The following is a 60948-nucleotide window of genomic DNA, read 5'->3' as shown; positions in this document are numbered from 1 at the left end:
GCGCGCCCGTGCGCGTCGGCGCGCGCCCGTGCGCGGTGCTTGGCGCCAAACGGCCTATTTAGGTCTGCCACTGACATCTCCCAGGTGCTGCCTGATCAACAGCTTCTCGGTTCCTGTCCCGTTGTTCGTATCCTGTGTTCCTGTTTGCTTACCTCCTGACGACCCGGCTTTCCCTTGACACCGCTGACCTCTGCCTGCATCTGACCTTCGCCTGTTGACCTCTCTTTTGCCTGCTCCTTCTGTGCCTCTGCTGCCCGCCTGTTGCCGTACCCTGCCTGCACCCGGACTTGCCTGCTCTGCTCCTGTTCTGTACCCAGTTGCCTGTGTCCTATCTACACACCTGCTGCCAGAAGCTTCCTGCAAGTTCCTGCTCCTGGAGCCATATCACATGCTCTCTTACCACTCCGCACTCTCAGCCACCTGTCTGCTCTATCAGGGGTTGTAAGTCGGACACGTACGGGAGACCACCCTCTGCCCAAGCGGACTCATCAGTTCGGTAAGTGCCAGCCTGACAGTATCAGGCAGCCATGACTGAGTCCGGGCAGGGGGCCTCCCCTATGGATGAGTTATGCAGACATTTGGCCGGTCTGACCCAAGCCGTGAAGAGTCTCCAGGATGGCTACTCAAGGTTGGAGGAGCAAGTCCAAGCCTTGTCCTCCTCATCTAACCCTCAAGGAACCTCCCCCACCGGTCTTTCATCTGCACCCTCCGTAGTGATGCTTCCTCCAGAGCCAAGGGTACCTACACCCGAGAGGTTTTCTGGCGATCGCACCAAGTATCGTGCGTTTCGCAACTCCTGCGAATTGTACTTCGCACTGCAGCCCCGGACATTCTCTCTAGAGGCAACCAAGGTGGGCTTTGTGATATCCCTGTTGTCCGGCGAGCCTCAAACCTGGGCCCATCGTTTATTGGAGCAGAAATCTGGAACCCTGGATAGCCTTGACAACTTCTTCTTGGCCATGTCTCAGCTCTATGAGGACCCTCAGTTGACTGCGACTGCAGAAGCCGCACTACACTCTCTCCAACAAGGTCGCAGAGCGGCCGAGGACTATGCAGTGGAGTTTCGCCGTTGGAGCTCCGACACGGATTGGAATGACGCCGCCTTGCGTCACCAATTCCGGATGGGACTTTCTGACCCCCTTAAGGATGAGTTGGCACGGGTAGGAATACCACAAACCCTGGACGAGTTAGTCAACCTCTCCATTCAGATTGACCGCCGGTTAAGGGAACGCCGGTCGGAGAGGTCCTCCAGCCACTTCCGTCCCACCTGGGTGCTCCCCAAGGTTCCCAGTTCTGCTGGTCAGTTCTCTTCTACCTCTTCTGCCCCCGCTCAGGAAGCTCCGGAACCAATGCAGCTCGGGTTACTCCGGCCCTCGTTGACCCCTGAAGAAAAGCAGCGCAGACGTACCCTTAACTTATGTCTCTACTGTGGTGAACCTGGGCACTATGTCAGGGCTTGCCCCAACAAGACACGTAAGTGTGTTTCCTCTTCCTTCACGTGTGCCTCTGTTCTACGAAAACCCAGTTCTCACCTTGCCCTTCTCCTCACTTTGCAGCTTCCAGGAGGGAGTTTTCCAGTGTCAGCCATCATTGACTCCGGAGCATGCAGCTGCTTTATCGATCTGACTTTCGCTGCCAACCATCACATCTCGCTCATACCCAAGGCCCAGGGGCTTGCTGTACATCTAGCCGATGGCTCCGCCCTTAGTTCCGGTCCTGTCACTCAAGAGACTGTTCCTCTGCTGGCTACTATGGGCACCTGTCACTAGTGATGGCCGAACGGTTCGCCCGGCGGTCGTTTCGCGGCGAATTTCCGACTTTCGCCGTCCGCGGGTTCGAACGCCTTTTTCCGTCGTTCGCCCCGGCGGACTTACGTGTTTAATGTATACAAGAACTTTAACCTTTCGTGACACGTTTATCATGTGTTACAGGACAACCAATTGAGACATGACAGCTCATGGACACTTGGACATTCCCCCTAACCTATAAATACACCCGATCCGGTGGCCATTTTACATTCTTTCTTCTGTCACTGTAGGGAAAGGATCCTGTGTGGAGTAGGGACAGAGAAAACGCTAGCTATTTGGTACACAAAAGTTCTTTTCAGGACTGGTATAGGTGTTAGGTCAGCAGCCTGAGTTTCTTTTGTCAGTTTAGATAAAGGGACAGAGCGCTGTATGCTGCTATTTTAGGGACAGCTCAGCCAGATTAGTCTTTCTTCATCATCATCATCATCATCATCATTAGCTGTTACTATCAGGTCCACAAAAGAGCTGTTCCAGCTAATCGTTCCAGCCTACTCTTTTTTGCCAATTTGTATAGGGACAGGCAGGAAGCAGTGTGTCAGGCAGTGAGGATAATTTTAAAGACTTGCTGTTACTATTAGTTCCACAAAGGTTCTTTTCAGGACTGGTATCAGTGGTACGGTAATAGGCTTGTACACGTATAATATTCTTTCTTCCAAATATAGAAAGAATATTATACTTGACTGCTGCCCTTCTGCTGCAGTCTGCTAATCATTCACAACTCACTTGTTCCACAAAAGTTCTTATAAGGACTGGTAACTTGGTCTGTCTAGGGTGCTACGGTACATAGGCTTGGGTGCGGTACAGTCTGCTGTTCTGTAAGGACCGCTATCGGTCCACAATAGATAGGGTTGCCGTGCACTACTGCTGACCGCTGCCCTATACTGCAGCAGTCCTTCAGCGGTATAGGGACTGACGCACAGTCTGCTAAACACTAATACACAACCTGCTTGGTCCACAAAAGTTCTTATAAGGACTGGTAACTTGGTATAGGGTGCTACGGTACATAGGCCTGAGTGCGTTACAGTCTGCTGTTCTGTAAGGACCGCTATCGGTCCACAATACATAGGGTTGACGTGCACTACTGCTGACCGCTGCCCTATACTGCAGCAGTCCTTCAGCGGTATAGGGACTGACGCACAGTCTGCTAAACACTAACACACAACCTGCTTGGTCCACAAAAGTTCTTATAAGGACTGGTAACTTGGTATAGGGTGCTACGGTACATAGGCCTGAGTGCGTTACAGTCTGCTGTTCTGTAAGGACCGCTATCGGTCCACAATACATAGGGTTGCCGTGCACTACTGCTGACCGCTGCCCTATACTGCAGCAGTCCTTCATTGGTATAGGGACTGACGTACAGTCTGCTAATCACTAACACACAACCTGCTTGGTCCACAAAAGTTCTTATAAGGACTGGTAACTTGGTATAGGGTGCTACGGTACATAGGCCTGAGTGCGTTACAGTCTGCTGTTCTGTAAGGACCGCTATCGGTCCACAATACATAGGGTTGCCGTGCACTACTGCTGACCGCTGCCCTATACTGCAGCAGTCCTTCAGCGGTATAGGGACTGACGCACAGTCTGCTAAACACTAACACACAACCTGCTTGGTCCACAAAAGTTCTTATAAGGACTGGTAACTTGGTATAGGGTGCTACGGTACATAGGCCTGAGTGCAGTACAGTCTGCTGTTCTGTAAGGACCGCTATCGGTCCACAATACATAGGGTTGCCGTGCACTACTGCTGACCGCTGCCCTATACTGCAGCAGTCCTTCATTGGTATAGGGACTGACGTACAGTCTGCTAATCACTAACACACAACCTGCTTGGTCCACAAAAGTTCTTATAAGGACTGGTAACTTGGTATAGGGTGCTACGGTACATAGGCCTGAGTGCGTTACAGTCTGCTGTTCTGTAAGGACCGCTATCGGTCCACAATACATAGGGTTGCCGTGCACTACTGCTGACCGCTGCCCTATACTGCAGCAGTCCTTCATTGGTATAGGGACTGACGTACAGTCTGCTAATCACTAACACACAACCTGCTTGGTCCACAAAAGTTCTTATAAGGACTGGTAACTTGGTATAGGGTGCTACGGTACATAGGCCTGAGTGCAGTACAGTCTGCTGTTCTGTAAGGACCGCTATCGGTCCACAATACATAGGGTTGCCGTGCACTACTGCTGACCGCTGCCCTATACTGCAGCAGTCCTTCAGCGGTATAGGGACTGACGCACAGTCTGCTAAACACTAACACACAACCTGCTTGGTCCACAAAAGTTCTTATAAGGACTGGTAACTTGGTATAGGGTGCTACGGTACATAGGCCTGAGTGCGTTACAGTCTGCTGTTCTGTAAGGACCGCTATCGGTCCACAATACATAGGGTTGCCGTGCACTACTGCTGACCGCTGCCCTATACTGCAGCAGTCCTTCATTGGTATAGGGACTGACGTACAGTCTGCTAATCACTAACACACAACCTGCTTGGTCCACAAAAGTTCTTATAAGGACTGGTAACTTGGTATAGGGTGCTACGGTACATAGGCCTGAGTGCGTTACAGTCTGCTGTTCTGTAAGGACCGCTATCGGTCCACAATACATAGGGTTGCCGTGCACTACTGCTGACCGCTGCCCTATACTGCAGCAGTCCTTCATTGGTATAGGGACTGACGTACAGTCTGCTAATCACTAACACACAACCTGCTTGGTCCACAAAAGTTCTTATAAGGACTGGTAACTTGGTATAGGGTGCTACGGTACATAGGCCTGAGTGCGTTACAGTCTGCTGTTCTGTAAGGACCGCTATCGGTCCACAATACATAGGGTTGCCGTGCACTACTGCTGACCGCTGCCCTATACTGCAGCAGTCCTTCATTGGTATAGGGACTGACGTACAGTCTGCTAATCACTAACACACAACCTGCTTGGTCCACAAAAGTTCTTATAAGGACTGGTAACTTGGTATAGGGTGCTACGGTACATAGGCCTGAGTGCGTTACAGTCTGCTGTTCTGTAAGGACCGCTATCGGTCCACAATACATAGGGTTGCCGTGCACTACTGCTGACCGCTGCCCTATACTGCAGCAGTCCTTCAGCGGTATAGGGACTGACGCACAGTCTGCTAAACACTAACACACAACCTGCTTGGTCCACAAAAGTTCTTATAAGGACTGGTAACTTGGTATAGGGTGCTACGGTACATAGGCCTGAGTGCAGTACAGTCTGCTGTTCTGTAAGGACCGCTATCGGTCCACAATACATAGGGTTGCCGTGCACTACTGCTGACCGCTGCCCTATACTGCAGCAGTCCTTCATTGGTATAGGGACTGACGTACAGTCTGCTAATCACTAACACACAACCTGCTTGGTCCACAAAAGTTCTTATAAGGACTGGTAACTTGGTATAGGGTGCTACGGTACATAGGCCTGAGTGCGTTACAGTCTGCTGTTCTGTAAGGACCGCTATCGGTCCACAATACATAGGGTTGCCGTGCACTACTGCTGACCGCTGCCCTATACTGCAGCAGTCCTTCATTGGTATAGGGACTGACGTACAGTCTGCTAATCACTAACACACAACCTGCTTGGTCCACAAAAGTTTTTATAAGGACTGGTAACTTGGTATAGGGTGCTACGGTACATAGGCCTGAGTGCAGTACAGTCTGCTGTTCTGTAAGGACCGCTATCGGTCCACAATACATAGGGTTGACGTGCACTACTGCTGACCGCTGCCCTATACTGCAGCAGTCCTTCATTGGTATAGGGACTGACGTACAGTCTGCTAATCACTAACACACAACCTGCTTGGTCCACAAAAGTTCTTATAAGGACTGGTAACTTGGTATAGGGTGCTACGGTACATAGGCCTGAGTGCAGTACAGTCTGCTGTTCTGTAAGGACCGCTATCGGTCCACAATACATAGGGTTGCCGTGCACTACTGCTGACCGCTGCCCTATACTGCAGCAGTCCTTCATTGGTATAGGGACTGACGTACAGTCTGCTAATCACTAACACACAACCTGCTTGGTCCACAAAAGTTTTTATAAGGACTGGTAACTTGGTATAGGGTGCTACGGTACATAGGCCTGAGTGCAGTACAGTCTGCTGTTCTGTAAGGACCGCTATCGGTCCACAATACATAGGGTTGACGTGCACTACTGCTGACCGCTGCCCTATACTGCAGCAGTCCTTCAGCGGTATAGGGACTAAGAGTTTTGTCACAGGGTGATTTAAAAAATGACAGGCAGAGGAAGAGGCAGGCCCTTCCGCAGGGGTGGTAGGGGTAGGGCAGGAGCAACAGCCTTGAGCCAAAGTGGGAAGTTGCAGAAGGTGCGTTCAATTACTTTAAAGGACGCACCAGACTTGGTTGAGTGGCTCACTCAGCCTTATTCTTCTGCACCCTCCTCATCCTCTCGATCTGCACCCTCTTCTTCACTCTCTGCTATGTGCACCCCCAAAGACACTACCACCAACAACACCACCACCACCACATACCTTCCGCTTGAGTGCAAATGGGGGCCTTCATGCTCCAGTGTTTTAATAGGGACCCCCGTATAAAAAGCATGAGGGTCAAGGACCAGTACTGGGTGGCAACGTACTTAGATCCCCGGTACAAACACAAAATGGCGGAAATGTTACCGCCGTCGCAGAGGGCTGTCAGAATGCAGCACTTCCAGGCCTTGCTTCGAGAAATGCTGCATTCTGCTTTTGCGTGCGCTGGCAGAGGAGCAATTCCCACTCCCAGAGAAGGATTTGCGGGTACCAATCCAACAGCGCCTGCAAGAAGAGGCCGGTTTGAAGATGTGTTGGTGACTTCGGATATGAGGTCATTCTTTCAGCCGACCCATCGACAGGTGTCATCCGGATCCAGCATCAGGGAACGCCTAGACCGTCAGGTGTCCGACTACATTGGGTTAACGGCCGATGTGGACGCTCTGAGGAGTGATGAACCCCTAGACTACTGGGTGGGCAGGCTTGACCTCTGGCCAGAGCTTGCCCAATTTGCAATCGAACTGTTGGCTTGCCCCTCATCCAGTGTCCTGTCCGAAAGGACGTTCAGCGCAGCAGGGGGGATTGTGACCGATAAGCGTACTCGCCTAGCTCACGACAGTGTTAACTACCTCACATTTCTAAAAATGAATGAGGCATGGATCTCGGAGGAATTCAACACATGTGATCAGTAGACCATGTATATGTCTATAAACAATTTTTGGAATCAAGCACACAGACCTTCTTAATTCATTTGGCTCACTTCCCTGACCCAAAAAAGCACACCGTACTATATGCCCCTACCCTCCTCTTTGAAGAGGTTGAGCGGTGTCATATTTCTACTGGGGCTGCTTATTATGAGGGGTTCCCACCATCCCTGTGCTGTGCTGACTTCCTCCTGGGTGTTCTTATTATGAGGGGCTCCCACCATCCCTGTGCTGTGCTGACTTCCTCCTGGGGGTTCTTATTATGAGGGGCTCCCACCATCCCTGTGCTGTGCTGACTTCCTCCTGGGGGTTCTTATTATGAGGGGATCACACCATCCCTGTGCTGTGCTGACTTCCTCCTGGGGCTGCTTACGGTGCTGCTGTCAGCGCTGTATGTCACGGAGCTGCTGTCAGCGCTGTATGTCACGGAGCTGCTGTCAGCGCTGTATGTCACGGAGCTGCTGTCAGCGCTGTATGTCACGGAGCTGCTGTCAGCGCTGTATGTCACGGAGCTGCTGTCAGCGCTGTATGTCACGGAGCTGCTGTCAGCGCTGTATGTCACGGAGCTGCTGTCAGCGCTGTATGTCACGGAGCTGCTGTCAGCGCTGTATGTCACGGTGCTGCTGTCAGCGCTGTATGTCACGGAGCTGCTGTCAGCGCTGTATGTCACGGAGCTGCTGTCAGTGCTGTATGTCACGGAGCTGCTGTCAGCGCTGTATGTCACGGAGCTGCTGTCAGCGCTGTATGTCACGGAGCTGCTGTCAGCGCTGTATGTCACGGTGCTGCTGTCAGCGCTGTATGTCACGGAGCTGCTGTCAGCGCTGTATGTCACGGAGCTGCTGTCAGTGCTGTATGTCACGGAGCTGCTGTCAGCGCTGTATGTCACGGAGCTGCTGTCAGCGCTGTATGTCACGGAGCTGCTGTCAGCGCTGTATGTCACGGTGCTGCTGTCAGCGCTGTATGTCACGGAGCTGCTGTCAGCGCTGTATGTCACGGAGCTGCTGTCAGCGCTGTATGTCACGGAGCTGCTGTCAGCGCTGTATGTCACGGAGCTGCTGTCAGCGCTGTATGTCACGGAGCTGCTGTCAGCGCTGTATGTCACGGTGCTGATGTCAGTGCTCTGTATTACGGTGCTGCTGTCAGTGCTCTGTATCTCCTGCACCCTCTTGTTTGCCTACCCTGGTCCCTGACCTTCCCTCTCCTCCATTGCCTTCATTAGCTCCATAGTCCTGAATTGTCAGAACAATTTCCCAAATAAAAAAAAAATGCTTGTAGTTATCGATCCCAAATTCACCTCATACATGTATTATGCTATTGTCCAGGTGGTGGGACTACGTGCTACCCCCTAATAATTACCCCGTGGCCGCAAATTCGACCTAAAGGTTTGCGAAATTCGCCTCCCATTGAAGTCAATGGAGCCCGCGGCGAACGGTCGTTTTCGCGAACGTTTGTGCCCGTTCGCGTTTCGCGTTCGCGAAACGTCCCGTCGGAAGTTCGTCCATCACTACCTGTCACCAGGAGCACCTGCGTCTGGATGCCATCTCCTCCCCCTTGTTTCCAATTATCCTGGGGATACCCTGGTTGCAGGCCCACAATCCAAGCATTAACTGGGCCACAGGAGAAATCAAGTTTCTCTCCGATTACTGTCAACAACACTGCTTGGCCCGACCGACATGCAACTCCTCTTCACTTCTCTGTTTGGATGTCGATCCAAAATTGCTTCAGACCGTTCCGGAACCCTACAAGGACTTTGTGGATGTTTTCAGCAAGAAAGGCGCAGATATTCTTCCCCCCCACAGGCCTTATGACTGCCCTATTGAACTGTTACCAGGTACCGAAGTCCCCTTTGGGAGAATTTTTCCATTAACGGAACAGGAGTTAGGCACGTTGAAGGAGTATATTGACGAAAACCTAAAGAAAGGGTTTATTCGTCCTTCTACTTCCCCTGCCGGTGCTGGCATTTTTTTCGTCGAAAAAAAGGACCATTCCTTACGTCCCTGCATTGACTATCGGGAATTGAATAAGATAACTGTCAAAAATCGGTAGCCTTTACCCCTAGTACCCGAGTTGTTCCAGAGGCTGGGGTCTGCAGTCATCTTTTCGAAATTGGATCTTCGCGGAGCTTACAATTTAATCCGTATCCGAGAGGGAGACGAGTGGAAGACAGCGTTTCGTACTCGTTTAGGGCACTACGAGTACCTTGTCATGCCCTTCGGGCTGTGTAATGCACCCGCAACCTTTCAACATTTTGTCAACGATATCTTCCGCGACTACCTGGACCTATACGTAATTGCATACCTGGACGATATCCTAATCTTTTCCTCATCCTTGGAAGACCATCGTAGACATGTCCGTAGTGTGCTAGCTCGTCTCAGGGTACACGGGCTCTACGCGAAACTCGAAAAATGCGAGTTTGAACGCCAGTCCATCCAATTCCTGGGCCTGGTTATATCTGTGGAGGGCATCAAGATGGACCCCCAAAAAGTATCTGCCATCCTGGACTGGCCTGCACCTGTGGACAGGAAGGGCGTACAACGTTTTGTCGGTTTTTCCAACTTTTACCGGAAATTTATCAGGGGCTTCTCTGCGATTATTGCTCCCATCACCGAACTGACCAGGCAGGGTACCCGATTCTCTTGGACCCCTGAGGCACAGCTGGCCTTCGAAAAACTTAAGATGCTGTTCACCTCTGCATCTATTCTAAAACATCCGGACCCAGCCTTACCCTTCGTTCTTGAAGTGGATGCTTCGGAAATCGCTGTGGGGGCGGTGTTATCTCAACGGCAGGGTGCCAAGGCCCTTCTTTTCCCGGTGGCGTTCTTTTCTCGCAAGCTGTCATCATCCGAAAGGAACTATGATGTTGGGGACCGAGAACTTCTGGCCATTAAGGCGGCTCTGGAGGAGTGGCGTTACCTATTGGAAGGTGCTGCACATCCCATCCTGGTTTACACCGACCACAAAAACCTGGAATATTTGAGAACTGCCAAAAGACTTAGACCAGGGCAAGCCAGATGGGCTCTTTTTTTTTCCCGGTTTCAATTTCATATCACCTATAGACCTGGTTCTAAGAATGTCAAGCCGGACGCCCTGTCACGTATGTTTTCTATCCCTGAAGAGACTCGGCCTCCTGATACTATTCTCCCTTCTGGGAACTTCTTGCTCCTCCAAGGGGACCTTATCTCCCGGATCAGACAGGCTTCTGTTGGAATGCCCCCGAGCCCCGAGGTCAGCTGTAGTGAGGGGTTGTTCTGGCATAAAGGCAAGATTGTAGTCCCTGAAGCCTTGAAGTTAAACGTGTTGGAACTCTGCCACGATCATAAGATGGCCGGACACTTTGGTACCCGGAAGACCGCCGAACTGATTCAGCGCACCTTTTGGTGGCCTCAACTTCTTAAGGACTGCAAGGACTATGTGGACTCGTGCAGCACTTGCTCCCGAAATAAAAACAGCCGGACGCGGGCTTGGGGCCTACTGAAACCTTTACCTGTCCCTGAGAGACCGTGGAAAATGATTTCGATGGACTTTATCGTGGAACTCCCCCTTTCCGAGGGGTTCTCTACTATCTTTGTTGTCGTAGATAGGCTGTCCAAGATGGCCCACTTCCTCCCGATGAGGGGCACTCCCTCGGCTATGGAGACGGCCAAGATCTTTGTCAAAGAAGTTGTAAGGCTGCATGGGATCCCGGCAAGTATTGTTTCTGACCGAGGCGCCCAATTCACCTCGAGGTTTTGGAAAGCGCTCTGCGGGTCTCTTGAAATTGAACTGGCCTTTTCCTCCGCTTATCACCCCCAGACAAACGGACAAACGGAGAGAACCAATCAGTCCCTGGAGCAGTACATCCGCTGTTTTTCTTCCTTCTCGCAGGATGACTGGGTCTCGCTACTACCCATGGCGGAGTTTGCTTATAACAACTCCTTGCACTCCGCCATCAACCAGACACCGTTCTTTGCCAATTACGGTTTCCACCCAGCCTTCTTGCCCAGCTCAGTCCCAGAATGCCTTGTTCCAGCAGTTTCCGAGACATTGGACTTCTTTTCTAAAAACAACCAACTCCTAAAGGAAACCATGGCCCGGTCCCAGGAATGCTACAAACGGGCGTTTGACAAAAGGAGACGGGGAGAACTCGTTCTGGCTCCCGGCAGCCAAGTATGGTTATCTACAGTCAACCTTAAGATGGCCTGTCCTTCCAGGAAGTTAGGTCCTAAATTCATGGGCCCCTTTTCTGTAAAAAGGAAGATAAACGAAGTGGCATATGAACTTAACCTGCCTGACTCTTTTAGAGTGCACCCGGTCTTTCACGTGTCCCTACTGAAGCCCGTTACCCCAAATCCCTTTGCTGACCGCACCACCGACCCACCCGAACCTGTTATAGTGAACAATGAAGAGGAGTTTGAGGTTGAAGCAATCCTTGATTGCAGGAAGAGGGGTAATGTAACCCAGTACCTCATCAAGTGGAAGGGTTATGGACCTGAGGACAACTCCTGGGAACCCGAGGACAATCTACATGCTCAGGAACTTTTGCGGGCCTTCAAGAACCGTCAGGTTTCCAGATCGGCTCACCTGGAGTCTGCCCTTAGGGAGGGGGCACTGTCAGGGTCGTTACCTGGATGGTCGCGGTGCTGCCCGTGTTGGTGCGCGCCGATGTCCTGCGGTGCGTGCTGGGGTGCGTGTTCCTGTGCGTGCGGTGTTGCGCGCTCCTGTGGGCGCTGGTGCGCGTCAGTGTGTGCCCTCGCGTGCCCCTGCTGGCGCTGGTGCGCGTCAGCGCGCTGTGGCGGGCACTTCGGGTACCGCTGGTGTGTCTGCCGGCGTTCGGGGGCGCGCGCGCGCGCGCGCCTATGCGCACGCCCGTGCGCGTCGGCGCGCGCCCGTGCGCGGTGCTTGTCGCCAAACGGCCTATTTAGGTCTGCCACTGACATCTCCCAGGTGCTGCCTGATCAACAGCTTCTCGGTTCCTGTCCCGTTGTTCGTATCCTGTGTTCCTGTTTGCTTACCTCCTGACGACCCGGCTTTCCCTTGACACCGCTGACCTCTGCCTGCATCTGACCTTCGCCTGTTGACCTCTCTTTTGCCTGCTCCTTCTGTGCCTCTGCTGCCCGCCTGTTGCCGTACCCTGCCTGCACCCGGACGTGCCTGCTCTGCTCCTGTTCTGTACCCAGTTGCCTGTGTCCTATCTACACACCTGCTGCCAGAAGCTTCCTGCAAGTTCCTGCTCCTGGAGCCATATCACAGGCTCTCTTACCACTCCGCACTCTCAGCCACCTGTCTGCTCTATCAGGGGTTGTAAGTCGGACACGTACGGGAGACCACCCTCTGCCCAAGCGGACTCATCGGTTTGGTAAGTGCCAGCCTGACAGCCACAAGCATTGGTGAAGGTCAATGGGATAAACTCTGAAAATTTTTCAATATCCAATGGGACCCGTCAGGGATGTCCCCTGTCGCCTCTTCTATTTGCATTGTCATTAGAACCTTTGTTAAATAGAATTAGACAGAATCCTGATATTAAAGGTATTCCTTTAGGGGACCAGGAATATAAACTCTCAGCATATGCTGATGATTTATTATTTTCACTCTCTAATCCACAAATATCACTACCTAATCTACTGGAGGAAATAGAGCGTTACGGAGCTCTGTCTAGTTTTAAAATAAACTATAGCAAGTCAGAGGCGATGGGGATATCACTGGAGGGTTCCATTCAAAAAAATCTAGAGGACAACTTTAAGTTTAAATGGACAGCTACAGCGCTGAACTATTTAGGAATACAGATTCCACCTAATTTAATAGATGCATATGCATTGAACTTCCCACCCTTACTAAGGGAAATTAGTACAACGTTGACTGAATGGAGCAAATCCTCACATTCCTGGTTCGGGAGAAGTAATATTTTGAAAATGAATATAGTCCCCAAGTTTCTTTATCTGTTTCAGGCGCTACCAATCCGGATTCCACAAGCCTTCTTTAGTAAAACCCGAACAATTTTTACAAAGTTCATATGGGCAAGCAAGCGCCCTAGGATTAATAGGAAGTTACTAACAATCCCTAAAGAGGCAGGTGGAATCGCAGCACCAGATTTATACAAATACTACCAGGCTACTCAGCTTGGTAGAATTTTGGACTGGTGCCGACATAGAGACAGTAAAAGGTGGGTTGTCATGGAACAACAAGTAAGCCCCATTCCCTTAGATAGAGCCATGTGGTGTGGTACAGCTATACCTCCGTTATTAAGAGCCCATCCTTTAATAGGACCTACGCTCCAGATGGGAGCTAAAGCCATATGCATCCCCAGAATTTCAACAGCAAAATCTCCCTTATTTCCCATTCTTGGGCACCCACATTTTTTACCCGGTCTGAAATCAGGAATATTTGGGAAATTAAGAGAGAGGGGATGCTTTCAGGCATTACATTTCCTGAAGTCTAAAAAATGGCTAACAATTGAAATGTTAATGGAAGTAGGAGGACAATATGAACTACCCCTATGGCATGAGTTACAGGTTAAGCATTTTTTGGATACTCTGGGCTCATCTGAGGATTTCGATCGACCCCTTACTAGGTTTGAGGAGTATTGCGAGAGGAAGGAGCCCCTCTCTCATATTATTTCTAAAATATATGTTTTACTAGTCTCTCCTTTGGAGGATATTGATATAAGGATATAAGTTTGGATAAATGGGAAAGAGATCTTGGACAAACCTTTACCCCGGCCCAACGTAAAAAAATAATACATTTGACTTCATCCAGATGTGTTAAGATACAGGAATTAAACTATAAAGTATTAATGCGTTGGTATTATACTCCATCACGAACGCATACGTTTTTTTCAGAGTTATCGGATAGGTGCTGGAGGTGTGGTAAGGAGAGAGGCACTATTGTCCATATTTTTTGGCAATGCCCAGTGATTAGACAATTTTGGGAAGCGGTTCGGAAAATTTCTCAATTGTTTACTGAATATCATCTTGAGGAAGATCCGGCCTTTTTTCTATTACAAAGTATACACATCCCATTAGAGAGATACAAGAACTCAATGCTATGTCACTTGGTGAATGCAGCTAAAAGCTGCATCACCACATGTTGGAAAGAAACGGGCTCTCCACGAATCTCGCAATGGTTAAATAAAGTTAGGAAAATTGGGATCTTGGAGAGTCTGATCCCGATGCCTCCCGAGGAAAGGGAGGCTATAGCGCAAGTTTGGGCTCCATGGGAAATATTTTTACAGTCAGAGGAAGGGAAGAGGTTGATTGGAGAGGAAACTGAGGACTAAATCAAATGGCTGAGTGATGTAAACCCTACCTATTGGAAGGGTGATGTTGGACTCCTCCTTTTTTATCCCTCCTCCCAATCCTCTTTCTGCTCTATTTCTTCTCCTTCCCCCCCTTTTTTTTTTTTTCTCCTAAGGAGAAGGTTGGGAATCGTTGAGGGGAATTGATGCGGTATTGAGATCGTACAGATACTGTTTTGTTTTGTTTATAAAAATGGCAAGATACGATTATGAGAAAGTGTTTCTTATGTATAATGGTTGTTAATAACCTACATATTGTTTTGTTCTTGCAAAGAAATAAAGAATAAAAAAAAAAAAAAAAGAAGTTCCTTCACGGGAAGTGTCTGTTCTTAGACTACAGACAGAGGTCATGCATTAAACTGTGCAGTGTCAAGCAGCATGCCTGTTCTTTGAACACAAACTTCTGACCCCGAAATGTGGAGGTTTACTCTACTATAGCCTGTTCATACACGGCAACAAATGACACAGTGAAACTACATTATACATGCGTATCCTATGCAGGTAGGATACACAAGGAGTAGGTAGGAAATAAAGCTGCACTGAAATTTCGGCCACCGAAACATATTGGCCGAAAACTGTGTTTTCGGCATTCGGTCGAAAGAAGAAAATGTGCCAATAATGGCACCGAAAAGGTGATGGGGTGCGCCCCGGGTCCTGCACATTGTGGGGCTGTCATCTGTCCTCCTCTCCTCCTCATGCAGAGTGGCAATCTCCCAGTGTTGCGAAGCTGAATTGTCTGGGCGGCCTTCTGTGATAGACGGCACACTAATCCAATGCTGGGAGATAGAATCAGTGTGACATATCACAGGAGGCGGGACATTGTTACTGCGGACGCCTGTATGATGTCTGCTAGAGGTGCACCGAATGAAAATTTTGCTAATACTATTAGCAGTGTGTTTAAGTTTAAGTAAGAGATTGCAGACATGATACAAGAGATGATTAGAGACTGAGGACATGATACAAGAGATGGTCAGAGACTGCAGACTGTGTTTTTCTTGAGCTTTTTTTCTTGCACTAAAGGTGCCAATAATGACCAACAATAAATTATTAACAATGAGTATAATCCGTGTAGTGATGGCGGTGTAGTGTGAGACTCATGTGGAGCACTGAGTTTCCCCTCCAGTGTTCTGCTTAACTACTCATAGCAGTAAGGCAGCTAATAGCTAATTTATCCAGTAGCCTGCTGCTCGAAAGCGCTGTACTCCCGCTGCATTACCGCTGTAAGAGAGACCAACACAAAACAGCATTGTGGGCGGTGAAGGAGAGGTGGAGGAGCGGTTACGTGAAAGAGGAGGTGGAGAAGTGATGTGGAACGGCAGTGTGTGAAGCCGGGACGGGGATTTTCTGGTCAGCTGGGATGGTGTTTTTTCACCCCCATCTCGTCCTGTCCCATCCCATCCCATCTCACCCTCCTATAGATCTTAACCGGATCAACTGTAGAATGCAGCTTGAGAACATTGTAATCCCACTGGACTCCCGCTGTAGTAGAAACTGACACAAACGAGTTCTGCAGGCAGGGAAGCGGAGGAGTGGAGAAGTGAGTGGAGAGGTGAGCCTGTTGTTCGAGAGCACTGTACTTCAGCTGCATTACTGTTATAACAGAGACTGACATAAACGGGCATCGCACACAGTGAAGGGGAAGTGGAGGCAGAGGCAGAGAAGCGGCGCTGTGGTGACTCACTGATCAGCTGGGATGGTGTCTTTTCCATCCTGTCCCATCCCATCCTCCTTTTGATCTCATCCGGATCCTGGCCCCTTGCTGGGGGATGCACAGTACAAGGAGAAGAAGGGAGGAAAAACCTACACAAAAGGATTTTGTCCAACAGGAGATTAAAGGCTTCTTTCCGCATACAAGAACGGCCACAGCTCGGGCATCTATGTTAGAAACCAGGGAGATGGCTGGCATTGAGATCCCGAAGGTGTAGCCCCGGATGAGCCTCCCGTTAACCCCGGATGCAATACAGGTACAGGAGGGTTTGGAAACAGAGCTGGAGGCAGGAGGTCGGGGTGCAATGGATGCGTATATAGGGGACATGGACTTGAGGTCGGTAATGCAAGCTCTCCCAACCCGTCAAGAGATAGAGGCCCTAAGCACAATTATGCAGGCATTCCCAACTAGCCAAGAGATGGAGGCCCTGGTGTCCCGCTTGGAAGAGGGGCATAGAAGGGAAATGCAGTCAGTACGGTCCGAAGTACAAGCACTGACAGACAGGGTAAATGTGGATGCATTCATTGTTAATAGCCTGGAGGAAAGGGTGTCTAAATTAGAAAGGGAGCAGATAGCCCAGGCCTCCTTCATACAATTAAAATTGGACCGGAGTAGGAGGAACAACCTCAGATTCAGAGGCATCACCGAAAATATTGAGGCGGATCAACTGCATAGGACTGTAGTCACTATATGCCAAAATCTAGGGGTTAGCACTGCTCCAAGAGAAATTGAATTTGACAGGCTTCACAGAGCTCCAGGCCCGCGCTCCACAGACCTGTCCTGACAGGGCTGGCTGCTCAGCTGTCGGCTAATTGCCAGCTCTCTTCTCTCTCCACAGTTACCAGCTGTTCCTGATAATGCTCGTCTGACTTGCCTACTTAAAGCCTTCCAGCTCACTTCACCTCTGCCTTGGTCACATCACTAGAAACCATCTCCTGCAGTTTGTTTAAAGACTGGCCTGCTGACATCCCTTCTGGCTCCTTATTCTGCTTGCTGTTGCTCTACTTGGATCCCTGACTTCTGGCCTGGCTGACTACCCGATCTGGTTACTGGACACTGGCTATGCTTGACTACTCTTTTTCTATTTACCATTTTATTTTTATTAATAAACAAGTGTGATTTAATTGTACTTCTGTCTCAGTCTGATTCATGGTTTCTGTCATGTCCAGACCTAGGGATGTAATCGTTTAATCTGATTTGAATTGTTATACCTGGTCTTGCCATGGTTTGGGAGGCAGAGAACTCGCAGTGTCCCCTGGAAGCTGGTTGCCTCCGGGTGCTCTTAGTATTACTTGGCCCTAGGAAATCAACTGTGAGAATGAGCATTTTTTTTTTAAACTCAAATCAGGAGGCACTAGGCCCTTCAAGTTCATCACAGTTGAATTACTCCTGTGACCCACCTTACCTAGTGAGCGCCCCTGTTTCTTTTCCTACAGGACAATCCTTCAGAGCCCTCATCATTCCAGCAGCGATACTATACAGTCAGATATTCCAACCAAAAGGCGATAATGATGGCGAAGCACCCTTGCTGGACATTTAAGAATAGATACTACACTTGATCCTAGCTAAAAGGCCAAAAAGTTTTCTGTAGTCCAAATCACAAGAGAATCCTAGGGTGACCCTGTGCTATAGATGCAGTACGGGGGAATGAGCATTGTCACTCCAGGACAGAAAGTTTTCATGTTACTGGCAGGTTCACCATTTTAAAATAAATAAAATAAGAATACAAATGCAGTCACCAAATCTAATGACTGGTAAGCTGAAATCTCCCTTTCACTCCCTCTCTGCTCCCCACAATCTAGCAATCTATGGCCAGCTTTAGGTCTTGTTCAGACTTGGGGTTGGAGGGGGCATCAAAAATGCATGGTTGAGCCATGTTTTTAGCACCTTCCAACTGCACACTCTTATGACCCATACACGCGTTCGGACATTCCAACTACAAAATCCGTCTGATTTTTTCCAATGGATTTTGGCCCAAACTTGTCTTGCATACACACGGTCACACAAAGTTGTTGGAAAATCCGATCGTTCGGAACGCAGTGACATAGAACATGTACGACTGGACTATAAAGAGGGCAGTAGCCAATAGCTTTCGTCTCGTAATTTATTCTGAGCATGAGTTTCCATCGGAATTGTCTACACACGATCGGAATTTAAATTTGTTGTCGGAAAATTTTAGATCCTGCTCTTGAACTTTGTGTGTTGGAAATTCCGATGGAAAAAGTCTGATGAAGCCCACACACGATCCGATTTTCCGACAACAAGATCCGATCGCACATTTTATGTCAGAAAGTCCGACCGTGTGTACAGGGCATTAAACTAAACGTCACAGCGAGACCATTCACAAAGCACTGTCCGGCTCAGGTATGTGCAGTGGGATGCCGGCTCTGAAGCCGCAAGGAGTCACAGCTGGCCCCCCTCTAGTAAATATGCCAGTCAGAGATCCGAAGACCGGTGAAAAACCAGCCTGGGTGAGAACAGCACTGGATCCCTGGACAGGAAATTGTCCTTTTATTTTATTTATTATTAAAGATCCTCTTTCCTGTTACAAAGCATAAATTGTCTTTTGAAACCTTGTGATGTAGAAGAACCAGCACCACTAAATGTGAAAATGTGAAGACCTGTTAAACTGGGAAAGGATTTCATGTATATGAGTCTTATAAGTAAGATTTATGGCCCATAAAGTTACAGCTAACTATATATAGGATAAGAACATGCTCCATTGTGGCTTTGGGCTCATTTGTGGGGCAACCAAAGCAGTTATACTAGAGGAGAACATATGTCCCACAGCAGGGCTCGACAAAACCCGGGCGCCAGGTCGCATTTGCGACTAGAATTAGCGAACTGGCGCCTGGGGCAGCACAGCTGGGGGTATGCTGTCTCCGCGGACCCCCCCGGCGGCCGGTAATTTAGCCCCCGGCTTTGAGGCCCTCTACGATCCTATGGTTCCTTCTGGAATCTGGCGCCCTCTTGTGGTGGCCGTTGGAATTACAACCAGCAATGCTAATGGATTCAATGCTAATTTTCCCTGCCTGCCAGCCTATCTTCCTTCCCTTTACTCAGAACCCCTAAAAATTATATATATATTTTATTCTAACACCCTAAAGAATAAAATGGTGGTCGTTGCAATACTGTCTGTCACACCGTATTTGCACAGCGGACTTACAAGCACACTTTTTTGGGGAAAATGTATTTAATAAAAAAAAAAAAATAAGACAACAGTAAAGTTAGCCCAATTTTTTTTAATATTGTGAAAGATAATGTTGCGTCGAGTAAATCGATACCAAACATGTCATGCTTCAAAATTGCGCCCGCTCATGGAATGGCGACAAACTTTTACCCTTTAATATCTCCATAGGCGACATTTAAAAAATTCTACAGGTTGCACTTTTTAAGTTACAGAGGAGGTCTGGGGCTAGAATTATTGCTCTCACTCTACCGATCGCAGCGATACCTCACATGTGTGATTTGAACACCGCTTTCATATATGCGTTCGCTTCTGCACGCAAGCTTGGCGGGACAGGGCGCGTTTAAAATATTTTTTTTTTTATTTTAACTTTTATTTTTATTTTTTCACTGTTCTTTAAAAAAAAAAAAAAAAAATGTGTGTCACTTTTATTCCTATTACAAGGAATGTAAAAATCCCTTGTAATAGAAAAAAGCATGACAGGTCCTCTTGTATATGAGATCTGGGGTCAGAGAGACCTCACATCTCATATTTACACTAAAATGCAATTTAAAAAAAATTTGTCATTTGAAAAAAATAAATAAAATGTCCCTCTAAGAGCTATGGGCAATGACTTGGAGACAGGTGAGGGGCTGGGGGCTATCTTCCCCTCACTTGTCTCCATGTCAGGCCAGGGACAGGTCCAGATCGCCGTCACGGACCCGGCTCCTAACTTTTTTAGCTGGCTCCTAGATTCCAAGCAAATTTGTCAACCCCTGTCCCACAGTGTTCAAATGATCCATATCTACTGTATGGTGACCACGTGATGCTTTATAGTTCTAAATGTTGGCAGCAACACAAACAGTCTGGTTATCAAACAGAAATCCTAAAATAGCTTTTCTGTAGATCATCTCTGTATGGGCAATTTAATGTATATGCTCCTAATGAGAACCGGTCACAAATTAAAAAAATAAATAAAAGCTTATCAACTAAACCTTTTTTTTCTTTTATTCTTTCCCTGCCAGGAAATAAATACTCTCAGGATGTAAGGCCATCCTGTCTTCTACCTGATTTTAGTGCTGCTGCCTCTTGTCTCTGTTATACAATAATGAAAAGGCTTTTAGGATTACACAGAAAAAAATGAAAAGCTGTAGTAAACTGCAGCTTTATTCTACCAGGCCAAGCAAAGTGGCCTGATGAAAACAGAGAGTTAATATTGCTATCAACCCAAATGCTAGGAAGCAAACACTGTAGTCAGAAATGTGGGCCGCAATGGTGAGCCTGTTTTTTTCCAAGTGTATGCAACTTTTTTCTGTTTAGGGCAGCAGAGAGCTTAGCGATTAGCCACCTCAATACCGGGCACTTTCACCCCCTTCCTGCCCAGGCCAATTTTTAGCTTTCAGTGCTCTCACACTTTGAACGATAATTACTTTTTTTTACTTTTATTTGTATCTTTTTTCACACAAATAGATCTTTCTTTTGGTGGTATTTAATTACCACCGTTTTTGTTTGTGCTACAAATAAAAAAAGACCAAAAATGTTTTTAAAAAAAAAATGTTTTTCTTAGTTTCTGTTATAAAATTTTGCAAATAAGTAATTTTTGTTCATAAATTTTGACCAAAACTTATACTGCTAAATATCTTTGGTAAAAATAACCCAAATCAGTGTATATTATTTGGTCTGTGTGAAAGTTGTAGTCTACAAGCTTTGGTGCCAATCGTTGAATCGCCAACTGATGGCCTAATTTCTTGAGGCCCTAACTTGCCAGGACAGATACTCCCCCGAATGATCCCTTTTTGGAAAGTAGCCTATCCAAGGTATTTAGTATGAGGCATGATGAGTTTTTTTGAAGTTATTTTCCCCACAATTCTTTGGAAAATGTCATATTAACAAGTTATTTCTCACACACAGCATATGCATACTTACAACTACACCCCAAAACATATTCTGCTACTCCGCCTGAGTATGCTGCATAGAGAGGCACAGCATCCAAGGAGTATCTTCAGGCATTATCCACTTTAAACCTTACAACCAACTTTGACCTAAAGGTAAGCCTAGATTAAGGCTTCCCTGTAGGTCCAAGAAATATCTCCTAAACCTATACGGTTTACGAGATATTTACCCAAAGACAGCCACCGCTGTCTACGGCGCATGCGCCATAGACAGCAGCGCGCAGGCCGCAGATCGCGGCAATATGCCGCGAGTGTCGGCTCCCGTGCGCATGCACGGGAGTGACGTCATCACGGCTCTGGCGAATCACAGCGCTGGAGCCGCGAGACCCGGAAGTCGCTCCGGGATACATGGCAGCGGCGAAGAGGAAGACAGAGGACCGCTTCAGGGGCGTCGGTTCTCAGGTAAGTTATTCATAATGAGCTAGTATGCTATCCTTTGCCTTACAGGGTGTGCTTTTAAAAAAAAAAAAAAAACATTTTTGCCTTTACTTCCTCTTTAAGACCAGGCCTTAAAAATTAAAAATTCGTATTTTTGCTAGAAATTACTTAGAGACCCCAAACATTAGATATTTGTATAGCAGAGGCCCTAGAGCAGTGATGGCGAACCTTGGCACTCCAGATGTTTTGGAACTACATTTACCATGATGCTCAACTACACTGCAGAGTGCATGAGCATCATGGGAAATGTAGTTCCAAAACATCTGGGGTGCCAAGGATCGCCATCACTGCCCTAGAGAATAAAATGGTAGGTTTTGAAAAATTTTGTTGCACCGTGACATTTGAGAAGCAGTTTTTCTAACGCAATTTTACACACTAACGCATAAATGAATTTGAATGTACACAAAGACAGTATCCAAATTGTTGTTAAAATATAAAATAGGTGACACTTTTTAAGCCTTTATTGGTTACCAGTTTAGAGATACACAGGAGGTTTGGTGCTAGAATTAGCAAGCACAGGGGGGCAGGGGCACTTTAACCACTTCCCGCCGGGTAGGGCATACATGGACTTCCTCCTGTTTCAGTGGTTATACTGAGTTGATGCCTGCACCCACAGGCATCAACCTAGTATCCTTCTTTTCAGCTGGCGATTCCCTGCACTATAAGACTGGCTGGATCACCAGATGAAAATAGGAGAAAGAAAGCTTAAAAAAAAAGAAAAAGAAAATGAATGCAGCCATCACATCTAAGCTGCTATATAATAAAACATTTGCTTTTGGGTTTAATACCACATTAAGAACAGATACTGATTCTTTTGCTTTTTTTTTTTTTTTTTTTTTTAGAATTATACTTACCTGTAGGCACCTGGCGGATCCAGACTTGGTGACAAGAAATGTAAAATGGATTGCACTCCTGTGACCCATAGGAGAAGCCCAGACAAACAAGCTCAGGCTGGACTTCTTCTTTAAGTGCCCTAAACATAACCTATACAAATCTCATCATTAGCATCAAACTTTCCCACCGTTCTTCACATCTAGAACATCACTTTTAGTAAATCAAGCTCACATGGAGCAATAGAGGAGTTAAGGCGTCATCTGTTCCCCTGGGACACGCTGCAATCCAAAAGGTGTGCCAATGCCTAAAAGGAAACCTGTCACGATAGAAATGTGGAGGGTACCACTACTACTTACAGGAAATGCTAGTTGCCTGGCTGTTATGCTGACCCAAAAAACACAGAGTCGTAGGTGAACTGAATTGAAATAACTAGGAACTTCTAACTTTGGATCATCCGATTTGCTCAATGACTCAAAGCAATAAAGTCAGAGGGTCAGGATGACAGCCAGGCAACTAACATTTTTTAGAACAAGGTCAGCAGAGACAGCCCTCATAATTCTTCTAAATAAAAGCATAATCTATAGTGGAAATTTACTCTCCCAATCAATATTGATTATTTTTTTAATCCTCATGCTGCTAGCATGGAATTTATGTCATACGTCCCAGGAGTCTTCAGGAGAGGAGGAGGGGTTTTCTCAGCTAAGCACACCATCCTGCATGCATGCTTGAGCTAAGAGCAGATGGATTCCAGGAAGTAAATACTACAGGCGTTTTTCAAAGTGATTTCTCAACAAAATAAAGCATAGAGACATGGATGAGTGGGCGAGTTTACTTTGAATACTAAAAATAAATTAAAAATAGTGTTTTGGTTTGTGGTGCTCAGATGCAGTGAAAATCCACTTTCAGGCTGGGTTCACACTAGTTCAAATTGGATGCGTATTTCCGCATCCAATTCACAATAGCAGGAGATTGTGACCGGCTCTCTATGGAGCTGGTTCACACATCTCCGCTCTCCAGTGCGAATTTGTACAGGAGTCCTTTGCGTCTTTTGGTCCGTTTCAGGTCCGAATTCAGCCAAAAATGTGGTCTGAAATTCCGACCTGAAATGGTAAACGGGGACGCACGGGACCCCTGCTGTGAGCCGGATTGGCATTAGATGTAAGATTGCTTTTCTTAGAATGCAGAGAACAATGCCAACATATCAAAATCAATAAACACACTGCTAATGACACTTTAATATAAAATTATTATTTGAAGGAAACAACACTGGTTGTAAGTGCATGCTGCACAGTAACATTATTATTCTCAATGTGTTCAGTTGAAATAACACATTTTACAATGGCAGGAAACATATACATAAGGCAAACAAGTATAAAAAGATTCTGTGGTTAGAATATTGCTAGAAGAGTGGAGCCATCTGTCGCGGGTCATCAGGCAGAACACTGATGGAGTCCTCTGCTCTCCCACACAGCATACACAGCATGGTGTACTCCTGAAATCACAGACACAAGAAACACACATCATTGGTGAGAGCAAAGATACCAACAATCAAAGGACACTTTCATGGAGCTTCAGTGTTTGTGTTGGGAAAATGCAAAGCAAAGTGATGTCTGATTAACAAGCACACTGTCCCTTCATATGTACTACTGTGTATTTGAAAAGAAATGTGAAACAGTAAAAAAAAAAAAAAAAAAAAAAAAAAAAAAAAAAGCCAAATTTACCTTCAAAACAGATTTTTTCTAACACTAAAACTCCAATCCCTCTTCTTTAACGGAAAGGAAGCCAGTCCTATGATGTAGATGTAACTGTGTTACAATGTTCCCTGGGCATGATTGGGTGGGGGAGCAAGTCAGCCAGGCAAACGATGGACTGTGACCCACAACAAAAATTACAGGTGCCGCTCAAGACTCAAGACAGTGCACATTCCTGGTCAAAACATCCAGTAGGGAAAAGAAGTTCTAAAAGTCACAGCAAAGCCCAGTAAAATGGTGTATGACAGCCTCAGCCTCGGCTCCAACCAGGCTGTGTCCCCCACCCAACTTATTTCACTCTGCCCCCAGAGCTTAATTATGGGGAACATGATTAAGCTTGGTGAAACGCATTGGAGGGTGTGGCCTGGTTGGAGCCCGGGCTGAGGCTGTCATACCCCTCCTCACACAATTTTTCTGTGATGTGCGACTTTTAGGACTTCCTTTCCCTACAAACTAACTATGGAACTACAGGCACACTCCCTGCAATTCATAAAGACTGATGCACGCAGATTTTGCAAAAGTGTCTCTCATGCATTCTAAAAGAGGTGAAAAACGCACCAAATTCATATAGCTGTCTAGAACGTGTACTTAAAATTTGGCTCATGCTGTGCCACTTTTAGAGACACTTTTGCAAAATCTGTCTGAGACAGTCTATAGATGATGACCCCAGATGATGACCTGTAGGTCGAAACGCGTCGGGAGGACTCCCCTACTGCCTATTTTTCCTCTGATATGCTTTATTGATCATTCTGGAAATGTGAGTTTGAACCATTTTTTTATTAAAAGGCTTTTTTAAAACGTTATTATGCCATGTTGGCTTTGTTTCTTCATCTTCCATGCCTGAGTTGTTGTCGGAGTTGTTCATGTATATGAAAAACAGTGATCACACCTAGTCGTCTGTGTGAACCGTATGTGGCACGATTGGAACATCCAATTTTGGGACTACTTTGGCCGAGATTACAAGCTCTGGTTGACCCCTGAGGCGTACGTCTGCTAGGGTCATATTGATTCGGTAAGCCTGCACCCTATAAGGTGGTGGGATCGTCACAGGGTGAAATACCTTTCTTGGTCACAACACTACAGGATCTCGGTTGATATCGTAACACGTTGAGACTGACATTCTGCACGTCTTTATATGGACTTTATATTTTGCATGTCTTATTATGGACTTTACCACTGTTATTAATCATATTTTTATGTGTTTATATTGATTGGTTTTTGCTTTGTTTTCCTCTTCACTGGGATAAGTATTCATACAGTCCCCAATTGATTTCATGCACATATTTACAGGTCATCACTTTTTTTCTTATTAATTGTTTCAATACATATATCAGTATTGCCCCCATCTCTTTTGGGGTCACTTCACACATATTTTTTCACACAGGTGTACACACACGTTTGTATTACTTTAAGAGTCACATATATACAAGTTGGGCGCTTACACTTTATTTTTGACATTGAGACAGTCTATAGGCCAAAAGAGTTGGTTTTTAATTAGCTCCACTTTTACACAATGCAACACAATGGGGTTGATTTACTAAAGACAAATATACTGTGCACTGCAAGTGCAGTTACTCCAGAGCTTAAAACATGCAAAAACATAATTTTAACTTGCACATGACTGGATGATAGAAATCAGCAGAGCTTCCCCTCTACTAAGATCTGGAGCAACTGCACTTGCAGGGCACATTACATTTGCCTTCAGTAGATCAACCCCACTGTAAAAAAGTGGTGCATTTGAGGTGCACGAGTCGCTGTCACAACCACAAGTGTTTCATGAAGCATCTGCATTTGCTGCTTTACATTAACAAGAGGACCGGAAAAGTTCCCCCTACCATGTGAGTGTACGGTGTCCTGTAATTGTGATTAGAAAATAAAGCAACGCAAACTGACCATGCTGGCACAGATCTGCTTCCGAACCAATTTGGTTGGAAACTTGCAGCAGAGAAAAGGGGACTGGTAGGAACATCAGGCCTTAAAGAGGGATTCCACCAAAAAAAAAAAAAATATTAAAAGCCAGCAGCTATAAATACTACAGCTGCTGACTTTTAATAAATGGACACTCACCTGTCCCGGGTTCCAGTGATGCCGGCAGTCGAGGCCGATCGATCGCTCGGCTCTTGGCTGCTGCCGCCACCATTCTAGGTGAGGGAATCAGGAAGTGAAGCGAATCGGCTTCACTTCCCGGTTCCCTACTGCGCATGCGCGAGTTGCGCCGCGCAATAGGAAATCTCCGCGCTGTCACTGGGACCCGTGTGTGTCCCAGCAGACAGCGCGGCAGGGCAGGAAATGGCGTAGACTCCCACGGGAGTCTATGCCCGGAAGTGGGTGAAAATACCTGTCTTTGACAGGTATCTCCACCCCCCTCCCCCCTAAGAAGGTGTCAATTGTGACACCGGAGGGGGGGAGGGATCCGATCAGCGGAGGTTCCACTTTAGGGTGGAATCCCGCTTTAAGTGTACATTTTATCATATATGGAACTAGTCTGTGGATTGTACATTTTATTAGATAGATAGAACTAGTTTGTGCATTATGAGGGAGAGAGAAATGTGGTCTCAATTTTTTTTTTATTGTTAAGGGCTACTTACACTTTAAAGGTTCTGTGACTTGCTTTTTTAATTTAGCATACGTCAAACACAAGTAAACAACTGTGTTCCATAACATGTAATAAAGCAAGCCCATTGGGAAAAATTGAAAGTGTTACTATGAATAGCAGGCACTTACATGTACCTGCATGTGGGATTCGATCTCTGCATAGTGCCATCCTTGACATTAAAAAAAAAAAAAAAAAAAAAAAAAAAAAAGAAGAACTACCAACTGCCTACATCCAACCAGTGCACTGCACTACTCGTCCATCCCTTTGGTATTCAGCCTGCAGTAACCAACAATAATGTGTAAGGGATGGGAGCTCTAGGGGTAGGGCTAGGGAGAGATCAGGAACAGGATGGTACTTGTACCCCAAGTTTCAAGGGTACAGTAGTAAATTAGATGTGGTGTGCTGTAATAAGAAGGTGCCCACTATGCATATTAATAAAAACTTCTATTACATACAATACAATTACTCCACACAGGTACACATTAAAGGGAATTGCCACTAAGGACACCTCATCTGTTGAAGACCCTTTTGTGTGGTAAAACAAGATTGAGGTCATGGAAGCAACGTACATAAAAGCCGGGTAATACTTTACTGGGATCACGGGCAAGATTCACCATTGTACCCAATGTTTGGTTGTGTACAAAGAAGCATCTGGTACATTATTTAGTCTCGTTTCAAAAAGTCCTTTAATGGTTAAGATCAGAAAATACAACCAATACCTTTTGTAAAAGAAAAATCTTCAGGACTGAAGCAGTCTATATTAATAGAATAACAACAACAGAATGTAACAAGGGACCTGTATTAAGGCTTCATGAAGACTAGTGTCACCTGACAGTGTTTTCAACAAGTGTGAAAATTCTAAATATCATTTAAACTCTGGAAGTAAACAGGTAAAGTTGTGCTCATAAGTTTACATCCCCTGGCAGAATTTATGATTTCTTGGCCATTTTTCAGAAAATATGAATGATAACACAAAAACTTTTCTTTCACTCATGGTTAATGTTTGGCTGAAGCTATTTATTATCAATCAAGTGTGTTTACTCTTTTTAAATCATAATTACAACAGAAACCACCCAAATGACCCTGATCAAAAGTTTACATACCCCAGTTCTTAATAACCTGTATTGTCCCCTTTAACATCAATGACAGCTTGAAGTCTTTTGTGGTATTTGTGGATGAGGCTCTTTATCTTCTCAGATGGTAAAGCTGCTCATTCCTCTTGGCAAAAAGCCTCCATATATATATATATATATATATACACACACACACACACACACACACACTTTGCAGCTATAACAGCTTCAACTCTTCTGGGAAGGCTGTCCACAAGGTTTAGGAGTGTGTCTATGGGAATGTTTGATCATTCTTCCAGAAGCACATTTGTGAGGTCAGGCACCAATGTTGGACGAGAAGGCCTGGCTCGCAGTTTCCCCTCCAATTCATCCCAAAGTTGTTCTATCGGGTTGAGGTCAGGACTCTGTGCAGGCCAGTCAAGTACCTCCATCCCAAACTCGTTCACCCATGTCCTTATGGATGGCTCCAGATGACATCGCTCTGACGAAACGCGTAGGGCGTGGCCAAAGACGTGCACCTTTACACTGTCAGCAGCAGCAGCGGCTGGCGGAGCTGTTGTAAATGCGATTGAATTTTATCTGCATTGTGAGTAATTTTCTATTATACGTAATAAAAAGGTTACAAAACGGTTTTGCACTATGGATATACTTTTTTCTCCTCCTTCATGCATCTAACTATGGAACACATTTGGAAGTGAAGGGCGAATATTCCCCCAGTACATCAGTAGCAGAGTCCAAAAAGCAGCACAGTGGCTTATACTGTGAAGGCTCGGCTAACCCTTCTGAGGGTGTTTTATCTGGTGAGCGCAAATACATCTTTACAACACTGAGTGGCGCACCGGGGAGGAATGTCCTTAGTCTTCCTGCACTAGTCACCTTACTCCACTATCAGCTCTAAAGATATAGCAGCATGCGATTTTCTAGCAACTTAAGGATGCGATTTTGAAAATTTCTTTGCGTATTAAAGGACTTTTTTCTTGTTTTTTGCACGATTATTTTGCACTACCATTTTTTTGCACTAGTAGTTGCATGACACTTGTTTAAGATTATTAATCAGTACTTTTTTGCACAATTGTAAAATAATCTTTTGTTGTTTATCTTTGTTTATCTGGTACCTGTGTGTAACTATAGACAGCATCACACAGTTATATACATGGTAAACCAGCACCCACACTGATACATAGTATGTAATAAGAAAACCAGTATCTACATTGGATTTATAAGTAATAAAATTTTCTGTTAAACAGGCACACAAGTAATAAGCAATTAGCAAACCAACACCGACATTGGATATATAATTGCTAAACACGTTTAGTTTTTCTAATAACCTTAAGACACTCATTTGTATGCACTTAGATGCACAAACATAGGGTTCTACCACCAAAGCTTAATTTTAATTTTCTCCTTATGGACCTTGCTTTGTGCACTGGTCCAAATCATTTGGTGGAGGGAGGATTATGGTATGGGGTTGGGCTTGGCCTCTTAGTTCCAGTGACGGCAACTCTTAAGGCATCAGCATACCAAGACATTTTAGACAATTTCATGCTCCCAACTTTGTGGGAACAGTTTGGGGGTGGCCCCTTCCTGTTCCAACATGACTGCGCACCAGTGCACAAAGCAAGGTCCATAAAGACAAGGATGAGCGAGTTTGAGGTGGAAGAACTTAACTGGCCTGCACAGAGTCCTGGCCTCAACCCGACAGAACACATTTGGGATGAATTTGAACGGAGACTGCAAGTCAGGCCTTCTCATCCACATCAGTGCTTGACCTCACATATGCGCTTCTGGAAGAATGGTCAAACATTCCCATAGATACACTCCTAATCCTTGTGGACATCCTTCCTAGAAGAGTTGAAGCTGTTACAGCTGCAAAGGGTGGGCCAACTCAATATTTAGCCCTACGGACTAAGACTGGGATGCCATTAAAATTCATGTAAAGGCAGGTGTCCCAATACTTTTGGTAATACAGTGTATATTTTTAGCCTGTAGCATCTAACGCTGCCACTTTACTCTGTACTATGTGCCTTTATGTCCCTCTGGGTCCCATCTTAGCCATGGCAACTAACCTGCAGAGCCCAGAGGTTATCATTACCCTGCCCCCTCCTCCACAAGTGACAGCTGCCCACAACACAACAACAATAGAGAAATATGTGCCTTTGGTTGCCTCAATGTTTATCTTTCTTTGGTGCCAGGCCTCACCATATAAAAGCTAGAATAAGGGCTTTTGGGAAACACCTAAAGTCCTTGGCATTCAGAGATGGATATTTGGATGAAAGAAAACGATCAGACCCCCAGAATAACCTCACAGGTGTAGCTCATATCCCAAAAGAAGACATCACCCTGGTCCCTGCAATCTCAGGGGAAAACCATCTTCCTCAGCCCCTGCTGCACCATATGGACATCCACTGACACCACGATTTCCTAATCTTCCTAAATTAGGCTCGATTTGTTTTTACCATGGCTGAATGGTTAGCGCCTTGCTTTGCAGCTTCAGATCCACGCTCCAAATTCTAATAGAGACAGTATCTGAATGAAGCTTGTATGGTAAGAGCGTGGCAGGTACCAGATTGTAATCACTTTCAGGGAAAAGAGAATAACATACAGTGCTTTGAAAAAAGTATTCATACCCCTTGACATTTTCCACGTTTTGTCATATACAACCAAAAACGTAAATTTATTTTATTGGGATTTTATGTGATAACACAAAGCGGCAGTGGAAGGAACATTTTTACAATAAATATCTAATAAAGTGTGGCGTGCATTTGTATTCAGCCCCAGTACTTTGTAGAACCATCTTTCCCTGCAATTACAGCTGCAAATATTTGTGTGTATGTTTCCATCTACCAGCTTTGCACATCTAGAGAGTGACAGTTTTGCCCATTCTTCTTTGCTAAATATCTCAAGCTCTGTCAGATTGGATGGAGAGCGTCTGTGAACAGCAATTTTCAAGTCTTGCCACAGATTCTCAATTGGATTTAGGTCTGGACTTTGGCTGGGCCATTCTAACACATGAATATGCTTTGATCTAAACCATTTGATTGTAGCTCTGGCTGTATGTTTATGGTCGTTGTCCTGCTGGAAGGTGAACCTCTGCCCCATTCTCAAGTCTTTTACAGACTAACAGGTTTTCTTCTAAGATTGTCCTGCATTTGGCTCCATCCATCTTTTCATTAACTCCGACCAGCTTCCCTGTCCCTCCTGAAGAAAAGCATTCCACGACATGATGCTGCCACCACGTTTCACGGTGGGGATGGTGTGCAGTGTTCGTTTTCCACCACACATAGCGTTTTGCTTTAATGGCAAAAATTTTAATCTCATCTGACCAGAACACCTTCTTCTTGTTTGCTGTGTCCCCCAAATGGCTTCTTGTAAATGGGACATCTTATGGCTTTCTTCTTGCCACTCTTTCATAAAGGCCAGATTTGTGGAGTGCACAACTAGTAGTTGTCCTGTGGACAGATTCTCCCATCTGAGCTGTGGATCTCTGCAGCTCCACCAGAGTTACCATGGGCCTCTTGGCTGCTTCTCTAACTTTCTCCTTGCCGGGCCTGTCAGTTTAGGTGGGCAGCCATTTCTTGGTAGGTTTGCAGTTGTGCCATACTCTCCATTTTCAGATGATGGATTGAACAGTGCTCCATGAGAGGTTCAAAGCTTGGGATATTCTTTTTATAACCTAAATCTGCTTTAAACTTCTCCACAACATTTTGCCTGACCTGTCTGGTGTGTTCCTTGGCCTCCATGATGCTGTTTTTTCACTAAGGTTCTCTAACATACATCTGAGGGCTTCACAGAACAGCTGTATTTATACTGAGATTAAATTACACACAGGCGGACACATGCAGCCATGATGCTTTACTAATCAGGTGACTTCTGAAGGCAATTGGTTCCACTAGATTTTAGTTAGGGGTATCAGAGTAAAGGGGGCCGAATACAAATGCACGCCACACTTTTCAGATATTTATTTGTAAAAAAAATTGAAAACCATTTATCATTTTCCTTCCACTTCACAATTATGTGCCACTTTGTGTTGGTCCATCACATAAAATCCCAATAAAATACATTTACATTTTTGGTTGTAATATGACAAAATGTGGAAAATTTCAAGGGGTATGAATACATTTTCAAGGCATTGTAGCTGGCTCAACGTACCATGTAACCTCTGCACCAGGAAATACATAATAGGCGACAATCAACTGAAAAAATACACTGTACCTGGTATTCATCCACCACACTGAAGGTGTACTCGTGTTTTGCAATCACATGGTGACAGTTTTTACACACATCTGAAAAACAAACACATTTTCATATGGACAGTCAACATAAATACATATCACACCTGTATTTTTTGGAGAGTAACATGTTCCAGCAAAGCACCCCCGACTGCTGCAATGCAATATGGTTCTCATTTAGTGAAGGATCCTGTTGTTTACCCTCCCCCTCCTATTCAATTACATTCTGTTCAAAGAATGCAAGAGGAGTGTGGGGGAGGCTGGATTTACTAAGACTGGAGCAGCTGTGCAAATCACCCAATCAGCCTCTAGCTTTCATTTACAAAGCTTAACCGAACAAGCTGAAGATAGAAGCCGATTGGTACATATGCACAGCTGCTCTAGATTCTGTCTGATCCAGTTTTAGTAAATCCCCCCAGGTGCTCTGTGAACGGACAGCTGACTTCCTTTATGAGGGTGGCTACACAGGCTCTACATGATCCCACTGTAAGTGGAAGGTAGCCACCCCTCTCTGTGTGTTCCTGCTACAGACTACATACCGGTGTCTTGTCAAATAGCGTCCTCCATCAGATAGTGTCCCCTGCGTACTGCGCATGAGCAGTACACAGGAACACAGATTCCAAAAATTGCCGAGGATGAACGGCGCCTGCGCCGTGAGTCCAGGTTCTATCCCCACTATCCAAGTGGACATAGAGTTAGAATAAGAAAGAGCCGAGCGCAGCGAGGCCAAGCCTGAAGCGTGGCGAGCGAGGGGCCCTCTAAAATTCACAACCCTATGTCCGCTTGGATGGTGGGGCTACCACCTCCACTCACGGCGCAGGCGCCGTTCAGCTTCGGAGATTTTCCGAAGCTTCGTCTGCTCCGTACTGCGCATGTGCAGTATGGAGTGGACACTATGTGATGCCCGGACTCTATACGCCAGAACACCGGCTCATCACTGGTCCACCCACAAATATATGTACTATTATGAATGAGAACTGACAGGCACAAATGTGCATTGGAGTATGCATGCACCTCGAGGGAATTTACTAAGACTGGAGCAGACAGAATCTTGAGCAGCTGTGCATGGCGCCCAATCAAATTCCACCTCAATTTTCAAAGCTTAATGGAACAAGCTGAATATAGGAACTAATTGGTTACTATGCACACTGCTCCACATACGGCCTGCTCCCGTTTTTGTAAATTCCCCCACTGCAAGGTGTTCTGCGAATGGACTGGGGTAGAGCAGCGGTGGGCAGGGCTGCTGTTAGAAATCATGGGGCCCCATACAGCCTACCTGACCTGCTCTCCATCCTGAAGGAATACCCTATACCTTGTAGCAGCCAGTAGGAGGGAGAGAGAAGAAGCTGTCAGTGCTGCTGACACAAGGTCAGCAAGGGGGGGTCAAGGTCACACAAGGGGGACCCGGCCGCAGGAGGAAGGAGAACATCTATGGGAGGGGTCACTGATGCAGTGGGTGGAATTTTCTAGAACAGATCCCCTGTAGTTCCCCCCTGCAGCATCTGAAAGATGAAGCTGGCTTTTAGCTGCTGCAGGGATTGCCATACAGGGGATCAGATCTTGTAGTTTCCCCTCCCCCTTCAGCTGCACAGGTCACCCCCCCCCCCCCCCCCCCCCCCATGATCAAATTCCTCCTGCTGCCCGGGCCTCCCTGCTGAACTGATGCATTGTGGAGTCTATTTAGGAAGAAAAGGAACTCACGATCAAACGTAATAATCTCTTCTCCATCCTCTTCATCGTTTGTTTTATTGGCGATGAGTACAAAGTCTCTCGTATTGCACTTCACGCAGCTCACGTAGTTCACCAAAAACGATCCCGTCTCCAAGCAGGTGTTACCCTAACAATACAAACAGATCATATCCTATATGTTGTACCATTACATCTCACCAAAACAGATGACTGCACATGCAATTCGCCATTATCCTTAAAGCTACATTCCAGCCTTATCTTTAGTTACAGTCGTGCAGGCTCCTCTGCTGTATGGAAATTCCTTACTTCAATCTCACTGCACACTATGAGTGTCTCACAGTGTGCATTAAAAATAGGGATAGACCGATATCGTTTTTCAGGGCCGATACAATGCCGTTTTTTCAGATGCCTTTCAGGCCGATAGTCGAAATCAGGTGCCGATATTCTGTACGTTTAAAACTTTTATTTTTACACTGTCCTATAAAAAAAAGTTATCACTTTTATTGCGGTCACAAGGAATGTAAACATCCCTTGTGTCAGTAATAAGCAGTGACAGGTCCTCTTTATGGCGGGATCGGGGGTCTGTAAGATCTCAAGCCCCTCCTCTGCACTTGAAAGTATTCAAAACGTTGAGATCTGCTTTTCTGAATACTTTCTATTTTTTTTAAACTGGTGCTTTTAAGATGCCAGTAATCCGGAAGTGATGTCATGACATTGTGCCAATGGTGCTAAAGGTATATGTGCAAAGTAGGTAAATAACAATCACATAGATAAATACTGACACATAAGGGGATAGAAATACCCTTCCAATAAGTGTACTAGTATAGTGACTTATTTCAAAGTGCAAAGTGACAATGAGTAAAAAAAAAAAAAAAAAAAAAAATATTATATATATATATATATATATATATATATATATATATATATATATATATATATATATATATATATATATATATATATATATATATATAATATTTTTTTTTTTTTTTTTTTTTCTCATTTGGGATTGCACAGTGCTTTTCAACACTTTATGAGGTTTGAGTTATTTTAATCTTTGTCTAAACAACGCAGCACCAGCCATCTCTTAATATTTTGGTGTATGGGTATGGACTGACCCACATTCAGTTATAGTATTTGTAGTCACATAATAGCGCATGAATATATTTACATTCGAAGTCATGACATTGCTTCTGGGTTACTAGATCAGAGACAAAGCATCGGCTTTGTTCGGGTCTCTGGCCAGCTGGTGGCTCGGGTCTCCTGGTGGGACGGGAGAGCCTGGGTGAGTGGTGGAAGGTGGCAGGAGTACCCTCCTGCTGCTTGTACTAGCAGCTGGGTGGCTGCTGAGCCACATCGGTTGCTATTACAATAAAGCCGACCGTCCGCTCTAAAAAGAGCGTTACATGGTGGTGCCCGCAGCTGTGTGCATCACAACAGTACAACCCCCTGAAGCAATAATCGGTAAGTTTTGTGACTGAGACTTAAAAAAAAGCGAATAATGGCTGCATAAATAATCGATCAGCCCCTAATTAAAAACTACAACCAGTCAGATAGAGCCTGCCTCGTTTCCTGGCTGGAGGATGTCCAGCTTCATCTAGCTCTTTATTCCTCAGCCTTACTGTTCCTCCCCCTTTTAAATTATTGGGTCTCAGTTCTTACAATTAAAAAGGCTCAGCATTACATGTGGGCATTAAAGTGGAGTTCCACCCCTCAAAAAAAAAAAAAATAATAATAAAAATAAAAAAGTATTAACGTGCTTAAAAAAATAAAGATAAAACATATTTTTTTTACTCACCTCTAAATGCCTGTTGCTAGGGGGTCCCTTGTAGTCTGCCTCCTTCGGCTCCTGACATCACTTCCCTCGGCGCAGGAAAGGAGATTGCCTCTCCCCCCCTCCCTTCCTGCACCGAGATGTCAATCATCTGGGACACGTGACAGGTCCCAGATGATTGCGTGGCCAGTGACGGCTCGCGCATGCGTAATGGGTGCCAGGCTGTGAAGCCACAGCCGGGCGCACACAGTGAAAATGACGGCGCACCGCCGAGCAGAGAGACGAGCGGGAATTCAATTCCCCTCATCGCTGGATCCTGGGACAGGTAAGTGTCCGATCATTAAAAGTCAGCAGCTGCAGTATTTGTAGCTGCTGACTTTTAATTAAATTAATTTTTTTTAAGTGGGAACTCCGCTTTAACTAGCATGTTCAGCCTGCCTAGGACCGCCCACTCCTCCAGACGAACACACACCAAGACCTTTTGTTATTTGCATATCTCCTCCCAAGAGCCAGCCCACTGCTTCCATCAGGCCCGAGGGCTCCAGAGAGGAGTACTAAGGTAGGGGGCTGTGATGTTTGCAGGAGAACTATGTGCAGCACCCTGCTGGACCCTCACATCACCCATGATCTACATGCATTACATAGAGAAGCACAGAGACCTAGTGATGACATCACTGGGTCTAAAATACACTATGTAATGAAAGGAGAGGTTTACTTATGTTGATGAAAGAGTTAAAGGGGGGGAACAATGGAAAAGCAAAATATAAGCCGATTAAAATTCAGTTCTAGGCTAGGTTTACGATTTGTATTCCCCCCAAACCCCACCCCTTAACCACTTAAGCCCCGGACCATTTGGCTGGCCAAAGACCAGTCCACTTTTTGCGATTTGGCACTGCGTCAATTTAACTGACAATTGTGCGGTCGTGCGACATGGCTCCCAAACAAAATCGATGTCTTTTTTTACCACAAATTTCTTTTGGTGGTATTTGATCACCTCTGCGGTTTTTATTTTTTGCACTATAAACAAAAAAATACATGTTTTTTAACTTTTTGCTATAATAAATATCCCCAAAAATATATAAAAAAACATTTTTTCTTCAGCTTAGGCCAATACATATTCTTACACATATTTTTGGGGGAAGAAAAAAAAAGTATCGCAATATGCGTTTATTGATTGGTTTGCGAAAAAGTTATAGCGTCAACAAAATAGGTCATAGATTTATGGTATTTTTATTAAGATTTTTTTTTTTTACTAGTAATAGCGGCGATCAGCATTTTTATCGTGACCGCGACATTATGGCGGGCACGTCAGACAATTTTTACACATTTTTGGGACAAATGGCATTAATACAGCGATCAGTGCGATTAAAATTGCATTGATTACTGTAAAAATGTCACTGGCAGTGAAGGGGTTAATATGTATCCTATTTTGTGTTCTAACTGAAGGGGGGATGGGACTGTGCAGGGAAACTAACAGATCACTGTCCATACTCTGTATGGTCAGACGATCTGTCAGTTCTCCCATCAGAGAACCGGCAACTGTGTGTGTTTACACACACAGCTCCCGGTTCTCCGTGTGACCCGAGCAATCGCGGGAGCCCGGCGGCGATCGAGACAGCTGGGCACTCGCATCGGCTCAGCGGCCATTTATGTTACCGACATAACATAATGGCGATTCGCGCAGCCGAGCCAACTGCGGTAGCTGGTTGGCATGCGGTTAAAGCAGAGCTTCACCCAAAAGGTTTTGACAGGTACCCGCTCCCACTTCTGGCTGAGTTCACCACAGCAAAGTTAGCCGGAAGTTTGTCACCCCCCTTTCCCCCGCAGCTGACCCATTCACAGCGTACAGCGTGAACCAGCTGGGCTTTCCCTTAGCCGAGATGGCAGTGCCAATACCGAGAGCAAATTTAAGAATGGGCTTATGTGAGAACACCGCTGAATGCCTGGACAGGTAAGTGCCCTAAGAGTAAGTCAGCAGTATTTGTAACAGCTGACTCTTACATTTTTTAGGGGTGGGGGGCAGAACTTCGCTTTAAGTCACTAAGGCAGCACAGACAGGAGGTACACATGCAGCCATGATGCTTTTGAAAATATCCCCCCCCCCCCAGGCATTAGCTGGGCAGTACTGCCAGCAGAATGCGACCCATTGAACAATGCAATGCAAGTATTTAGTGCAAGCTTTTAAGGGTTAAATCAGGCCGTGGGCAGGTGACATAATGCCTCTACACTGCCTGTCAATCCCCCTATGAAAAGCAATTCACTGCTGGTCACTCTTCAAAGAGAGAGGCATGTATAAACAAGTCCTAAAAGGGACTGTCACTATCCTAAAAAAAAAAAAAAAACGCAGCCTGAATAAAAATGTCTGAATACATACCTGTCCAGTGGGTGACAAGGGAAATGCTATGGAACATGTCTGGGTGTCATATAGTGCCCCCCTGCTGTGTGCAGTGGTTCCTCCCACTGACCTCCATGCTCACTACTGTGTTCTGTAGAAGAAACCACAGCACACAGTGGGAATGGGGGGGGTGCGATATCTGACACCCCCGGAATATCAGATGGCACATCACCTCCATGTGCCAGACTGAGGAGTAGTCAGTCTAATCCTCCACAGAGGGTGACTTCAGAGGTGACTGGGGCACTTTAAAATCAAATTCCACCCAATCCTCTTGTGTGTGAGAAGTTGTGAAGCGCTGAGAAGGTCCCTCAGTTTGTATTGCTGGAGGGATCTTCCCTGACTTCCTGTCCTGGGGAGAGGAGCCACCTGGGACAGGAAGTGAGAGAACTCTCCTCAGCAGGGACACCAGTCATAGACTCATTTCCTCCCCACCTATAAACATTTCTACTATAGGAGATGCCAATTCCCTCCACCCCATCACACTCACCCGGTCCGGGTACTCCTCCCGCACACACCCCCCACACATCGCTGCCGCCTGTAATAATAATAAATAGGACGATCCTATCCCCGGGGAGAGGCCGGAAGTCCCAACCAGCTGGGCTCAAGGACCTCTACTGACGTCATTGTCATGTGACCGGTGTCTTGTCAAATAGGGTCCTCCATCAGATGCTGTCCTCTGCGTACTGCGCATGCGCAGTACACAGGAGCACAGATTCCGAAAATTGCCGAGGACGAACGGCGCCTGCGCCGTGAGTCCAGGTTCTATCCCCACTATCCAAGTGGACATAGAGTTAGAATAAAAAAGAGCCGAGCGCAGCGAGGCCGAGCCCGAAGCGTGGCGAGCGAAGCTTGCCCGCGAGGGGCCCTCTAAAATTCTAAACCCTATGTCCGCTTGGATAGTGGGGCTACCGCCTCCACTCACGGCGCAGGCGCCGTTCAGCTTCGGAGATTTTCCGAAGCTTCATCTGCTCCGTACTGCACATGCGCAGTACGGAACGGACACATATCGATGGCTGGACTCTATTAGGCAGAACACCGGCCTTCCTGAGGGGGGAGGAGTCAGCTGACATGTAGGGGTCCTGTACTGATCTGTGATCACAGCACTGCTCTTCTGTAACACGTGACTGACGTGGAACTATAAGTCCCAGCACGCCTTGATGGTGAATCCAATCCTGTGCGTTTTCAGCAACGCATTGAAATCGGACTTCGTTCATGCCACTTGCTGCAGGTGTAAAATTAACAACTTCCAAAGTAAAACGCAGTGCGATTGTCAGAGTCGGATCGTATGGGTGTGAAGAGGCGGGGTCCAGCACCATATTGATATGCGTGTGGTGCGATTTGAGCCGTAGAAAATGGAAAACTTTCCAATCACGTGACAGCCAATCATGGCGGTCTGTCTTTCTAAATTTGCACATCCCCATCCCATCCATGGTCTCAGTCTGTCGCAGTCTACAGATTTCCTTCCTCGTGGGATCTTGATGACGTCATTGCCCCTCCCCCTCAGTGATGATGAACTCTCCCCCAGCTCATGGATGACGTCAGATCTGTGTGTGACTATAATGGCCATACATTATACAATTTGCTTGTTCAATTTCCTTTAGGTTTACCTTCAACTATGTAGTATGAGGCCCGATTGCATACAGATTGAAGGTGTTTAGGCTTTACCTCTTATATGGTTTTAGTAAATCTAAAGATAAACTATGCAACAAAAAATTGTACAATGTGTGACCAGCCAATGGGACACACAGGAATGGACTCTGTGTCAGAAGCTAGGCAGCAGGCAGTGACAAGCACAGTCACTGAGACCCCTTTCACACCAGGGCGTTTTGCAGGCGTTATAGCGTTAGAAATAGCGCCTGCAATCCGCTCAAAAAAAGCTGCACCGTTGTTTGTAGTGTGAAAGCCTGGCAGGGCATCAGGGAAAAGTCCTGCCAGCAGCTTCTTTGGAGCGGTGTGTTTACCGCTCCTCCACCTCTGCTCCCCATTGAAATCATTGGGGCAGCACTGTAATACCACCAGCAAAACGCCGCTATTGCAGCGTATTACTGGCGGTTTTAACTCTTTCTCGACCACTAGCGGGGGTAAAAGCGCCCCGCTAGCGGCCGAAATGCGCCGCAAATCCGGCGGTAAAATGCCGCTAAAAATAGTGGCATTTTACCGCCCACGCTATGGGCGGTGTGGTGTGAAAAGGGTCTAAGACAAACAGCTGTCATTGGAAATACAATATTCCTCCATAAGGGCAATGTGTCAAGAGTACAGTGGAGCTCGTGTGTACCACACATATTATACCGTACACATCGTACCTTAGTACCGTACACATTGCACCGCACACATTGTACCGTAGTACTGTACACATTGTACCACACACATTGTACCGTACACATCGTACCTTAGTACTGTACACATTGCACTGCACACATTGTACCTTAGTGCCGTACACATTGCACTGCACACATTGTACCTTAGTACCGTACACATTGTACCGTACACGTTGCACCACACACATTGTACCGTACACATCGTACCTTAGTACTGTACACATTGCACTGCACACATTGTACCTTAGTGCCGTACACATTGCACTGCACACATTGTACCTTAGTACCGTACACATTGTACCGTACACGTTGCACCACACACATTGTACCGTACACATCGTACCTTAGTACTGTACACATTCCACTGCACACATTGTACCGTAGTACCATACTCATTATACCGCACACATTGTACCGTAGTACTGTACACATTGTACCGCACACATTGTACCGTAGTACTGTATACATTACACCGCACACATTGTACCGTAGTACTGTACACATTGTACCGCACACATTGTACCGTAGTACTGTATACATTACACCGCACACATTGTACCGTAGTACTGTACACATTGTACCGCACACATTGTACCGTAGTACTGTACACATTACACCGCACACATTGTACCGTAGTACTGTACACATTGCACTGCACACATTGTACCTTAGTACCGTACACATTGCACTGCACACATTGTACCGTAGTACCATACTCATTATACCGCACACATTGAACCGTAGTACCATACTCATTATACCGCACACATTGCACCACACTCATTGCACCGCACACATTGTACCGTAGTACTGTACACATTGTACCGCACACATTGTACCGTAGTACTGTACACATTACACCGCACACATTGTACCGTAGTACTGTACACATTGTACCGCACACATTGTACCGTAGTACTGTACACATTACACTGCACACATTGTACCACACACATTGTACCACACACATTGTACCGTAGTACTGTACACATTGCACTGCACACATTGTACCGTAGTACTGCGCACATTGCACTGCACACATTGTACCGTAGTACTGCATACATTGCACTGCACACATTGTACCATAGTACTGCACACATTGCACTGCACACATTGTACCGTACGCATTGTACTGCACTCATTGCACCGCACACATTGTACCACACACATTGTACCGTAGTACCGCACACATTTTTCCCTTACACATTGTACCGCACATATTGTACCATACACATCGCACCGTATACATTGTACCACACACATTGTACTGTACATATTGTACCGCACACATTGTTCTGTACATATTGTACCGCACACATTGTACTGTACATATTGTACCACACACATTGTACTGTACATATTGTACCGCACACATTGTTCTGTACATATTGTACCGCACACATTGTACTGTACATATTGTACCGCACACATTGTACTGTACATATTGTACCGCACACATTGTTCTGTACATATTGTACCGCACACATTGTACTGTACATATTGTACCGCACACATTGTACTGTACATATTGTACCGCACACATTGTTCTGTACATATTGTACCGCACACATTGTACTGTACATATTGTACCACACACATTGCATACCTCCCAAATTTTTTAAATAGGAATGAATGACACCTATCAGCAAAAGTATGCAGGCATAGGACACGCCCCCTTAAAGGAGAATTGTACAAAAAAAAACAAGATTGGTTAAACCCACAAGTGTTTTTTTGTACCACTACTATTCCTTTATATTGGCTTTTGGAATTTACAAATGCAGCAATTTAGAAATTGGATGAAAGGTTTAGCACTGGGAAACACTTTTTGATAGATAAAAAGTGCATTTTATATAGAACTATATAGATCAGACCAAAATGAGGGACAAATGAGGAGTATTGAGGGACAGATGTCTTCAAAGTTGCCGCTGAAGTCGCACTGACATGCAGCTTTGAAGTTGTGCGATTTCAGGTGAAGTCACAGGATTTCAGAGCCGCATTCAATGTGAACGAAGGGTCACTGTCGCAACATTTTACTAAGGCTCCGTTCACACCTATGCAGATGCAACATTGCACTTGCCTTTTTGTGCATTTCTGCACACCAAGTTTAGAGCAGCCCATTTATTTGGATTGCTCTACATGTGAAAATGTCACAAATGAGGTGCATGACCCTTTGCTTTAAAGCAACGTTTCACCCAAAAATGGAACTTCCGCTTATCTGTCTCCTCCTCCCCCTCCGGTGTTACATTTGGCACCTTTCGGGGGGGTGGGTACCTGTTTTTGACAGGTACGCTGTCCCCACTTCCGTTGGACCTCGCCGCTGCAAGGTACGTCAAGAGTTCGCCCCCCTTCTCCTTCCCCTGCTGCCAGGCCAGTAAGAGAGTGCAGTGTGCTTTGCGCATGCACAGTAGGGACCCGGCTGTGAAGCTGCAAGGCATCACTGCTGGCTTCCCTTACCGGCAATGGCACCGGGAGCACCCGACAGCCGATGCAAACATCGAGTGCGGTGCCGCCATCGCTGAATTCCAGGACAGGTAAGTGTCCTAATATTAAAAGTCAGTAGCAATTTTTATAAGGGGGAGGGGGGAGAAACACCGCTTTAAAAACACATCGCACCAACATGTATGGTACATTGGTGTGATGTCATGCTCATGTTAGCAAGGCGTGTTGAAGTGCCATTAAGAATTAATGGCACCGCCGCACACCTGTAAAAGGGACGCTTGTTTTTAATCGCATTCCTGCAGTGCACAAATGGGGAACCTAGCCTAAAGGATTATTTATAAAAACATCAGAGAACTTTAACAAAACATGATGAAGCATTTCAACATAGTTAATACTTGTCAGATTAACCTCATTGAACCCTACTGGTTACGGCATGCATAAAATAAGTCTTGTGCAGTATTATTATTATGGGTGTAGTTTTTAATTGAGACCCATTCCATGAAATTATTGTTATGTAACATGCAAATGAAGTAGGGTTGCCACCTGTCCGGGATTCACCCGGGCAGTCTGGGTTTCGAATCCTGTGTCCGGATTTCAGTCCCCCCAGAACCCCAGAGACACATTTTTTCAGACATGAATGTAGTTCGGAACAGAGCCTGACAGGAGGGTGAGGGGGCACTTACTACTCTTACTATTCTCTTTGGAACGCCCAAAGGTGTCCCAGGTCTGTTATCCTATAGAGCAGGGGTCTCCAAACTTTCTTTAAAAAAAAGGGCCAGTTTATTGTCCTTCAGACTTTATGGGGACCAGACTGTGGCAGGAGTGGACATTTTTCTGGAATCAGTGGGAGTAATCATCACCACAATTGGTATTAGGAGGAGGAATAGTGCCCCTTCGTTGGTATCATTGGCAGGAATTGTATTGTGTTGGTGTCATTGGGAGAAATGGTGCCCCATTGTTGGTGTTAGTGGGACAAATGGTGCCCCATTTTTGGTGTCAGTGGGAGAAATGGTGCCCCATTGTTGGTGTCAGTGGGAGAAATGGTGCCCCATTGTTGGTGTCAGTGGGAGAAATGGTGCCCCATTGTTGGTGTCAGTGGGAGAAATGGTGCCCCATTGTTGGTGTCAGTGGGAGAAATGGTGTCCCATTGTTGGTTTAAGTGGGAGAAATGGTGTCCTGTTGTCGTTGTCAGTTGGCAGAATAGTGTCTCATATCAGTGGGAGGAATAGTGCTCCAAGGGCTGGATAAAGGCAAGAAAAGGGCCACGTCTGCCCCCCGGGCTGCAGTTTGGAGACCACTGCTATAGATAAGGTTGCCACCTGTCCAGGATTCACTCAGACAGTTTGGGTTTTGAATCATGTGTCCAGGTTTCAGTCCACCTGAAACCCGGACATATTATTCAGACTAGGCTGTGGCTCCCCAAGTAACCAAGATAGTCATACACAAATCTGTTGCCATCCGGGAGCTGCGACAGGAGCTTATACCAGGACTTCTGGTACATTACTTTTCAATAATGAAGACCTAATGCAGTTGGGAGGGGGGGGGGGAGTGGACACATCTGTGCACATGCAGCATCGGACATCATTCTCACCTAATACATAATCCTTATCCTTAAACAGACCAATGATTTTTGTCAGTTTTATTATTTATTTATTTATTTTTTGCAATATTTATATCACCACTGATCAAATACCTCTGAAATGCAATCTGCACGCTGATCACTTTTCAGAGGCACGGCAAGCTTGCCTCGTGTATAAACATCATTTTTCCCTGACTTCCTGTCCAGCTGACAATGTTTTCCAGCAACACAGGCAGAAATAAAAATGTACAGTATGTACATACAGTAGAGAGTAGGAAGACTAGAACCCCTGTCAGAGCTTTATTTCTTTCTGTGTCTATGTTGCAGATTTTTCTTTACTAAGACCCCTTTCACACTGAGGCGTTTTTCAGGTACCCTTGGGCTAAAAAATAGTGTCTGTAAAGCGCCCGAAAAATGCGCCCGAGTGCTTTAACACTGAGATGATGCGCTGGCAGGATGTTAAAAAAACTCCTGCAAGCAGCATGTTTGGAGTGGTGTAGTGGGAAGCACTCTCACCTAGCAGGTTCAAATCCCAACCACGACACTACCTGCATGGAGTTTGCATGTTCTCCCTGTGCCTGTGTGGGTTTCCTCCGGTTTCCTCCCACACTCCAAAGACATGCTGGTAAGTTAATTGGCTGCTGTCTCAATTGGCCCTAGTATATGAATGTGAGTTAGGGACCTTAGATTGTAAGCTCCTTGAGGATAGGGACTGATGTAAATGTACAATGTATCTGTAAAGTGCTGCGGAAATTGACAGCACTATATAAGTACCTTAAATAATAATATACTGCTCCTAAAGCCCTGAAATTAATGGGCAGCGTTGGCAAAGCGGTGCTTTGCGGGTCGTTTTAAACCTTTTTTCGGCCGTTAGCGGGGGTTAAAAGCACCCCACTAGCAGCTGAAAACCTCCACAAAAACTACAGTAAAGCGGCACTAAAAATAGCGGCGCTTTACCGCCAACGCCCCAGTGTGAAAGCAGCCTTATTGTCTGGAAAACATCAGCAGGACAGGACAATAAATCTCTCTACCAGAGCCCTGGATAGTGTTAAAAACCAGACAGGGGCTTTAGTCCTTCCTCACTACGTATAAATCTAATAACCCTAATACCCCTTTCACACTGGGGCCGAGCCGTTTAGCGGTAAAGGGCCGCTAGTTTTAACGTCGCTTTTCGGCTGCTAGCAGGGCACTTTTCACCTCTGCTAGCGGCCGAAGAAAGGGTTAAAACTGGCCCGTGTTGCAGTGCTCCCGAATCGCTTTTCAGGCACTTCGGAAACACTGCCCATGCATTCCAATGGGCAGGGGCAGTTTAGGAGCGCTGTGTACATTTATCCCACACCGCCCCAAAGATGCTGCTTGCAGGACTTTTTGTTATGTCCCGCAAGTGCGCCAGTGTGAAAGCATTAGGGGCTTTCACACTGGGTTGACATGGGAGGCGTTTTTCAGGCACTTTACAGGCGCTATTTTTAACGCTAAAATGCTTGAAAAACGCCTTCAGTTTGAAAGGGGTCTAAAGGAAAAAAACGGCTTTAGCTTGACATACACTTTATTGGCTACTAGGACTCCAGCTGGAAACTCTCTCTGACTGGTTAAAACAGAACATAGGCTTGAAGTGAAGCTCCACCCAAAAGGGGAAGCTCCGCTTGTCGCCCAACCCCCCCCCCCCTCTGCCACATTTGGCACCTTTTAAGGGGGAGCAGGTACCTGGTGTTCACAGGTACCCCGCTCCCATTTCCAGCTCAGTTCATCGTGGCGAAGTGAGCCAGAAGTTGGCCCCCCTCCTTCCCCCTCAGGTGGCCCATTCACAGAGAGCAGCGCGATTTGCACATGTGCAGTAGGGAACCGGCTGTGAAGCTACAAGCCTTCACTACTGGTTTCCCTTAGCCGAGTTGATGGCACCAGCACCTGAGAGCTGATTCAAAAATTGTCTCGGGTGAAGTCCATGCTGGATTCCAGGACAGGTAAGTGCCCTAATAGTAAGGCCCCTTTCACACCGGGGTGCTTTGCAGGCGCTACAGCGCTAAAAATAGTGCCTGCAAAGCGCCTTGAAACAGACCGAGTGCTTTCACACTGGAGCGGTGCTCTTGCAGGACGCTCAAAAAAGTCCTGTAAGCCACATCTTTGGAGCGATGTAGGAGCGGTGTATTTACCGCTCCTAAAGCTCCCCTTCCCATAGAAAACAATGGGGCAGCGCTGCAAACCCACCTGCAAAGCGCCGCTTGGTTTTAACCCCTTTTCGGCCGCTAACGGTGGTTAAAACTGCCCTGCTAGCGCCCGGTAAAGCACCACTAAATATAGCACCGCTTTACCACCAGCACCCGCAACGCTCCAGTGTGAAAGCAGCCTTAAAGTCAGCAGCTACAGTATTTGTAGCTGCTGACTTCTAACGCTATGCACAGCAGCTGTGTCACCCAGTGCTGCTCCCCCCTCTTTTGTTGGGTGCAGTTGATTGCTGTTTGTTGCCATGGTTATAGGCAAACCATGGATAGATCTCTTTAAAGCCCCATATACACTATCAGATTTTCTTCTGATTTTTTCCTTCAGATTTACCAAAACCTTATAATATGAGGTCAAACCTTAGGCGTTTCAATTTGTATGCAATCGGGCAGGCTCTTTTACTACATGTTTTTGGTAAATCCAAAGGAGAAAATCTGCTGAAAATCTGATAGTGTGTATGGGGTTGAAGAGATTATCGCTTGTGAGATACTGCACCAGCTGCACCTTACCCCACGCAAACACACACACACATTCCTTGTGAGTAAGGTCCGGTTCACACCGCTGCGGGTGAGAGATCCGGATGTGATTCGCACCGCACTGCAGTGCAAATCACATCCGATCTCCGTAGCGATGCGAGTTCAGCCATACAGATAGTATGGCTGAATTCGCATCGCTCCCGCCGCAAACTCGCACGGGACCCTTTTTTTGGTCCGCAGCAGAATCGGATCGCATGGGGGTTCACACCATGCGATCCGATTCCTGTGCGAGTGTGCAGATCGCACTGCGATATGCGGACGGATCTGGGGGTGTCATTAACATTTCATTGACACTCCCAGCAGTCCGCATAGGGCAGTGTGAACTGCCGGCGGGAGGCATGCGATGCGGGAAAACGCCGCGGATTCACGGCGTTCCCGCATCGCTATGGTGTGAACCCAGCCTAAGGGCTGGTTGTCACTTGCTTTGCTCTCTGAAGAGCGATCCATGTTCGGATTGCTATTTAGACAGGCAGTGAGGAGGTGTTGTATCACCGCCTCACCATAAATACTGGACAATCGCGTGCGTTGTACATGGTTACAGGATGATTGCAGAGCAGTTCTGTTCACCTGAATGGGTTGTGCTTGGCAGGTGGTACCACCCGAGTGCCAAAGGCAGAATAATTCCTGCTGTGGCCGTGAAGTAAATCATCGCAACCGTAACACCACGGCCGCTGCAGCAAAAGGGGGAGCAGTTGAGGCCAGCAGTTTAATAGTAAATGTCCGGTAAAACAAAGGTTAAAGGGTATTGTATCCTGTTTTAAACCCAAATGAAGAGACCACGACCATCATTTTCCACACTTCAGTTCCCTGGCTTTCTTTATTATCCTGAGTGAGCAGATGAGAATTGTGTGGATGGAATTGTGGGGGTTGTTTGTGGGGTTGTACAATCCCATCTGCATGTTGCCTAACAAGTTTATCAGGTTCGGCTTGCCAAGTAACTGCCTTATCCTTATCTTTCATGTCTCCGGAAATGTTGTTTGGGATGAGTTCATAGATAAAGTATTTCACAGCAAAGATCACTCCCATGCATTACCACAATGCACTGTAACACACAAACCATGGCGTGGTGCAATGCAGCGTTATTTATTTTAACACACATTCCCAATCCATAATTCATAACAACAGGCCTCAGTTTTAGGACATCACAATGTGCAGAAGTTAACAATCTGTGCATTGTTTTATGCTGCATAAAAACAAAGGTGCAGGTTTGTCTCACACGGCACCCATCCAAAGTCCACGTTAACACATGACTTCATGACCCTTAAAGTGTATGGAAATCCTTACATATACCCAGCGAAGGGACCGGCCTCAGGTGATACACAGAGATCAAACAAATCCTCCTACATAAGTTGTAGATGTCTAACTGCAGTCTTCTCTTATCTAATTCCGTTTAAAGTGCTAAATTCATAAGCTTGTTTGAGAGTTTGGAAAAAAGGGGGCGGAGAGCTGAAGTTACACTCTGCAGAGCTCAGTGAGTAGAGGTCTGAGATCTGATTGGAGGGCGGAGACAAACCCCCCTTCATAAAGCTCACAGGAATAAAGCTGAGGCTGTCAATCTGCTGGCGATCCCTCCCCTGTCACCATTTTTCTCTTGGTGTCAGGAAAACTTGTCAAAAGTGATTTATGGTGATAGCAGAATAAAGTAGCAGCAGACAGGAGTGACACTTACCGGACTTTCCAGCAGACTAGGTCCAACGGAATCATAGTCTGACCGTGTGTGGGATAATCCAATCGTTTTTCTTTTAAAAAATCAGATGGACCTAGAAATAGAACATGTTTCAAATCTGTCCGATGGACTCAATTACTATTGGGAAAACCGTTCGTCTGTATGCTGGTCCGACGGACCAAATACGATGCAAGGGCAGCTATTTGCTACTTGCTATTGTACTTCCTTTTCTAGTCCCGTTGTACGTCATCACGTTCGAAACTAATGGACTTTCGGACAGACTTTAGTCCATTCATGTGTGGGCAAGTCCGTTCGTTCGGAAGTGCGGCGTAACTCCGTCGAAAGTCCGTCTGGGAAGACCATCGGACCTTTTCTGCTGGAAAGTCCGGTCATGTATATGTGGCATTGAGGGTTGATTCACTAAAGGCAAATCCACTTTGCACTACAAGTGCACTTGGAAGTGCAGTCACTGTAGATCTGAGGATAAGATCTGAAATGAGGGGAAGCTCTGCTGATTTTATCATCATGTGCAAGAAAAAATGCTGTTTTTTATTTTCCTTGCATGTCCCCCCTGAGATCTACAATGACTGCACTTCCAAGTGCACTTAGATTGCAAATTGGATTTTCCTTTAGTAAATAACCCCCTTAGTGCTTTAAAGTACAGTAGTGAGTGTACAGCTTGTATACCAGTGTAAATTTGCTGTCCCCTCAAAATGACTCAACACACAGCCATTAATGTCTAAACTGCTGGCAACAAAAGTGAATACACCCCTAAGTGAAAATGTCCAAATTGGGCCACATTAGCCATTTTCCCTCCCCGGTGTCATGTGACTCGTTAGTGTTACAAGGTCTCAGGTGTGAATGGGGAGCAGGTGTGTTAAATTTGGTGTTATCGCTCTCACTCTCTCATATTGGTCACTGGAAGTTCAACATGGCACCTCGTGGCAGAAAACTCTCTGAGGATCTGAAAAAAAGAATTGTTGCTCTACATACAGATGGCCTGGGCTATAAGAAGTTGGCCAAGACCCTAAAACTGAGCTGCAGCATGGTGGTCAAGATCATATAGCGGTTTTACAGGACAGGTTCCACTCAGAACAGGCCTTGCCATGGTCAACCAAAGAAGTTAAGTGCACATGTTCAGCGTCATATACAGAGGTTGTCTTTGGGAAATGGACACATAAGTGTTGCCAGCGTTGCTGCAGAGGTTATAAAGGTGGGGGGTCAGCCTGTCAGTGCTCAGGCCATACGCCACACACTGCATCAAATTGGTCTGCATGGCTTTCATCCCAGAAGGAAGCCTCTTCTAAAGATGATGCACAAGAAAGCCCACAAACAGTTTGCTGAAGACAAGGAGACTAAGGACATGGATTACTGGAACATGTCCTGTGGTCTGGTGAGACCAAGATAAACTTATTTGGTTCAGATGGTGTCAAGCATGTGTGGCGGCAACCAGGTGAGGAGTACAAAGACAAGTGCGTCTTGCCTACAGTCGAGCTTGGTGGTGGGATGCCAACATGTACTGTGACATACTGAAGCAGAGCATTATCCTCTACCTTCGGAAACTTAGCTACAGGGCAGTATTCCAACATGATAAGGACCCCAAACACACCTCCAAGATGACCACTGCCTTGATAAAGAAGCTGGGGGTAAAGGTAATGGACTGGCCAAGCATGTCTCCAGACCTAAACCCAATTGAGCATCTGCGGGGCATCCTCAAAAGGATAATGGAGAAGTACAAGGTCTCTAACATCCGCCAGCATCATGGAGGAGTGGAAGAGGACTCCAGTGGCAACCTGTGAAGCTCTGGTGAACTCCATGCCCAAGAGGGTTAAGGCAGTGCTGGAAAAGAATGGTGGTCACGCAAAATATTGACACTTTGGGCTCAATTTGGACATTTTCACTTAGGGGTGTACTGATTTTTGTTGACAGCAGTTTAGACATTAATGGCTGTGTGTTGAGTTATTTTGAGGGGACACCAAATGTACACTGTTATACAAGCTGTACACTCACTACTTTACATTGTAGTAAAGTGTAATTTCTTCAATGTTGTCACATAAAAAGATATAATAAAATATTTACAAAAATATGAGGGGTGTACACACTTTTGTGAGATACTGTATGTGCTTTGTTAATATTTCATATCTGAGGTTTACAATCACTTTAATGTCTGTGCAGTAACACTGCAACAGTGTGAATCCGGCTTTATTGAAACATGTAGTAAGTGTCTGTATGTATCTGTTTTTTCTCAGCTTCTCGATTCAGTAAGAGCCATTCACATAGACGTCAGCCCTTGCTGCCCCTCTGAAAAGCAGGTTGACAGATGGCTGAGAGGCGATATGTCATCTCCTCATCCTCCTTTGGTGGCAGTACGGCTCGCCAAATGTGACAGAAAATATACTGTTTGCAATGGCCATGGCCTAAGTACAGCCCTGAGCGGCGGCATGTTCTGGTGGGTGTTTTTTTACCTACAGCCCCCCCCCCCCCCCTGAACCCACCAAATATCTATCTATGTATGACCAGCTTATATCATGAAAACTTCTGTATAAGCAAACACCAGAATTGTAAGTTGTTTTTTTGTGTAAGTATGAAATATTATCAGTTCAGTTATAAAAAGAAAAATATGACACAGTTTGATGGACATTTATTTAGCTATAATACAACAGTATTCAGACACTGTCCTGATACAACATTCTTGTACCCTTCCATTATGATTTAAAAGAATACAGTCATCCAGTATTAGTCTAACATCTGAACACAAGTTGCTTTTCAATGAAAACAGTATCTAGTAATGGAGAGAAGCAGGCTGAACACACAATGTTAATGTCTGATGTTTTCTAACTGTTAGTAATAAAGTTTATGTCATGCCAAAATTGTCCCAATGACAAATGATAAACAAGAGAGGGAGTTAAGGAAAATTAGCCTGCCAATACATGGTTCGAATGTTGGCTGGTCCCTGCTGAACCTGCCAAGATTTGAACCGTTTATGGCTGGCTTTAAACCACCCGATAATTTTATTTTGTTTCCCTGTGATTCTATTAGTAAGTTATCTGCACTTGAAATGCTTTATCTGCACACCTGCTGTGCCCATTCAGCTCTTCAGATTTAAACCTGTAACTAGAGGGGCACTCATACTATAGATGGTTGAACCGAACTGACACTAACATCACCTTGAGTGATTTCTGCTTGTGTGCTCCGTCATCGATGGAGAGGTCTCTGCTCACATATGGTTTGCACACATTCTGAAGCCGTACCGGACCATAAGTGAACCATGCCTGAGACCACCTCTTTCAAGTTATGCCAGGTATGGTACCGTTCCTGGTCACGGTTCAGAGAACTCACACTAAACAAAACCAGACCAAAGGGGTGAATCACTCCCAGGGTCGGGTAAAACTGCCAGTGTGAGTGCACCCTATGCTACACCCTTTTGAATGAACTGGCCCATCATTATGACACCTCTGCATTACCCCATAGGACATACTGAAAGTGCAAAGTGGAGCTAAAGGTGATTAAGTAGACAAATGTTGGTAAGAACCATTAAGCAAAACTGATCAATTTTATTTGCTGACTGAAAACGTCATGAATGGCTTTATTTGGTGGCAAGTTTTAGGAGCCTCTGGATGTCGGGTTCTATGTTAATGGTTTGGAAGCTTTTACTGTAGCGCTTAAACGGTTCTCCTTCTGGGCCGATTAGAAACTTCTCAAAGTTCCAGGATATGTCGGACCTGTGTACAGGGCTCCATACGATATATCGGGGGCTAGAAATCAGGCAAGACGGCTCATCATCAGGTGCAGGAAGCTTGTCCTTCAAGTAAGCAAAGACTGGATGAATATCTTTCCCGTTGACGTCACATTTTTGGAACACAGTAAAACCAGGTTCAAAGCCGTTACCTGGTCGAACGTATTTTAGGGAATTCAGAATCTCTTCATTTTTACAGTTTTCCTGCAAATAAAAGAACAGTATTTATATTCCTGTTTTCAGATTTCAGTATCATAGCTTTATTTTATCTTTACATACCTAAACTACTTAGGGATTAAAAGATTCATGAAATCCTGGTTGGGAAAAAAATATTTTAGTAAAAGTGTTTTTTAAAGAGATATTAAACCCAAAAGCAAAAATGTAATATATTGCAGCTTACCAATCTTTAGATGTGCTGGCTGCTTTTTTTCTGAAGAGCATTGTGTTGTGGATCTGTTTTTCAGAGGGTATTTGACAGGGAGTGAGGAAGCGGTATGTCACCTGCTTAATACCGGTAAAAGCCATCGCCACTGTGCCACAACCACATTCATTGCACATTGTGGCTGTGTGTCGCCATTCATTTAAATGGGCTGTGTTTGGTGATCAGGACAGAGGCAATTCATTTTTGCTATGCCTCAAAGCACTGTAATTGCAGCATACGTATACCCCCATTTGGCTGCCTTTGCAATTCAGGGGAAGGGAGAGTAGAGGATGGAGGAGTAAAAATGCAGCTCAAAAGATAAGTATGGGTTTATGTTTTTTTTTTTTTAAGGTGGATACAACATCGGTTCGATGCTGTATCTGTCCCCCGGCAACTTTACACTGAGAACCGAGAGATCGAACACCACCGATCGCTCAGTTCTCACAGCTCAGTCAAGCGCTCCAGTGATCGAGGAGGGGGCAGAGCAGAGAGCTATGAGGGACAGTCTGCAGCTCTCTGCTCTGCCCCCTCCTCGATCACTGGAGCGCTTGGCTGTAGAGGGGGGTGCAGCGGCTGGCTCAGGCTCTCAGCAGCTCACCGAGAGGCTGACCTGGGTGTCAGTCCAGGGATCTGGCGGATCCCGACTCTGTGGTCGTGATGACGCAGAGCCTGAACTGACTTCTATGACGTCAGCAGAAAGCAGACTTCAGCCTGCTGTCTGCTGAAAACGAGACACGGGAGCGCAAAACAAATTGCACCCCTGTGATCCACAGGAAAGTACAACCAAACGAGCTTTGGCTATACTTCTCCTTTAAGTGCCTTTTTTTTAATGCTGCTCCAACTGCATGTTAAAGTTAAAACTAGTTTTTAGGGTTTCCACTCCAATGGAGCAAGAACAGAGGACCTTTGACCAGCAGCATTGTCAGTCTGGAGAGAGGACAGTGTAATGCACTAGCAGATTTACATTGACTGGACTAACAAATTGAAGCTGAATTCCAGCTAAGCCAGCACGTAGATGATTTGATTTTCTTTCCTTCCACTATGGGTGTAAGGAGAGTAAATTGCTCAATTCCCCCATCAACACTGACATTGTGTTCTGCTGGCTTGGAGGGGGCACAGGGGGCCTTCCCAGCTGGCAGAACACAATGATTACTGCTAGCGGCTATAGTTACCGGCAGTAATCGCACGGCAAAAATTCGACAAACTGGTACCCAAGTCAAGCAATGAATCGCCTTGGGTACAATCGGCCTTCTACTACATGGATCGAAATTTGGCCAGCTCCTGCTAAACTGGCTGAATTTTGATCCATGTATGGCCGGCTTAACACTTTTTTAAGCAGTTAGGCCCCTTTTACACATGCAAACCGTTTGTCCGTTTTTCATCCAGCCGTTGATGGACATCAATGCATCCCTATAGAAAAACAGATGTAAACAGATAATCTTCCATTTACATCCGTTTACATCTGCTTCCGTCAACATCCGTTATTTGGAACTGATCAAAGCCCTATTTTTCTTCCGTTAAAAAAAACAGATTAGACGAAAAAGCGGATATAAATAGACAAACAGTCCATTTTTGCATTAAAAAAAAATGCCTCCGGGACAAAAGTGGTTAAGGACTCTAGCTGACAGATGTAAAAATGGATGAGAAACTGATGTAAACTTCATCCCTTTTTAATTTGAAAAAACGTGACCGAACTGAGGAAACGAAGAGTTCCGCATGTGTGAATGGGGCCTTACATCTTGTGATAACGATTTTACATACATTAATACATGCTGACCATTGTAAGCATCCCTGTCAGGTTTGTCTCAACCCTCTAAGGGTCCTTTCATACTAGGCGGATCTGTTTGACAGACTCCGCTTGCTCGGCGGCGATCGATCCGCTGTGCAGGAGGATGACAGGTCCGTCTCCTCTCACTGAGCTGAGACGAACATGTGAAAGTCCCGCTGTCCTCCATGGGGAGATCGGAGGAAAATGGACCACCTGTCCGGTTCCATCAGATCCTATCCGATCGGATCTGCCAGACAGATAGAAAATAGGGCCACCATCCCTCTGTGTTTGGTGGACAGGATCGCACAGCAGAGGGTGTCAGGGGATATGTCACCACTGACATCCGCTGCCCCATAGGGGTGAATGGAGGTTCCAATCAGGTCCACCTGAAAAACTGACAGGCAGACCTGCTTGGAAAGCCCGTGTGAAAAGGGCCTTTCTGATACTGTTACTGGACAGCAAAATAAGAGACGTACTGTTCAGATCAACAGGTGCAACTAAAGCCACCACATCTAAGAACTGGTCATGTATAATATCTTAAAACGTTGTTATTGGGGTTAATACCGCTCATTCTATTTGCATTTCATATGTAGTAATGTATTGGCATTCTTTGTGACATTGGCTGTGTTCTTTGTGACAGTATGTGCCAGGGACTGATAATCCGCAGTGTTTCAGTGCAGCATCTGTCCTGCATAGGCAGCTACTAAACTGCAAAAAAAAATTCAGCTAAAAGAACAATTGTTCCCTATGTAAGCAGGAGCATTTTAAACAGACAACCATGTGCCAGAAGGGAGTGATATTTGGAATCAGGAATAAAAAACAATAGTACATATGTTAAATAGACCCATCAGAGATTGTAGAATATATTGTATGCAAAGACATCAGAGACAAGCCTTAAAGTGGTAGTAAACCCGCTAATGTTTTTTTTATTTATTTTTTTTACCACCTGCAAAGCAAAAGGGATAATGAGCTAGTATGCACCGCATACTAGCTCATTATGAAATACTTACCTTAGAACAAGGCCCCGACATCTGGCCCGATCCACGCCGAGGGAGCTGACATGCTCCTTCTGCATTTCTTCCGGGTATCGCGGCTCCGGCGCCTTGAGTGGCCGGAGCCGCGATATCGTCACTCCCGCGCATGCGTGCGGGAGATTTTATCCCGGCCGGTCGGCCACTGCCAGATTTTCAGACGAGAATCCCCTTGTGCGCATACGCCGCTGCAGTCAGCGGCGCATACCGAGGTGAATATCTCCTAAACCGTACTGGTTTAGGAGATATTTTTTTTACCTACAGGTAAGCCTTATTATAGGCTTTCCTGTAGGTAAAAGTAAAAAAAAAAAAGAGTATACAACCACTTTAATATATTTTGCACTGGATTACCAGTCATTTCCAGGTTACCACACCTTGCAATAGAAATGAGTAACAATATATTACAATATATTACAGTTAACCACAATGTCCATTAAAATATTGGGCCATTGGTAAATGGCAAATGCTTAGAAAGGCTACATTTCTTTCCGAAATTTGCACGATTCCCCCATGAACACAGACAGTGTTGACAGGGGAATCAGCAATTGTCTTCTCCCCGGTGGGCAGGGGGAAGCCATCTCCGTCGGGAGAAGACAATTGCTGATTCCCCTGTCAACACTGTCTGTGTTAATGGGGGAATCCGGCAGGCTGGTTTCACCCAAGTTGATTGATCGATCAACTTGGTACATTCAGCCTGCCCATTAATGGTTCGAATCTCGGCTGGTTCCTGCTGAACCGGCTGAGATTTCAACTCTGTATGGCCGGCCTTAGCAAGATCTGTTCATGTAAGGTGAGTATGTGTTTATAGGAGAAGAGGTACAGTTTTATTAACTTGGCCACCTTTTATTGCAGATTCCAATTTAGAGTATATTATGTATACTTTATTCTGGAAGGTAGAAGACACATCTAACAAGTACCAATAAGACATTTCAGTGGCGGGACAAGGTCCTTTAGCACCCAAGGCAAAAAGTCCAGTGTTCCACCACCCCTTCTTCATGAGGCCTGAACTACGCATACATAGGCTGCAGGCCCTGCCCTTACCCCCTCCTGCTAGAGCACCTGAGGTATTCTCTGCCTACCCTATGACTAAAACGCAACTGTTTCATGCTTCTCTGGCTGTATGTTAAACAGGGGAGCACTGAGCTGAGAGCACGGCATTTGTGGCCCCCTCTCCCCCCTGGGCCAGTACCAATATGATATGTTGTACTGGTGGCCCTGAGTGGAGATACTTCACCATTCAGACATTGATCAAAGCAGAATCTGCAGACCTGTGATCACAGCATTTGGAAAAGGGCTTCCAGCACCAACTTTCTTGCCAGCTCTTAAATATCATCTGCAGAGAGCCACAAAGTTGGTTGGAATATTAACCACTTGCTGACACTTTTCTGCATATATACTGGGGCAAGGCGGCTTGGCTGTGCAAACAGACGTACCTGTACGTCGGTCCATGTATGTGGTATTGTGGGCACGTGCCACGGGAGCGCTCCCGCGGGTCCGGCCGGCCACCTGTGATCTCAGTACAGAGAGGCAGAACAGGTATCTACCTTAGTAAACAAGGCAGAGCCCCATTCTGACAGGGAGCAACCCAGAGATCTGATATTCCTAGTGATCAGGAACAGCAATCTCTGTGTTGTCCCAGCAAGCCCATCCCCCACTCAGGGAACACAGTTAACCCCTTGATTGCCCCCTAGTGTTAACTCCTTCCCTGCCAGTGTCATTTATACATTGATTAGTGCATTTTATCACTGATCACTGTAATAATATCACTGGTCCCCAAAAAGTGTCACTTGGAGTCAGATTTGTCTGCCGCAATGTCACAGTCCTGCTAAAAATCACAGATCGACCCCATTACTAGTATAAACAATAAAAAAAAAAATTAAAAGTCCCTATATCTATCTTCTATTTTGTAGACATTATGACTTTTGTACAAACCAATCAATAAACACTTATTGCAATTTTTTTTTTACCAAAAATATGTAGCAGAATACATATTGGCCTAAACTGAGGAAGAAATATGTTATTTTTTTCATTTTTTGGACACGTGTTATAGCAGAAAGTAAAAAGTATTGATTTTTTTTTTTTTCAAAATTGTCCATCTTTTTTGTTTATAGCGTAAAAAATAAAAACTGCAGAGGTGATCAAATACCACCAAAAGTAAGCTCTATTTGTGGGAAAAAAGGACATCAATTTTGTTTGGTTACAGCGTTGCACGATCGCGCAATTGTCAGTTAAAATGACGCAGTGCCGTATCGCAAAAAATTACCTGGTCATTGAGGGGGTAAATCCTTCCAGGGCTGAAGTGGTTAAAAAAAAAATGTCACAAGAAACCATATCCTAACCTTTACCTTGACCACTAAAAATGGCACTTTGTGTGGTACTCATTCTTTAGCCCACATAAATCTGCCCCTACCATAAAAGCCCATGCTATGCTAAGGAAAACCTGTCATTTTAAAACACCTGGCATTAATACTTTTTCAGTCACTGACCTGGAACAAGCATGCAGATTAGAAAGTCAGAATGAAATTAGAAGTGATGTGCAGGCTTGTTCCAGGTCAGTGCCCTAAAAAGTACTGAGTTTGTTTGTACAGCAAGACAGCCAAGTAACTGTCATCTACACATGTTTTATGATGTTTTCTGCATTGTGATTCTATGTTTTATAATGTGTGGATATCAGAAATTCTGAGAATATGGGCTTGGCCAATTTGCCACGGTGCCCTGCAACTACATATACTATACATGTACACTTCTGTGGCACTGGCATGTGATGTACATATTAAAATAACATCCATTTGGGAAGTAAATTGGGTATTCTATCAGTTTCTTGTACAAACAGGTCTTGCAGAGCTCCCAACTGTCCCTGATTTGGAACAAAGTCCTTCTGTCCCTTTCTTCCTTATTTGTCCGTTGTTTTGGTCTGATCTATATAAAATGCACTATTTATCTTTCAAAATGTGTTTTACAGTGCTAAATCTTTTTTCCCAATTTATAAATTGCTGCATTTGTAAGTGTCAAAAGCCAGTATAAGTCTCCTTTCACACTGGGGCGCTTTGCAGACGCTATAACGCTAAAAATAGCGCCTGCAAAGCGACCTGAAAGAGCCGTTGCTGTCCCTCCAATGTGAAAGCCCCGAGGGCTTTCACACTGGAGCGGTGCGCTGGCAGGATGCTAAAAAAAGTCCTGCTAGCAGCATCTTTGGAGCGGTGAAAGAGTGGTGTATACACTGCTCCTAAACCACTTCTACCCATTGAAATCATTGGGGCAGTGCGGCTATACCGCCGGCATAGTGCTGCTGCAGCAGCACTTTGAGGTGGGCCTATAGCGGGGGGGGGTAAAAGAGCCCTGCTAGCGGGCGAATAGCAACTTTACCGCCAACGCACCCACTACCCCAGTGTGAAAGGGGCCTTAAGGAAAAGCAGTCGTTAAAAAAAAGCACTTGTGGGTTTAACGAATATTTTTTTGTACACTTTTTATCCTTTAAGAGGGTGTGGCAGGGGGCGTGTCCTATATCTACTTACTTTTGTTAATAGGTGTCCCTCATTCTCATCTCAAAAAGTTGGAAGTTGTGGTCTTGTCCAGAATGAGTGACTAATTTATTCTACCAAGTTGGGAAATGATCCTAGTTTCTAAGATGTAGTTAATGAACTTCAAGTAGGGATCATTGGAACATTAAAGTGACACTAAACTCTGTTTAAAATAGAAAAAAAAATCATTCAAGTATGTATTCTTAAATTCTTAAATGTCTTAAAAGTGTATGTTACCCCAACATTTTATATATATATGTGTCAGTTGTACAATGTATTGTATGAAAAAGTATCCTGTTTTCCTTGTATTGTGAAATATCTGCTTTCTGATTTCACATGTAAAATGCCAGGCATGGAAGCACATCAATCCCAGCATGGTCAGTTTTCTTTCAATTATTTTTGGGAGCACAGCCTATCCTTACTCCAGTGGTCAGACTTGTGCTGACATGCTTTCAATGGCAGCTCTTCACTGGGAAGATCGAGTACAATAATACCTTGGATTACAAGCATAATTTGTTCCGGAAGCATACTTGTAATCCAAAGCACTCATATATCAAAGCGAGTTTCCCCATAGGAAATAATGGAAACTCAGATGATACCTTCCACAACCACTGCTGGTGTATGCAGTACTGTATGTGACCAGAGGTGCGGGGGCGCTGGTGTATACAGTACTGTATGTGGCCAGAGGTGAGGGGGCGCTGGTGTATACAGTACTGTATGTGGCCAGAGGTGCGGGGGCTCTGGTGTATACAGTACTGTATGTGGCCAGAGGTGAGGGGGCGCTGGTGTATGCAGTACTGTATGTGACCAGAGGTGCGGGGGCGCTGGTGTATACAGTACTGTATGTGGCCAGAGGTGCGGGGGCTCTGGTGTATACAGTACTGTATGTGGCCAGAGGTGAGGGGGTGCTAGTGTATACAGTACTGTATGTGGCCAGAGGTGGGGGGGGGCTGGTTTATGCAATACTATATGTGGCCAGAGGTGAGGGGGCGCTGGTGTATACAGTACTGTATGTGGCCAGAGGTGCGGGGCGCTAGTGTATACAGTACTGTATGTGGCTCCCAGCGCTTTGTGGAGAACTCAGAGACACTCGGGAACTGTTGACACCTTTGGGTGCTCTGACACACATTATGCCCACCCCACCCAGCTGGGAGTGTCTCCGAGTTCTCCACAAAGCGCTGGGAGCCACCCACCAGTGCCCCCAGACCTCTGGCCACATGCAGTACTGCATACACCAGCAGCTTTACCACATGGATTGTACTATTCGTATATCAAGTCAGCGCTCATAGATCAAGTCAAAATTTTTACAAAATGTTGCTCGTCTTTCAAAATGTTTGTATACCGCGTTACTCGTAATTCAAGGTATTGCTGTACTTCTGTTTCTCTGCCTCCTCCTGACATCCAATCCCCCTCCCCCTGCAGTCTCCACCACCAGCTCTGTAAGCCCCTTATGCAGCCGAGAACAAAGGTCATGTAATGACCTATAAAAAAAATGTATCTATGCACTTCTATTTTAAACTGGATGGGTTGTTTTAGAAGGTAAGGATTCACATATACTTTAAAGCGGTACTAAACCTGTGTGTTTTATTTGGAACCTGTGAGGTAAATCCCTAATGTGCTAGTATGCAGCATACTAGCACATTATTTGAAACTTACCTTAGAACGAAGCCTTCCCGCGACAAGCTGTAACCGCTGACAAGGCTTCCATCTTCATTCAGTCTTCCCTCCGGCTTCATGGACTTCCGGCTGTGTGACTGGCCAGAGCTGTGATGACGCCACTGTATGTGGGAGCTGCCATTTACAGCACAGGACTCTGATGGAACGGCCCGGGTGG

General features: G+C 45.8%; 2 protein-coding genes across 2 annotated transcripts in view; both read right to left on the bottom strand.

The window, feature by feature from the left end:
• Positions 1-23592: 23592 nt before the first annotated feature.
• CHURC1 (churchill domain containing 1) lies at positions 23593-38536 on the bottom strand. Its single transcript, XM_077464648.1, has 4 exons — positions 38370-38536; positions 33726-33861; positions 32008-32078; positions 23593-23867 (listed from the first exon to the last, which is right to left on the bottom strand). Exons 1-4 carry the CDS (start codon positions 38406-38408, stop codon positions 23775-23777), a joined length of 339 nt encoding a protein of 112 aa, XP_077320774.1. The 5' UTR covers positions 38409-38536; the 3' UTR covers positions 23593-23774.
• Positions 38537-51261: 12725 nt separating this feature from the next.
• GPX2 (glutathione peroxidase 2) overlaps positions 51262-60948 on the bottom strand; it is an 11521-nt gene continuing 1834 nt past the window's right edge. The window contains exon 2 of the mRNA XM_077464647.1: positions 51262-52577. Coding sequence (XP_077320773.1) covers positions 52224-52577 — 354 coding nt within the window. The 3' untranslated portion in view covers positions 51262-52223. The remainder of the gene's footprint in view (positions 52578-60948) is intronic.

The sequence above is a fragment of the Lithobates pipiens genome, unplaced genomic scaffold (assembly GCF_037356315.1).
Source record: "Lithobates pipiens isolate NorthernLeopardFrog02 unplaced genomic scaffold, aLitPip1_a1.2 Scaffold_30, whole genome shotgun sequence".
Classification (NCBI taxonomy): domain Eukaryota; kingdom Metazoa; phylum Chordata; class Amphibia; order Anura; family Ranidae; genus Lithobates; species Lithobates pipiens.
The sequence above is the reverse complement of the archived record's forward strand: the minus strand, read 5'-3'. Positions and strand labels throughout refer to the sequence as shown.

Excerpts from the sequence above, each read along its gene's own strand:
- CHURC1 (XM_077464648.1), bottom strand. The coding sequence starts at position 38,408 with ATGTGTGGGGGGTGTGTGCGGGAGGAGTACCCGGACCGG. Across the intron at positions 33,862-38,369 it reads GGGAGGAGTACCCGGACCGG|GGTAACACCTGCTTGGAGAC; the intron begins GTGAGTGTGATG and ends TTGTATTGTTAG. Across the intron at positions 23,868-32,007 it reads GTGTGGTGGATGAATACCAG|GAGTACACCATGCTGTGTAT; the intron begins GTACAGTGTATT and ends CTGTGATTTCAG.